Here is a 72,089-nt window from a genome sequence, read left to right as displayed (position 1 = left end):
GAGTTAGGAAGGAGTTTCTCCTTTTAATTTGATTGGAATCATTTTAGAAGAAATGGTTCCAGCTCCTCTTTGTACCTCTGGTAGAATTCAGGTGTAAATCCGTCTGGTCCTGGGCTCCTTTTGGTTGGTATGTTGTTTATTACTGCTCCCTCTTCAGAACTTGTTATTGTTCTATTCTGGGATTCAACTTCTTCCTGGTTCAGTCTTGGGAGGATGTATGTGTCCAGGAATTTATCTATTTCTTCTAGATTTTACTTTATTTGCATAGAGACATTTATAATATTCTCTGATGGTTGTTTGTGTTTCTGTGGAGTCAGTGGTGATATCCCCTTTATCAATTTTATTGTGTCTATTTGATTCTTCTCTCTTTTCTTCTTTATTAATATAGCTAGTGGTCTATTTGTTTTATTATTTTTTTTAAAAAAAAAAACTACTCCTGGGTTTGTTGATTTTTTGAAGAGGTTTTCCTGTCTGTATCTCCTTAAGTTCAGCTGTGATCTTGGTTATTTCTTGTCTTCTGCTAACTTTGGGGTTTGTTTCCTCTTGCTTCTCTAGCTCTTTTAATTGTGTTGTTAGAGTGTTGATTTGAGACCTTTCTATCTTTTCCATGTGGGCATTTAGTGGTGTAAACGTGTCTCTTAACACTGCTTTAGCTGCATCCCAGAGATTCTGGCATGTATGTTGTCTTTTTGTTCTCGTTAGTTTCAAAGATAGTTTTGATTTCTGCTTTAATTTCATTATTTACCCAGGAGTCATTCAGGGTCAGGTTGTTCAATTTCCATATAGCTGTATGGTTTTGAGTGACTTTCTAAATCTTGAGTTTGAATTTGATTGTGCTGTGGTCTGAGAGACTGTTATTATTTCAGTTCTTTTGCATTTGCTGAGGGATATTTTACTTCCAATTATGTGATCAATTTTAGATTAAGTACCATGTGGTGCTGAGAAGAATATATACTATGTTCTCTGTGGGTGAAGAGTTCTGTAGATTTCTATGAGGTCTGCTTGATCCAAAGTTGTGTTCAAATCCTGAATATCTTCGTTAATTTTCTGTTTCAATGATCTGTCTAATATTGAGAGTGGACTGTTAAAGTCTCCAGCTATTATTCTGTAGAAGTCTAAGTCTTTTTATAGGTCTCTAAGAACTTGTTTTATGAATCTGGGTGCTCCTGTATTGGGTGAATATAAATTTAAGATAGTTAGCTCTTCTTATTGAATTGAACCTTTTACCATTATGTAGTACCCTTCTTTGTCTTTTTTGATTTTGTTGGTTTAAAGTCTGCTTCATTCGAAACTAGAATTGCAACCCCTGCTTTTTTCTGATTTCCATTTGCTTGGTAAATTTTTCTCCATCCTTTTATTTTGAGCTTATGTGTGTCTTTGCATGTGAAATGGCTCTCTTGAAAACAGCACACTGAAGAGTCTTGACTCTATCCAGATTGCCATTCTGTCTTTTAATTGTGGCATTTAGCCCATTTACTTTTAAGGTTAATAATGTTATATGTGAATTTGATCCTGTCATGATGCTAGCTGGTTATTTTGCAGACAAGTTGATGTAGTTCCTTCAGTGTCGTTGGTCAGTGTTGTACTTCAGTGTGTTTTGTAATGGCTGGTAATGGCTTTTTCTTTCCATATTTAGTGCTTCCTGCAGGAGCTCTTGCAAGGCAGGCCTGGTGGTGACAAATTCCCTCAGCATTTGCTTGTCTAAAAATGATTTTATTTCTCCTTTGTTTAGGAAGCTTAGTTTGGTCGGATATTAAATTCTGGGTTGGAAATTCTTTGGATTTTGTGGGGGCATTTTTGTTATGCTGCTGTTGTTGTTGTTTTCTGTTTGTTTACTTTTCTTTTAATAGGCACCTCTTCTGTAGGGTTTGCTGGGGTTCCACTCCAGAACCTATTCACCTGGGTCCCTCCCGCACCTGGAGGTATCACCAGTGTGGGCTGCAGAACAGCAAAGACGGCTGCCTACTCCTTCTTCTGAGAGCTTTGTCACAGAGGGGCACTGACCTGATGCCACTGGGAAAGCTCCTGTGCAAGGTGTCTTTCCCAGTCAAGACACCTTGACTGGGAAACCCCTGTTGGGGGTTTCACCCAGTCAAGAGTCACAGGATAAGGGATCAGCTTAATGAAGCACTCTGGCTGCTGCTTGGCAGAGGGGGTGACACACTGGGAGAAATCCCTCTAGTCCAGACTGCCCAGATTCCTCAGAGCCAGCAGGATGAAAGACTAAGTCCACTAATTCATGGAGACTGTGGCTGCCCCTCCCAACAGGGGCTCCATCCCAGGGAGATCAGAGTTCTGTTCACAAACCTCTAGCTGGAATTGCTGAAATTCTGACAGGGAGGCCCCACCTGGTGTGGAGGGATGGGTCAGGATCCAGACCAAAGAGGCAGTCTGGCCACAATCTGTGAGAGCTGCTGTGCTGTCCTGTGGGGAATTCCCCCTGGATCCAAGCCACCCAGTCTCCCTTTCACCAGCAGGTCAAAACACCAGACTAGAGCTGCAGTGATGGCTGCCATTCCTCCTGCTGGGAGCTCAGTTGCCTTAGGCAGCCGACATCATAATGATGACAGCTACCCCTTCCCCCAAGAACTCAGTGGCCTTTAGTAGTCTCCAGCCGAGTGGCCACTGAGAATCTGCACATCTCTGTGCTTCGGACCCAAGGCCTTGGTGGCATTGACTCACCAGGGGAACTTCTGATCTGTGGGTTGCACAGATCCATGGAAAAAGCATGGTTTCCCAGGCAGGGTAGCACAATCAATCACCACTTCCCATAGCTGGGAGTGAGGGCTCCCCTTGCTCCATGTAGCTCCCAGATGAACTGTCACTCCACCCTGCTTTTCCTCACTCTCTCTGGGTTGCACCGACTGCCTAGTCAGTCTCAATGAGAGAACCTGGATATCTTGGTTGCCGGTACAGGATTCACTCACTGTTTTAATTCTTACTGGGAGCCTCCAACTGCAGCTGTTTCTAGTTGATCATCTTGTCCCCTCCCTTATTATTTGAATTTCTTACATGGTTTCTCACATTTTTATCTTTCTCTATTGTAATTATATTCTGAGTATGTTCTTCACAATTGTGTTTCAATTAGTGGATTGTCTCTTACTAGTTTTGAGATTACATCACATTAAATGTTTTAATTTGGGTACAATAATGTTCTTTTAAATACATTTCATGTGATTTTTCCATATTTTTTGTATTTGTCATTGTCTTAATTTTATTTCTAGTTTAAAAATTTTTGTTAACTATTTTGTTGCCACTTTAATAGATTTTCTTCCGTTTTCTTTTTAATTTGTTCTTGTTTGTATAAAGGAATGCTGAAAAAATATTGAATATTACAGTTATTTTCAAGTTGTTGAATTATTTTATTGTTTTAAAAACTGAAATCAATTTAGCCATCATATTCCCATTTTAACCTACATTATAATTTTTATAATGATTATAGCTTTTTCTTGGTTAATTCCATTAAGTAGTATATTCACAATATCATTAAAGGATTTTTTTTTAATTCCCAGACTTAATTGGAATATTGTTAAATATCATGCTGTTTGATATATTTTAAAAACAGAATAATATATATTTTTTATTTCCATTATATTCCCATATATAATTTTTTAAACAAAACTGAGATATGACTCATCACCTATCTTTTTAGCTTCTATAGAAAAAAATTTTATTAACAACATGAAATAATTTACATAATTTATAATATTGAATCATCTGTGTATTCCTGGAACAATTTTATTTGGTCATGATATATCTTTCTATAATTCAGTTAGTTCATCTTGCTGTTTTATTAGAACTTACACAATCATGTACTTACTTAGATTGACCTGTAGTATTGTTTTCTGTGTTAAATATATCTTGAGTTTATGACCAATGTTATGTTTGTTTCATAAAAATAACTTTCAAGTTTTGCAGTTGTTGATAAGCTATGATACATTTATTAGCTTTTTCATAACTAGTTTTATGAATATTTGGAAAACCTTTTCTGAAAAATTTTCTGGGCATGAACTTTTCTTGGGAGATGTACATTAAAGTTTTGTATTCTACAGAGTTTTTTCACTTCATTTGCATCACTTTATATTTTACCATAACATTATCATTTGATCTCTCTCTGTATATATACATATATATGTATATATATACACATACATATATATGTGTATATATATATACATATATACGTGTATATATATATGTATATACGTGTATATATATATACGTATATACGTATATATATATACATATATATATATATGTATATACGTATATATATGTATATATATATACGTATATATATATATATTTGAGACAGTGTCTTGCTCTGTTGCCCCAGACTGGAGTGCATCGGCACAGTCTCCGCTCACTGCAACCTCTGCCTCCCAGGCTCAAGCAATCCTTCTGCCTCTGCCTCCCAAGTAGCTGGGACTACAGGCATGCAACACCACACCTGCTAATTTTTTTTTCTATTTTTAGTAAAGATGGGGTTTCACCATGTTGGCCAGGCTGATCTTGAACTCCCGATCTTAGGTAATCCACCTGCCTTGACCTCCCAAAGTTCTGGGATTACAGGCATGAATCATCACTCCCGGCCTCAATCTATATTTTTAAATGAATTTTTATATATCTAAGAAATAAATTTTTAATATTTTCATTAATTTATACTCAAACTCTTTTTTTCTTTTTGAACTATTTCTTATTCCGCATTAATATCTGAAATTAATCATTTTACTTTCATTTTTATCAATGTATAAAACAATACATTTTCCTCTGAGGAGAATTTTAACTGCTTTCCATTGAATCTATGTGGATGGTTTATTATTGTTGACATCATCTTTATTATTAAAGTTTTCTATATATCACATCATTTTGTTTTTATTTCTCCTTTAATGCTACTTAAATTTAAGAAAGGTTTAACTTTCTATGCACTAGAGATATTTTTGTTTCTAGTTTTGTCATTAGCATTTAGTTAAATTTATTGTAAAAACAGGATATTTCCTGAAGCATTTTCATTTCCTGCAAAATATTACATTATCCTCAATGTCAGCTTCTGTGACTGTTTCATGGTGTTATCTAGGATTTCATAATACCGAGTTTGCACATGTGTTCCTGTGTATGTAATAATACCAAGGTCTAATTAATTAATATTTGTTTTCTCCTTATCAATAAATAGCTAAAATAATAATCTGTTATCAAGTAGAGTGGAAGAGATGAGTAACATTTTTATACTATCAAAATGATGTTCCAATGCTTCTTTAAGTTATCTTTAGTTTTGCAAATCAATATGTACTTACAGAATTTATTTGTTACTATCAAATTGTTTTTGTATCATTACAAGTTGCTCTCTTTTATGCCATTTCTAATGTTTCTTGATTTGAGTCTGAAAAGTAACTTTTGTTTTAGATTCCCCATTTAATGCTTGAGGTTAATATTTTTACTTGTATTGATATAACAGCCATGCTTTATTTAATTCCTTTATCATATGTTATGCCATAATTTGTTTTTATTGCTATATTTTTTAAAAATTTACTATAAAGCCTTTTTCAGTATTCATGAAGGTATATGAACTTATGCACAGCTGTGTTTTTTTTAATTCTTTTAGTCTGATAATTGGAAGGCTTTTTCAAACAAAGCTAATGTAAAAATGTTCAAATGCTTTAAATCATGAAATAATGTAATATCTTCCTATTGTAAATTGCAGTCATTTCATGATTTTAGGAAAATCAAGTTTAATTCTTTTTCTCAGTGCTTGGCTTTAATCGTCAACTATCTACACAGAGCCTAAATGTATTAGAAATATACTTGAGGCTGGGTGCGGTGGCTTATGCCTGTGATCCCAGCACTTTGGGGGGCCAAGGCAGATGGATCATGAGGTCAGGAGTTCAAGACCACCGTGGCCAAGATGGTGAAACCCCATCTCTACTAAAAATACAAAAATTAGCTGGGCATGGTGATGGGCACCTGTAATCCCAGCTACTTGGGAGGCTTAGGCAGATAATTGCTTGACTCTGGGAAGTGGAGGTTGCAGTGAGCCAAGATCATGCCACTGCAGTTCAGCCTGGGCAACAGAGCGAGACTCCATCTAAAAAAAAATGTATATATATACACACATATATATGTATGTGTATATATACACATATTATATACATATATGTGTGTATATATACACATATTATATACATATATATGTATGTGTATATATACACATTATATACATATATATGTATATACATATACTTGAAAAAGGGAATGATATTTTTGTATAGAATATTATGTAGTATATGTTTAAAGCTTGGAGAATAAGATAAAAATCAAAAGTGATCTTGACATGATATTTTGTGAATGATTGGCATACTTTAAAATTACTAAACTTTGTAACTTAATCATTGTACACTGCTAGATCCTTTTCTAAATGGTAGCATGACTACTTTCTGACAGACCTAATTTAATTTGAGCAGCCAACAAAAATAACAAAAACTCAGATAAAAAATATATTTTAAAATCATGCAGAAATGAGCTCATATGCCTACCTCTCAAGAAATGTAAAAAGGAAAACATTTTAAAGAGCAATTTTAAATTTCTCTATGTACTTGAAAGATTTTTAACATATACCAATAGCAATTATATTGGAATCATTGGGCAATATAATATTATATCATAGAGGGAGGGAGCCAAAATAAAAAGTAAATAACTCAATATAGTAGAATTCCTGTATTAGTTTTATGTTTCTGTGTATCAAACTACCACACAATTGGCAGTTTCATATTCACAGTGGATCCCTGAACAATGCAGACAATCTGGGCAACAATGCCCAAGTGGTTGAAAATCCCAGCATAACTTTTGGCTTCCCAAAAACATAGCTACTAATGGCCAACTGTTGACTGGAAGCCTTATTAATAACATGAACTGCCTAGGCTGGGTGTGGTGGCTCACACCTGTAATCTCAGCACTTTGGGACGCTGAGGTGGGTGGATCACAAGGTCGGGTGTTCAAGACCAGCCTGGCCAACATGGTGAAACCCCATCTCTACTAAAAATACGAAAATTAACCAGGCATGGTGGCAGGTGCCTGTAATCCCAGCTACGTGGGAGGCTGAGGCAGAGAATTGCTTGAAACTGGGAGGCAGAGGTTGCAGTGAGCAGAGAGTGTGCCGTGCCACTGCACGCCAGCCTGGGCGACAGAGTGACTCTGTCTCAAAACAAACAAACAAACAAACAAACAAAAAACAAACAAGCAAAAAAAGCAAAACAAAGAAAAAGGGAACTGCCTATTCTTCCATTAAGATAGGTCTGAGAAAAGGAAATGTTATTCAGGAAATCATAAGAAAGAGAAAATATATTTAATAATCATTTAGTGGAAGTGGGTCATCATAGAGGTCTTCATCCTCGTGGTCATCATGTTGAGTAGGCTGAAGAGGAGGAGGGAGAGGGGGAGCTGATCCCACTATCCTGGAGAGGAAGTGGAAGAAGAGGTGGCAGATGTGGAAGGGGAAGCAGGAGAGGCAGGAACACTCCATGTAACGATGTGAAGGTTATGGGCGCCAACCCTCTGTGCAGATGAAAATCCAAGTATAACTTTTGACTCTCCAAAACCATGCAGATATATTGTAATTTTTGTGTGACTTTTTTTGCTTTTTTGTTTCTCTAAAAAATGTTTCCATATTTTTCTTCTTCCACAAATTCTTCTTCTACCATTTGCTTTAGTGTCAGGGCTCAGTTATCATAAAAGGATACATGTTGTAAAGAAGTCAAAAGCAAGCACTCTTGGATAATGACAACCCTTCTGCCACATTGTCTACTGTCAATTTGTTTTCTGGCACTACTTATTCTATGTTCTCCTCATTATCTGGCACTGGTTTGAATGCACTCATCTCCATCAAGTCATCTTCTGTTAAGCCCTCTGGTGTGGCGTCTATTAGTTCCTGATTTTTCCAAGATTTGTAACTTGAAACCATTTACACCACCCCCACTCCCATATTTTTTTCCATATGTACATTCTCTTTCATGATTTCCTTGATTTGGCTCTGTCTTTAATCCTGCAGAGTCATGTATAACATCTAAACATAGTTTTCTCCAATAGAAATTTATTGCTTCTGGCTTGATGGATTTGACACCTTTTTCTGTAACAACAATGGCATCTTCAATAGTGTAATCCTTCCAGACTTTTCTGTAACAACAATGGCATCTTCAATGGTGTAATCCTTCCAGACTTCTATGATGTTCTATCAAGATGCTCTTCTATAGCCTTGACCATCCTCTCCATAGAGGGTTGACAATCCTCCTCTTACTGTGCATAAGAACCCAACTTATGACTTCCTGTTATAAAGGCTGAATTAGAGATGTTGTGTTTGGGAGCAAGTAGACCACTTTGACACCTCTGGTGTTGAAGTAATGAGTTTCTTGGAGAACAGCGGCATTGTCCCATATTAAAATAATTTTAAAGGCAGTCCCTTACTGGCAAGGCACTTCCTGATTTCAGAGACAAATCACTGATGGAGCCAATATAGAAAAGGGGTTCTCATTGTCCAGGGCTTCTTGTTGTACAAACAAAAAGCTGGCAGCTGGTGTTTATCTTTTCCGTTGAAGGCTCTGGGGTTAGCAGCTTTATAGATAAGAGCAATCCTGATCATAAATTGGACTGCCATTTGCACAAAACAGAAGAGTTAGCCTATCTCTTCATGCCTTAAATCATGATGCTCGTTACTCTTTCTTGCTAATCAATGTCTTTTGTGGCTTTTTTTTTTTCCAAGAATGGAGCACTTTTGTCTGCATTAAAAACCTGTTCAGGCAGATATTCTTCCTCCTTAATGATTTTCTTAATGGCATCTGGGAACTTTTCTGCTGCCTCTTGGTTGGCAGAAGCTGCTTCTCCAGTTACCTTGACATTTTTTTAAGCCAACACTTTTGCTAAAATTATCAAACCATTTTTACACTGGTATTAAATTCTTCAGCTTTAGATTCTTCTCTTTCCTTTTGCTTTAAGTTGTCATATAATGACTTTACTTTTTCTCAAATCATATGAGTCTATAGTTATGCCTTTTATATAGCCAGGCTGCACCCACATAAAAGCTGCATCTTCAATATGAGATAAAAAAGTATTTCCCAAAAAGTGTAAGATTTTCATGACTGCTGGAAGAGGTGCAGCTATGGCTTCATGAATTTTCTTTTCTTTTGCACAATGATATTTATGCTGAATTCATATATCTTAAAATGGTGGGCAATTGCAGCTGCAGACCTCTGTCTCTGGTACATCCTAAGCAATTCAACTTTTTCTCGTAATGCCATGACTTTTCTCTCCTTCTTGTGAAAACTTCCAGCTTAACTAGTGGTACTTTGTATAGGTTATTCAAGATTTACCATGTTGCATGGAACACAATGAAAAAATATGCAAGAGCCATGAGAGATTGCTTTTTATTGGGATAAGCAATTTACTGAAGAGATGAGAGGCTAACATGGAGATGATTATCTTCACAGGGCATTTTAAGTGGATCCTAGCAACGCTTGAGTTCCCCTCAATAGCAACAGGGGAGGATCTGAAATTAGTACAGTAGTACAGCATCACTACAGTTAATTTTATGCAGCTATTATTTAATATTCCATCTTCATGTTTGTTTACATTTCTCTGGACTGAATGGTACCATGTATGTTTTGTGTTTGTGTGTGTAATTTTGATAAATTTTAATTTTTATAACAGATTTGTGTGCATTTTATGGTAGTGATAATGAAATAGACTAGTAGCTACAAATATTTTCTGTCTTTATGACATATCTAATTTTTTCTTAAATTTTTATTATATTTCTAAGTTATGCTATTTGCAAGTTTTTTTTCAAATGGTCACAAATTCCCTAAAAAAGTATTTTAATATATTTGTTGGAAATAAATTTGTGTGTATGTGATCCCATGCAGTTTAAACTGGTGGTGTTCAAGGGTCCACTGTATATGGTGGTCAGAATTCCTCCTCAGGTTGATTGGATTTTCTGTTCAGAGTTTCACTGGGCTAAAATAAAGGTATCCACTGGGGCTGCAGTTCCTACTGGAGGTTCAAGGTCCTTTTACCAGTCTTGAATTTTTTTTTTTTTTTTTTTTTGGCAGAATTCATTCCATGGGGATTCAGGGCTAGGTACACTGTGTTTCTGCTATTGGCTGAGAAAACTCTCAGCACTTCGAGGCCACCACAGTTTCTTACCATTTGACTCTCTTAAGTAATGAACAACATGACGTTTGTCATTTTCCAGGCTAATCAAAGAATTTCTTATAACCAGCTGGAAAAAAAGTAGTGCCTTTAAAGTGCACACTTGATTAGCACATGCCGAGGATAACCTCCCCGATTGCCATAGTACATAATACAATTAAGGGAGTGATAGGTCATCTTAGCCGTGGGTTTCATCCACACTGAAGGGGAAGGAGGCTGTAGAAGAAAGAGGGCTGTCTAAAATCCATGGAATTTTAATTTACAGAGGTGACAGGTCAATGCCATTGAAAGAATATTACTGAAAGTTTCCAAGAGAAGGGAGCCAGGCTGCATCATGCAAGGGCATCTGGGGAAGCACCATGATCAGCCAGGAGGCAGAAGGTGCAAGAGAAAGCCTGCTCCAGAGCCTGTATTGTGTTTTCTATGGGAAAGAAGGGAAGATGGGATCATTGGAATAATTTTGATGGGCTCTGGAACATAAGGGTAGTCTCTAGTTTGCTCCTGGCCCTGGGGTGATTTAGGGTAGGGAAAGAATTGGCATTGTGTGTGAGAGTTAGATAATGAAGGTGATTTGAGGCATAGGCTGTACTATTTGATTTCTATATGAAAAGTATGTTCAAAGGCAAGTTGTGTTTTATCTCTAAAAACTCCTAGGAGTTAGCTTGAATTACAATGGAAGGGGCAATCTCTCTATAGCAGGAAGATTCTCAAGATGTCAAACCATCATAAAATACAGGGAAAAAAGAACATGATTAATACAAGGTCGTGTGAATCATCTTAGAATTCTACCTACCATAAATTGAAATCAAATTCATAAGAGTTTGTTATGATAACTGAAGAGACCCAACATTGTTTAATGAAAAGATTATAAACAAAGAATAAAAAATTTAGCAGTGTATGATCTTCAGCAAGCATCTTTATTATTCTGAAGTTTAGTTTCTCTAACTGTAAAGTAAGTGTAACAGTATACACGCTAAAAATATGTAGGGTGAAGGGAGAAAGTATATTTTAAGAGCTTACCATAGTATGGGCACAGAGTTGGGCTCCAAAATGACAAATATCATTATTATTATTATGTTATTATATAAATTTGATTATTCTTAGATTCTTTTAGCCTGCCTGCCTGCCTTCCTCCCTTCCTTCCTTCCTCCCTCCCTCCCTCCCTCCCTTCCTTCCTTCCTTCCTTTTTCATCATTTAATTCCAAACTATGGAAACTCCTGGTTTTCTCATAACAGTGTCTGGACTTGTACCCTTTCTTATTTCTGAGATCCATATTGTGGTTTCCAGAATGTCCCACTGATCATATTATTTACAAAAACACCTAAAATATGTAATACCACCTATTTTGTAGGACAGCAGGCACCAGAAAACAGATAGACCAGTTTGAATCAATGGAGACTCATGATATACTGGGAAAACTTTTGGATTCTTATTTGACAAGATTATAAATAAACATATGTACATAGGACAGAATTGACTGAGGTCACAAAGTATGAATGAAAGGGAGTTGAGTTTGGAATGCGTGGCGCTACAGGGTTTAAAAGCCTACTTTTGGAAGTCTCCATTGAATTGAGAGGGACAAGGTGGGTTGAGGGTTAGTAAAAGAGAGAGAAACAGACAAACAAACACACCATGGTAAGGAAATAAAGGAATAAGCCAAGCATGGTGGCTCACACCTGCTATCCCAGCACTCTGGGAGATTGAGGCAGGCCGATTACTGGAGCCTAGGAGTTGGAGACCAGCCTGGGCAACATGGTGAAACCCTTTCTCTACAAAAGTACAAAAAAAGTTAGCCAAGGTGTGGTGGTGCACACCTTGTAGTCCCAGCTACTCGAGAAGCTGGGGTGGGAGGATCGCTTAAGCCCAATAAGTGGAGGTTAGAGTAAGCCACGATTGTGCTACTGCACTCCAGCCTGAGCAACAGAGCAAGACCATGTGTCAAAAAACAAAACAAAAACAAAGAAATAAAATCAGGAACTGTAATTATGTCTTGATATAATTTTGGTTGTTTTAATCAACATAGATATCTGACTATAATTAAATATGGCAAAGTTTTAGACTAAAAATTCTTTGCTTGTTCAAGTTTTAAAACAGCTTTATAGCTTTTTATCTAGAAACTCCAACAAGAGAACAGCTGAGAAAGCTTTAGAGTTCTGCAGAAAGTGTGCATATCAATGACCCCTTCAGAAGAAGCTAGGGTGTAGTGGTCATTCTCAAGTTCCCAAAGGAGCTATAACAGGTGGAATCAGGGACCAATGAAAGATATTTTTATAGTCTCTAGAATATAGGTTTTCACTATATTCTAAGCATTAGCATTTGTGAGACCCCTAGATGGCTGTCTAGTGAGCAAGATGTAAATGTTTATTTTATGAAACTATTGTGTTTTGGGTATTGTTACAGCAATGAACTGTATGTAATTCAATAGTTTAAAAAAAACAAAAAGTCACTTTTTAATAGGTAATGAGTAATTATGATGTCATGAAGGCAAATGACAAAGTGCTGTGTAACACTCTTGAGGATTTATGGATATAGACGTTCTTTGGGCTTCCAATGGTGGATGTAGGTGTGGGTTAAAGAAGCTGTAAGTTGGAAAAGACCCTGAACCTGCCAGCAGAATAGATTAGATTCTCTTCCTTATATTGCATACTACGTATTACATTTCAGATGTATTTAAAGAAATGGTATACTCACAAAAAGATGGAGGAATGGAGCAGTATTATGACTGTAGTTATGGAAATCTGTATCAAAGACGCAAGGAAAACATTCTAAATTAGGAAATTAGAGGAAACGGTGTGTTCAATCATTGCTATCTATAGAGTTGTAAATCCCTGCAAATGATGAGATTGATTTATACAATATAAAGACCACACAAAACATAACAAACAAACAAAACACAACATAGTTTTGATTTCATAGCAATCTTGTTGGAAATAAGTAAATTCAGTGACAGCAGAAACTCTGATTTGGCAGAGACCACAGCAGTGTCAGCTCTAGTCGCAGAAATCTTGGGAAGGTGATGGACTTCAGACAAAAGACAGGCAGAAAGTCTAGAACCAATTTTGTTTCATTGCAAAAGTCAGGAGGATATAAATGGATTTATGAATTATATTTAGTAGGAAATATGAATTTTAGAAGGCTTATTGCAAAATCAAATTTTGTGATTTTTAAACTATACTTCAGTGCTTCCCAGATATATTAAAAAATCATAATCCTGGGCTTTCCAGAAAATTTCTTTATAGTATTTTCTTCACATTTACCCATCATTTCCAAGATGTCTCATAAATTTTAATATTTTGTGACAATACTCCATCCTTTATCAACCCAGAAAAGAAAAGAGTATTGCTTTTGAGACATTTCAAACCAATGATTTTTTTTTTTTTTTAATTCAGAAATTTTGGTCATTGATGCTAAAAGACGCCCAGGCTGTTGGGAAATCTAACCCAAATGGTTGAAGAAAGATTTTTAAATTAGTTAAACATAATCTGTCTACATACATTAAGATAATCAAAACGCTCCCATTTTTGTCAACCAGCGTGTGCTGTAATCACAGTTGAAATCTGCAAGGCAGGCCGGCGCGGTGGTTCGTGCCTGTAATCCCAGCACTTTGGGAGGCGGAGGCAGGCGGATCACTTGAGGTCAGGAGTTCGAGACCAGCCTGGCCAACATGGCGAAACCCTGTCTCTACCAAAAAAAGCAAAAATTAGCCGGGTGTGGTGGCACAGGCCGATAATCCCAGCTACTCGGGAGGCTGAGACAGGAGAGTCGCTTGAACCAGGGAGACGGAGATTGCAGTGAGCCGAAATCGCACCACTGCACCCCAGCCTGGACGACAGAGTGAGACTCAATAAAAAATAAATATTCACGCAGACAAATACTATCTGTGATGGCTAATCCTAGGGGTCAGCGTGGCTGGAGGAAGGTGCCTAGATGGCTGGGCAAAGTTCTTTCTCAAGAGACTCTGAGGGCGTTGCCAGAGGAGATTGACAGCTGAGTGGGTGACTGGGAGAAGAAGACCTGCCCTCAGTGTGGGGGACCAGCCAATCCGGTGCCAGTGCGGCTGGAACCAGGCCGACAGAAGATGGGGGATGAGCAGCATGCACGGTCTTCTCCCTATGGCTCACTCTCTCTTACTGTGCTGGGCGCTTGCTTCCTCTCCTGCTGTCCTTGGGAGTCAGACTCCAGGTTCTTCAGCCCCAGCCTGCCCCTGGGGCTCTCGGGCCTTGGAGGACTGACTAGGAGCACACTGCGGGCCTCTCTGGTTTGGGGGCCTGGGACGTGGCGAAGCCCTGCGGCTTCTGTGCGGCCTGTTCTGGGCGTTGCGGTGAAACGCCAGCCAGTTCCCCAAGCAAGCTCCCTGCACACAGGCCTGATAGCCTGTTGGTTCCATCCTTCTGCGGGATTTTCACTACCACTCTCTAACTCACACACAGCTGAGAGAGTATACGGGAGAGATGAAGCAGTCCACTCCAAGAACATTGTCATCCTACCGATTACGAGGATTGCCTGAAATCGTTTGTACATGTGCATAAATGTGATTTTATGTCCAGCATCTTTAAGCATGTGGTACTGAGGGAAGGTGGGCAGCCCAGAATTCGTACCTCGGTTTTCAAATTTGGGCTTCAATTATACTTCTGACACCAGTTTCATGATTTTTAAAACTCATCACCCATTTGGGGAACTTTGTTTTCCCATCTATGAAATATGGATAATTGTGCCACATAATATTTATTTGAAGAGTGACAGGATATCTGAAGGTCATGAATAGTCAAACATCATTTAAACAAAATTTATAATGTTTTTTACAAAATTGAATCAAAATTTGATAAGTACTTATAAAGAGTAAGTCAAGTTTTTACCAAGACTTCATACCTGATATCTGTTTTATTAAAATGATAGGCATTTTTGAAGATTAAAAAAAAGGCAACTAGACAAACTGTCAGAGATATAATAATGTTTTCCAAGCTACTAATGATTTAACCCAAATACAGAGTTTACCATTTTCTAAGCAATTAAGAAAATGAGATCTCTTGCTAATTAAGAATTAGTAAAAATACTATCTATAATATATAATCTCTTATATATTATATATAATCTGTTATATATAATATACATAATCTCATATATTTTATATAGTCTCATATATTTTATATAATCTCATATATAATATATAATCTCATATATAATATATATAATCTCACATATATATATAAAATGAGAGATAAAATATATATGGTTCTGTCTCTCTGGAACCCTAACACAGGTGTTAAACATATTCATAATTTATTCTTTTAATAAAAATTATTGAAAACAAAGTATCTGTCAAACATTGTACCAAGTAGTTGAGATTTAATGGTGAAAAATCACAGTTTGTGCTATCAATTTAGAAGGAAAGACATTTGAGCAAGCAATCATTTTGAAACCTATGATAAGTGAATAATTTCAGGACATTATGCTATGTGCTAGATTTATACAACCAAAAAGAGTGGAATAACAGGGAAAAAAGTCTTTATTTAAATAGGAACCACAGGGATTGGGCGCAGTGGCTCATTCCTGTAATCCCAGCACTTTGGGAGGCTGAGGCAGGCGGATTACCTGAGGTCAGGAGTTCGAGACCAGCCTGGCCAACATGGTGAAACCCCGTCTCTACTAAAGAAAATGCAAAAACATTAGCCTGGTGAGGCGATGGGCGCCTGTAATCTCAGCTACTCAGGAGGCCGAGACAGGAGAATCGCTTGAACTGGGGAGGTGGAAGTTGCAGTGAGCCAATGTTGCGCGGCTGCACTCCAGCCTGGGTGACAAAGGAGACTCCACCTCAAAAAATAAATAAATAAAATAAATAAATAAATAGGAACCACTGTAATAGGAGTGAGTTTATAGGTCCATTGTTTAATATTCCCAACATTTTTATTTATTAATCAATTTAAAAATTTTAATTATTATGTATATTTAAAAGTTGTATATATTTCCGGGGCACATGTGAAATTTTGATACAAGCATACAATGTGAAATGATCAAGTCAGGCTAATTAGGGTTCCATTACTTCAAGCACTTATTATTTCTTTGCTTTGGAAACATTCCAATTTCGTTCTTTTAGTTATTTGGAAATATTGGCAATAATTGCAAATTTCCAGCACAAATTTCCTTTAGTCTTATTTACAAAACTATGGTAAGGAAGTTTAAATTAAATTCAAAGTACGCCACGTTACAGGTAAAATTGTTCCATAATAAAGCACACTGAAAAATTGTTGTATTTATTAGTTGAGGAGACTGTCACAGCATCTGTCCCAATACGTAGAAAACATATCTCTCTAACGTGTGTATACAGACACACACACACACACACACACACGTATTTATAGTGCCAAGCTAGGCAGCTAATAAATGTGTTCAGCAGCAATATATAAATCAATAAAATAATAAAGGGATAGATTGAATTAATTTTGTTAGAAGATACAAAAGTTGAACATTTATAAATTTTAGGTGGCTTAAACTTGACCTTTTCATTTCACACTTTCAAAAAATAAAAGGTGAATTTTGTTTTGCTTTCACCCAGCAGAATTATAGTAAATGCATAATTCAAAAAATATAAAAATAAAAACAAACCTAATTAGTACAGTGCATCATATAATATGTTCACTTTCTTTAAATTTTGTAAACTCCATACCACTTTATTACTGCAAATCTGATTACAATGAAGTTACGTTTTACTGACTACTTTATATTTGTTAAGTTCTAGAGACTTATTGTTCAGGATAATAAGTACACAACAGCAAAAATATGTATTGTATATGAGATGAAAGTGTCTAGAGGATACTAATTTTTTGGTGTATGGATGTAAATTATTTTTTTCTTTGTATTTGTATGAATTACACATTGTAAGAAAGCAGTGCAGTTTTAGAGAATTATTCTTAGATTTCTGATGATAATTCATGATTTTATTAAACATTAAAAAGGAAAAAGTAGTAGCTGTAACATTAATATAACATGAAGTAGGACTCTGCTGAGATTTTTTTTTGTTAACAATATATTTAGCATTTATTTCAATAAACACTCAGGTCTTTTTTTGTTTTAATTTTTGTAAAGCCAAAGGTAAAAATACCATAATTTATAATATTTCCCTGGGTGAAATATTTAGATTTAAATGTATATTTTCTCAAATATTAATATGACTGCATAAAATTTGTGGTTATTAAAACAAAGCCAGCTCTGATTTAAGTAAATGATGTTTTCTTCTGAAAACTAATGAAAAAAATAGATCCTAAATCCTCCAGAGCAAAATAATCTTTAAAATTGGGACATAAAAATCATCTCATTTGGGGGTCTGCTCAAATAAGAATCTAAGAGACTTATTCGTTTTCTTACGTGTCTTCTGTATTATGCCAAATTTAATATGGTGACTGAAATAGATCATATAATTCTATGCTTCTATTCATCTCATTAAGTAGATCTCATTACTATATATACTTATATATTTTTCTTTCCTTTTATTCTATTCATATACCTTGGAGTGTCATTTCCACTTGACTTTACGTTTGCACTTTTGCAATTTTTCTCTTTAAAACTTTATGGTAATATAATGAATATATCATACAATTTAGCCGCTTAGTGTACAATTCACTGCGTCTTAGTATATAAACAATGTTGCACAATCAATTTTAGAGCATTTTAACAGCAGTCCCTGTAAAAGAAACTCCATCCCCGATTAGCAGTCACTCTACTTTTTAAATTTTTTCTTTTCTTTCCTTTTCTTTTTTTTTGAGACAGTGTCTCACTCTGTCGCCCAGTCTGGAGTGCAGTAGCGTGATCTCAGCTCACTGCAACCTCTGCCTCCCAGGTTCAGATGATTTTCCTGCCTCAGCCTCCCAAGTAGCTGGGACTACAGGTGTCCGCCACCACACCCAGTTAATTTTTGTATTTTTAATGGAGATGGGGTTTCACCATATTGGCCAGGCTGGTGTCAAATTCCTGACCTTGTGATCTGTCTGCCTCGGCCTCCCAAAGTGCTGAGATTATGGGCATGAGCCACTGTGCCTGGCCACAGTCACTCTACTTTTACAGCCACCCCCACCCTCAACTCTAGACAACCACTGATAAAAATTCTGCCTCTATAGATTTGCTTGTTCTGGACACTTAATATAATTGATATAAATGAGGTGTGAATTTTGTCAAATGATTTTTTCTGTGTCTTTTGAGATAGTGTGTGTTAAATCAATTAACTTTAAGATGTTATGGCACTCTTGCATCCTTGGAAGAAATTGCACTTGATCTTTGTGTATGATCTTTTTATGTTTCTGGATTCAATTGTTAGTATTTTCCTGACAGTTTTTACATATATTTTTGTAAGAGATATTGGCCTCTAGTTTTATTTTTCTCTATTGTTTTCTGGTTTTGATACAGCATAATACTTGCCTCATCGAATTACTTGGAAAGTGCTCTCTCCTCTTCTAATATTTTTTTTAAAAGTTAGTGAAGAATTTATATTTATTATTTCAAGGTTTTGTAGAAATCATCAAGCAATTTGGAACCAGTTTTTTTGTGTGTGTGTGAAATGGAGTCTCTCTCTGTTGCTCAGGCTGGAATGTAATGGTGCAGTCTCGGCTCACTGCAACTTCTGCCTCCCGGATTCAAGCGATTATCCTGCCTCAGCCTCCTGAGTAGCTGGGACTACAGGTGCACACCACCATGCCTGGCTAATTTTTGTATTTTTAGTAGAGATGAGATTTTACCATGTTGGCCAGGATGATCTCCATCTCTTGACCTCATGATCGCCCTCCTCGGCCTCCCGAAGTGCTGGGATTACAGGCATAAGTAACCTTCCCTGGCTAGGACTGAGGTTTTTTTTATTAGAAATGTTTAAATTTTTAATTCAGTTTCTTGTTATAGATCTATTCTCATTTGCTATAATTTTGTGAGTTTTGGTACTTTCTCAGAATTTGTTCACTTTGTCCAAGTGACCAAATTTTTGGTATATGTTGTTTATAGTGTTTTTCTTATAAGCCTCTTTATTATTCTACAACATTGGTAGCCATATCTCCTCTTCTTCCACTCTTGACATTAAGTTGCATCTTGTCTCCGTTTTTTTTTTCTTTACTAATATAACTAGTGGTTTGTCAATATTTTGGTCTATTCCAAGAACCAAATCTTGGTATCATTAATTCTCTCATTTTCCCAGTCTTTATTTTATTACTTTCTGCTCTAATATTTATTAGCCTTTAATACTTGCTGTGTGTATGTGTGTTTTTACTTTTCTCAGTGTTTTAAGAAGGTGGTTCTGGTTATTCATATGAGTTCTTTTTTTTTTTATATAAGCTTTTCAACTTTGAAGTTCCCATTGTATAATTTAAAAATTGTCTGGCCTTTCTTTCACTTTCTTACCACTAAAATTCTAAAAACCCTTATAACTTTCCAATGATGGAAGTGTCTTGGTTATTCAATGCCCCCTTGAAATACACTTGAAATTGTACTAATGAAGTGACTTACGGTAAGACCTTAAATAGCTTTTAAGATTGGGGCTGCTAATGCCAGAAAGGCCACTCATATGATTAGAGGCTTGCAGTTTTGTGCCAACAATATCAGCCTTACCCTTAACCTCTGTGGAAGGGAGGGAGGTTGTACATTGAGTTCAATTATGTGGCCAGTGGATTACATTGACCATGCCTATGTAATTAAATTTCAGCAAAAATTTTGGACACTAATGCTCAGTGGAGTTTCCTGATTGGTGAATACACTGACATGGAAAGAGAATGATGCAACCTAAAGAGGCATGTAAATTCTGTATTCCAGACCCCTGGGAACCTCACCCTGTGTATCTCTTTGTTTTGCTATTTCTGAGTGGAGTCCTTTATAATAAAATTGTAATGCTAAGTATAGTGTTTTCCTCAGTCTTATGAGTAGTTCTAGTGAAATTATAAGACCTGAGGAGGGTGGTGGAAATATTCTCGATTTGTAGCCAGTTGATCTGAACTGAAGACAATCTTGTTGTGGACTGTGCCCTTTAACTTCTTGAGTCTGTGCTAACTTTGGGTGGTTCATGCCAGAATTGAATTGTACTACCTCAGTTAGGGTGGGTGTCAGAATAGTTGGTGTCAGATGTGGGAGTCACTAGCATGACCGTGGCTCATTGAAATCTGTGCTTTGAGAAGAGAAGTAATGAAAGGGAAGGAGATAGGGAAGCTTGATTTACAAGTGGCCATGAGGTTACCCATAGTATGAAATAGCAGATATGCTGTAGTCAGTTACTGAAAGTAAAGGTTACCAATGAAATTCAGGTATGATTGATTCTTCTCCCAGAGAGGTGCATTACTGGGTGTATAAGAAAATATAAAATAGAAAAAAAATAAGTTTAGAGAAAAACTGGTGTTTGAATGTGTAAACTAGTTTTATTTAATTTATCTAAATGTATTATGGAGATACTAGTGTGTCTGACTAGGGGACATTTCCTCTATGTAGTGTTATAAAACAGAAACATAGAAATCTGCCTTTAAAGCTATATTAATTGGACCTGCTAAATAGGAGTTAATAAGATTGTGTGAGCCCAAGCAAGAAAGAAAAGAAGCAAGAGTGCTAGTATAGAAAAGTTATCTGTGCAATCACCTTGTGTGGAGCACAGGCTGGGGCTTATAATGAAAGCCTGTAAGTGTCTTCTAGTGAAGTATATTTCAACCACAGTGTGAAACATCTAATGTTTGTCCTCAGATGGGTCAGCCTTTGGCATGTGGGCTTTCACTATGAAAGAGGGGACTCAAAAAGTTGCTTTCCTTGATATCTTGGTTATGCTGCCTGAATCTGCTGATACCACAACGAGAAGTTAGGCTCCACTAATTGCCAGCTGATCCTATTGCTTTTAACAATGCCTGGGTGGGATATAAATTGTTCCACTTCTGATATAATTGATGTTGGGTCCTTTTATAGACTTTAAGATTGGTCTTTGAGGCTTTCGCTGACATACTAGGTGGACTCTTTTCATCTTTCTCCTTCCTGATTTTCTCTGATAAATTTCTAGCTAGTCCAATCTTTAGCTTGTTGCTAATAAGGAGCAACCAGCCTCTTCTTTACTGTTTACTACCAAGTCTCCATTGTTTTTGAAAGCACCTTTAGGGTTAAACTTCTTCACAATCTGTTCCAAACAGAGGCAATGATGCTCATGGAGCTGTCTGCTCTTGTGTTTTTACTCTCCTTCTGAGAAGCAACTCTGAACCCTACTCCAAAACATGGGTAGGGACGAGATGCTTCTCTTATTTGAGTTACTCCCTTGCTTTATGAATAGGGCACTGAAAAGTGCTGATCACTTCTAGTCTTCTTGGGCTGCCTGACCAGCATGGAACAGGCAACTTACAAGTGATCTGGGGTGAGGCTGATAAGGGTTCAGTGTTCTTGGCCTGCTGTTCCTTTGTTAGGCCTTCCCCTCTCTAAATGAGGACTGCATGGAAGAAGAAAGTCCTGTGCTTCTTAGCCAGTCTTGTCTGGAATAGAGCTTATGCAAAACAAAGCAGGGGTGGAGGATGAGAAATGATGGTATTATGCACTTCCTGGAGAGATGCCATAATTTTAGAATAAAAGGTAGAGGGAAAGGGAGTCCTGTGTTCTTGGCTATAGCCACTGGGATTTGAGCTTCCATCATTCTGAGCCATAAGGCAGGGAGACAGAGCAAGCTATGGTTCACATGCCACTAACTTTCACTGTTCATACTAAGATTTGGTAGATTTCTTAAGTTTTCTTGTCCTCCTCCATTCCTACTTACCCATAAGACAGTTTCTAGAGACTTTAGATAGTTCTTTTTTTTAAAAAAAATAATTTTTATCAGCTATGATCATTCGGCTGGGAAAAAGGTTCTGTAGAGTTTCTCATGCCATCATTCCAAAATCTTTTTGTACTATCTGCTTTCAATCTGTGGTAACACATAAACTGAAGCATCAACAAAAACTTCAAGTCTAAATATAGTAATTACAGATGAGTACTTCACTACAATTCAAACCCTTATATTAATTTTCAGAACTCAGCTTCAGGGAAAGGAGTTAGAGAAAATGGAATAGCAGGCAGATGACCTATCCACTGATACAAGATAAAAGAAGGCTAGAAGAAGTCTTTTTATATTTTTTACAAATAGATTTACACGCATTTATTCATGCATTCTTAAGATGATCACTACTGAATATACAAAGCCTATCAACACTGCTTTTTATTTGTTATTCATGTAAAATAACCACAGGTTCCTTGGTATTTAATTTTTTTAAATGTGGTCCAGGAAAACAACACCTACCTTCTTTCTATTCTTTCAACTCTCTGGAGTTGAAAACAAAGGGAAAAAGGAGTAGAAGAAATGTGATAGATAATTTTTTAGTTCTTTTACATTCATTCTGGTAGATAATTTTTTAATTCTTTTACATTCATTCTGGTGTAATGAACATTATTTTTGGTTTTTCTACCACATAAAGAATACTGCACTAGAAATGATAATTTAAGCCTAATGCTTCTCTAGTTGGAGAAAAGAAGATAATATTAAGTGATGAAGAGTTTTAACATACCAGATAAGCTTTTTTTAAATGCCATAAAATATCTTTCATTTATGATTATTGATTTGTAATTTATAATTGGGGGAAATTCAGTATGCTATAATAGGTTTGTTTATTTTTTGTTATTTTAACTCTATTATTCAAACTGGTATACATTTATTTTAAATCTGTAGGTAAAATACAGATATGATGGCAGGGTATGATGATTAGCTGTGGTTTTTGACTGGCTTGGCAGTTTGGGGATATTGCATTTAACCAAAATATGTTTGTTTTATAAACTCTTGAATTGCTACAAGAATCACTATTCCATGGCTAAACAAACTAACAAGAGATGTTAATTTCTGATTAAGTGATCTGAAACATTGAGTCGACCGGGCGCAGTGGCTCAGGCCTGTAATCCCAGCACTTTGGGAGGCCAAGGAGGGCAGATGATGAGGTCAGGAGTTCGAGACAGCCTGACCAATATGGTGAAACCCCTTCTCTACTAAAAATACAAAAATTAGCTGGGCATGGTAGCAGACACCCATAATCCCAGCTACTCAGGAGGCTGAGGCAGGAGAATTGCTTGAACCTGGGAGGCGAAGGTTGCAGTGAGCCGAGATTGTGCCACTGCACTCCAGCCTGGGTGACAGAGCAAGACTCCATCTCAAAGAAAAAAAAAAGAGAAAGGAAACATTGAGTCAATGGGAATCTGATGAAAATATTTTCATATTTTGAATTAAAAAATTCAATTATGGGACAAAAATAAGCTATAAGCTAACGATGACAGGTTATTGTAATTGATGTAATAAGTGTAGAAAATATCATGGTCAGAAATAAAAGGGAAGGAACAACGATGATGAAAAAGAAATGGAACTGTTCAGAAAGAAGATTAGGGCTATATAGTAGCTAATGCACTGCAAGACTGATTGCCTACAGCTATAGAGCCAAAGTCAATGAAAGACATGTGATATTAGATACTTAGATTTTAAAAACTTTGTTAAATAAATAGAATATATATGAATATGTTTAGGAGCTATATCTGCCTACAATGTTTATACTGGCAAACAATAGGATATTGTTGGCAAATAAAAGCCCTATAGAGTTATTTCATACTAGAAATATTAAAATAAGAATAGTTACACACTTTAAACAAATTTAATGAGGCCCCAGAAAAATATTTTAAGATTGAAGTTGAGAAATTAAGGAATATAAAGTCAACTTTAAAGAACATCCTCTTTCAAGCTTGTCAAAAGCATTGTAGTATGGGTTGGGAATGTAGAATCAAAGGCGAAATACAACTTATGTCAGAATCACCTTCAGTGCCAATTAACAATGTAAATTCCTTTGATGAGATTTGCTGGGATAAGCAATTTTGAGGACAAGGGTTGGAAATCAACAGTTTATAAGATATCCGGTGATTCTCATATATACTAAAATTTAAGAATCACTGCCCCAGTCTATTGCATTACTAGACAATTTGCAATATGGAATCTATTCAATAAAATATATATGGTGATTTCAGAAACTGAGGAATGAAAATGCATTTTTCCCTTTATTCACTTAAAGAGCAAGGGGCCGGGGGAAGGACTGTGGCCTTCGGGATGCAGGAGATGCCCTTAATGCACTCGACGCAGTCTTTATTTATTTATTTATTTATTTATTAATATTATACTTTAGGTTTTAGGGTACATGTGCGCAACATGCAGGTTTGTTACATATGTATACATGTGCCATGCTGGTGCGCTGCACCCACTAACTCGTCATCTAGCATTAGGTATATCTCCCAATGCTATCCCTCCCCCCTCCCCCCACCCCACAACAGTCCCCAGAGTGTGATGTTCCCCTTCCTGTGTCCATGTGTTCTCATTGTTCAATTCCCACCTATGAGTGAGAATATGCGGTGTTTGGTTTTTTGTTCTTGCTATAGTTTACTGAGAATGATGATTTCCAATTTCATCCATGTCCCTACAAAGGACATGAACTCATCATTTTTTATGGCTGCATAGTATTCCATGGTGTATATGTGACACATTTGCTTAATCCAGTCTATCATTGTTGGACATTTGGGTTGGTTCCAAGTCTTTGCTATTGTGAATAGTGCCACAATAAACATACATGTGCATGTGTCTTTATAGCAGCATGATTTATAATCCTTTGGGTATATACCCAGTAATGGGATGGCTGGGTCAAATGGTATTTCTAGTTCTAGATCCCTGAGGAATCGCCACACTGACTTCCACAATGGTTGAACTAGTTTACAGTCCCACCAACAGTGTAAAAGTGTTCCTATTTCTCCACATCCTCTCCAGCACCTGTTGTTTCCTGACTTTTTAATGATTGCCATTCTAACTGGTGTGAGATGGTATCTCATTGTGGTTTTGATTTGCATTTCTCTGATGGCCAGTGATGATGAGCATTTTATCATGTGTCTTTTGGCTGCATAAATGTCTTCTTTTGAGAAGTGTCTGTTCATATCCTTCGCCCACTTTTTGATGGGGTTGTTTGTTTTTTTCTTGTAAATTTGTTTGAGTTCATTGTAGATTCTGGATATTAGCCCTTTGTCAGATGAGTAGGTTGTGAAAATTTTCTCCCACTTTGTAGGTTGCCTGTTCACTCTGATGGTAGTTTCTTTTGCTGTGCAGAAGCTCTTGAGTTTAATTAGATCCCATTTGTCAATTTTGGCTTTTGTTGCCATTGCTTTTGGTGTTTTAGACATGAAGTCTTTGCCCTTGCCTATGTCCTGAATGGTAATGCCTAGGTTTTCTTCTAGGGTTTTTATGGTTTTAGGTCTAACGTTTAAGTCTTTAATCCATCTTGAATTGATTTTTGTATAAGGTGTAAGGAAGGGATCCAGTTTCAGCTTTCTACATATGGCTAGCCAGTTTTCCCAGCACCATTTATTAAATAGGGAATCCTTTCCCCATTTCTTGTTTTTCTCAGGTTTGTCAAAGATCAGATAGTTGTAGATATGCAGCGTTATTTCTGAGGGCTCTGTTCTGTTCCATTGATCTGTATCTCTGTTTTGGTATCAGTACCATGCTGTTTTGGTTACTGTAGCCTTGTAGTATAGTTTGAAGTCAGGTAGTGTGATGCCTCCAGCTTTGTTGTTTCAGCTTAGGATTGACTTGGCAATGCGGGCTCTTTTTTGGTTCCATATGAACTTTAAAGTAGTTTTTTCCAATTCTGTGAAGAACGTCATTGGTAGCTTGATGGGGATGACATTGAATCTGTAAATTACCTTGGGCAGTATGGCTTTTCATGATATTGATTCTTCCTATCCATGAGCATGGAATGTTCTTCCATTTGTTTGTATGCTCTTTTATTTCCTTGAGCAGTGGTTTGTAGTTCTCCTTGAAGAGGTCCTTCGTGTCCCTTTTAAGTTGGATTCCTAGGTATTTTATTCTCTTTGAAGCAATTGTGAATGGGAGTTCACTCATGATTTGCCTCTCTGTTTGTCTGTTGTTGGGGTATAAGAATGCCTGTGATTTTTGTACATTGATTTTGTATCCTGAGACTTTGCTGAAGTTGCTTATCAGCTTAAGGAGATTTTGGGCTGAGACGATGGGGTTTTCTAGATATACAATCATGTCATCTGCAAACAGGGACAATTTGACTTCCTCTTTTCCTAACTGAATACCCATTATTTCCTTCTCCTGTCTAATTGCCCTGGCCAGAACTTCCAACACTATGTTGAATAGAAGTGGTGAGAGAGGGCATCCCTGTCTTGTGCCAGATTTCAAAGGGAATGCTTCCAGTTTTTGCCCATTCAGTATGATATTGGCTGTGGGTTTGTCATAGATAGCTCTTATTATTTTGAGATAGGTCCCATCAATACCTAATTTATTGAGAGTTTTTAGCATGAAGGGTTGTTGAATTTTGTCAAAGGCCTTTTCTGCATCTATTGAGATAATCATGTGGTTTTTGTCTTTGGTTCTGTTTATATGCTGGATTACATTTATTGATTTGCATATATTGAACCAGCTTTGCATCCCAGGGATGAAGCCCACTTGATCATGGTGGATAAACTTTTTGATGTGCTGCTGGATTCGGTTTGCCAGTATTTTATTGAGGATTTTTGCATCAATGTTCATCAAGGATATTGGTCCAAAATTCTCTTTTTTGGTTGTGTCTCTGCCCGGCTTTGGTATCAGGAGGATGCTGGCCTCATAAAATGAGTTAGGGAGGATTCCCTCTTTTTCTGTTGATTGGAATAGTTTCAGAAGGAATGGTACCAGTTCCTCCTTGTACCTCTGGTGGAATTCGGCTATGAATCCATCTGGTCCTGGACTCTTTTTGGTTGGTAAGCTATTGATTATTGCCACAATTTCAGCTCCTGTTATTGGTCTATTCAGAGATTCAACTTATTCCTGGTTTAGTCTTGGGAGAGTGTATGTGTCGAGGAATTTATCCATTTCTTCCAGATTTTCTAGTTTATTTGTGTAGAGGTGTTTGTAGTATTCTCTGATGGTAGTTTGTATTTCTGTGGGATCGGTGCTGATATCCCCTTTATCATTTTTTATTGCATCTATTTGATTCTTCTCTCTTTTTTTCTTTATTAGTCTTGCTAGCGGTCTATCAATTTTGTTGATCCTTTCAAAAAACCAGCTCCTGGATTCATTAATTTTTTGAAGGGTTTTTTTGTGTCTCTATTTCCTTCAGTTCTGCTCTGATTTTATTTATTTCTTGCCTTCTGCTAGCTTTTGAATGTGTTTGCTCTTGCTTTTCTAGTTCTTTTAATTGTGATGTTAGGGTGTCAATTTTGGATCTTTCCTGCTGTCTCTTGTGGGCATTTAGTGCTATAAATTTCCCTCTACACACTGCTTTGAATGCATCCCAGAGATTCTGGTATGTTGTGTCTTGGTTCTCATTGGTTTCAAAGAACATCTTTATTTCTGCCTTCATTTTGTTATGTACCCAGTAGTCATTCAGGAGCAGGTTGTTCAGTTTCCATGTAGTTGAGTGATTTTGAGTGAGATTCTTAATCCTGAGTTCTAGCTTGATTGCACTGTGATCTGAGAGATAGTTTGTTATAATTTCTGTTCTTTTACATTTGCTGAGGAGAGCTTTACTTCCAAGTATGTGGTCAATTTTGGAATAGGTGTGGTGTGGTGCTGAAAAAAATGTATATTCTGTTGATTTGGGGTGGAGAGTTCTGTATATGTCTATTAGGTCCGCTTGGTGCAGAGCTGAGTTCAATTCCTGGGTATCGTTGTTGACTTTCTGTCTCATTGATCTGTCTAATGTTGACAGTGGGGTGTTAAAGTCTCCCATTATTAATGTGTGGGAGTCTAAGTCTCTTTGTAGGTCACTCAGGACTTGCTTTATGAATCTGGGTGCTCCTGTATTGGGTGCATATATATTTAGGATAGTTAGCTCTTCTTGTTGAATTGATCCCTTTACCATTATGTAATGGCCTTCTTTGTCTCTTTTGATCTTTGTTGGTTTAAAGTCTATTTTATCAGAGACTAGGATTGCAACCCCTTCCTTTTTTTGCTTTCCATTTGCTTGGTAGATCTTCCTCCATCCTTTTATTTTGAGCCTATGTGTGTCTGTGCATGTGAGATGGGTTTCCTGAATACAGCACACTGATGGGTCTTGACTCTTTATCCAATTTCCCAGTCTGTGTCTTTTAATTGGAGCATTTATTCCATTTACATTTAAAGTTAATATTGTTATGTGTGAATTTGGTCCTGTCATTATGATGTTAGCTGGTTATTTTGCTCATTAGTTGATGCAGTCTCTTCCTAGACTTGATGGTCTTTACATTTTGGCATGATTTTGCAGCGGCTCGTACCGGTTGTTCCTTTCCATGTTTAGTGCTTCTTTCAGGAGCTCTTTTAGGGCAGGCCTGGTGGTGACAAAATCTCTCAGCATTTGCTTGTCTGTAAAGTATTTTATTTCTCCTTCACTTATGAAGCTTAGTTTGGCTGGATGTGAAATTATGGGTTGAAAATTCTTTTCTTCAAGAATGTTGAATATTGGCCCCTACTCTCTTCTGGCTTGTCGAGTTTCTGCCGAGAGATCTGCTGTTAGTCTGATGGGCTTCTCTTTGAGGGTAACCCAACCTTTCTCTCTGGCTGCCCTTAACATTTTTTCCTTCATTTCAACTTTGGTGAATCTGACAACTATGTGTCTTAGAGTTGCTCTTCTCGAGGTGTATCTTTGTGGTGTTCTCTGTACTTCCTGAATCTGAATGTTGGCCTGCCTTGCTAGATTGGGGAAGTTCTCCTGGATAATATCCTGCAGAGTGTTTTCCAACTTGGTTCCATTCTCCCCGTCACTTTTAGGTGCACCAATTAGACGTAGATTTGGTCTTTTCACATAGTCCCATATTTCTTGGAGGCTTTGTTCGTTTCTTTTTATTCTTTTTTCTCTAAACTTCCCTTCTCGCTTCATTTCATTCATTTCACCTTCCATCGCTGATGCCCTTTCTTCCAGTTGATTGCATCGGCTCCTGAGGCTTCTGCATTCTTCACCTAGTTCTTGAGCCTTGGTTTTCAGCTCCATCAGCTCCTTTAAGCACTTCTCCGTATTGGTTATTCTAGTTATACATTCTTCTAAATTTTGTTCAAAGTTTTCAATTTCTTTGCCTTTGGTTTGAATATCCTCCCATAGCTCGGAGTAATTTGATCATCTGTAGCCTTCTTCTCTCAGCTCGTCAAAGTCATTCTCCGTCCAGCTTTGTTCCGTTGCTGGTGAGGAACTGCGTTCCTTTGGAGGAGGAGAGGTACTCTGCTTTTTAGAGTTTCCAGTTTTGCTGCTCTGTTTTTTCCCCATCTTTGTGGTTTTGTCTACTTTTGGTCTTTGATGATGCTGATGTACAGATGGGTTTTTGGTGTGGATGTCCTTTCTGTTTGTTAGTTTTACTTCTAACAGACAGGACCCTCAGCTGCAGGTCTGTTGGAGTACCCGGCCATGTGAGGTGTCAGTCTGCCCCTGCTGGGGGATGCCTCCCAGTTAGGCTGCTCGGGGGTCGGGGTCAGGGACCCACTTGAGGAGGCAGTCTGCCCGTTCTCAGATCTCAAGCTGCGTGCTGGGAGAACCACTGCTCTCTTCAAAGCTGTCAGACAGGGACATTTAAGTCTGCAGAGGTTACTGTTGTCTTTTTGTTTGTCTGTGCCCTGCCCCCAGAGGTGGAGCCTACAGAGGCAGGCAGGCCTCCTTGAGCTGTGGTGGGCTCCACCCAGTTCGAGCTTCCTGGCTGCTTTGTTTACCTAAGCAAGCCTGGGCAATGGCGGGTGCCCCTTCCCCAGCCTTGCTGCCGCCTTGCAGTTTGATCTCAGACTGCTGTGCTAGCAATCAGCGAGACTCCGTGGGTGTAGGACCCTCTGAGCCAGGTGCGGGATATAACCTCCTGGTGCGCCATTTTTTAAGCCCGTCAGAAAAGCGCAGTATTCGGGTGGGAGTGACCCGATTTTCCAGGTGCTGTCTGTCACCCCTTTCTTTGACTAGGAAAGGGAACTCCCTGACCCCTTGCGATTCCCGAGTGAGGCAATGCCTCGTCCTTGTTTGGCTTGCACATGGTGCGCGCACCCACTGACCTGCGCCCACTGTCTGGCACTCCCTAGTGAGATGAACCCGGTACCTCAGATGGAAATGCAGAAATCACCCATCTTCTGCGTCGCTCAAGCTGGGAGCTGTAGACCGGAGCTGTTCCTATTCAGCCATCTTGGCTCCTCCCAGGAGTCAGTATCGATGCATTCTTAAATAAGAAAATATGAAAGGTATTTTTTATTTAATGATGGTTTTCTTTAAAGGACTGTATCATACCACTGATGGTTAATTCATTATGAGTTATTATAAAAGGTTGAAATATACATGCTTCAGATAATCTGGTTTGATCCATAGCTAAAATTAGTAACAATTAGACATACCATCTAAACTTTAGTAGCTTTTCTTTTCTTTTTTTTTCTTTTTTTTTTTCAAATGGAGTCTCCCTGTTGTCATCCTGGGGTTGGAGTGCAATGGCACGATCTCGGCTCACTGCAACCTCCGCCTCCCAGGTTCCAGTAATTTTCCTGCCTCAGCCTCCTGAGTAGCTGAAATTACAGGCACCCGCTACCATGCCTGGCTAATTTTTGTATTTTTGGTAGGGATGGGGTTTCACCATGTTGGCCAGGCTGGTCTAGAACTCCTGACCCCAGGTGATCCACACACCTCAGCCTCCCAAAGTGCTGGGATTACAGGCATGAGCCACCATGCCCAGCCAGTAGTATTTTTATAACAAAACATTTGATATTTTTTATACTTATTAGGGTTTAGGTCAGATCTACATACTCTGAAAGTCGGTCAAAGGAAGTTCATTCACATGTGAAAATAAAATGCACAGGTCTGTCCCAATCTGGTCATGCTGCTATAACAAAATACCATAGACTGGGTGACTTAGAAACAACAGGAATTTGTTTCTCACAGTTTGGGAGGTTGGGAAATCCAAGATTAAGTCATCAGCAAATTTGGTGTCTTGTGAGGCCGTGTTCTTGGTTCCCAGACAATTCCTTTTAGCTGTATCCCCACAAGCTAGAAGCAGGGAAGGAGCTCTCTGGGATTTTTTCATGCAGATACTAATCCCGTTCACGTGGGCTCCATCCCCAGGAATGAATCACCTCCCACAAGTCCCACCTCCCAATACCATCACCCTGGGGGTTAGGATTTCAGCACATAAACTGTGTGATGTGATGACATAAAAGTTCAGTCCTGTGGGGAGCTCACTAAAATTATACCTATACATTGTGGAAGAATTCAGGAGAATAAGGAGAAATGGATGTGTTTATCTTGTACATTTCATTTGCACCAAATTTATTTCTGAGTTTTCACTAACATTTGTTAAAATAGGGAGTGTCCAAGCTTCCAAATTCTAGCCAATTGAAGCATTCTATGTGGGCATTTAATTTTCAAGTTATCAAGGAAAAGCAGTTGTTAGGGATGAAAAATCATCCCTAATACAAAGCTCTTCATTTTTAGCCCAATTTAATAACTTTTTTGTGGGAAGAAGTTCTCACAGAAAAGTCCAATGAATATTTTATATTTCTTTAGCCTCATTGCTCAGAAAGAGGACATTTTAAAGAAACATATTGAAAGAATGTAAAAACCACATTCTAAAAGTTTTACACTCATTTGCTACAATTTCAAACCATTTAATTTTGTCTTCAGTCATTACTTTGATTTAATTGCTGTTATTTAGAACCTTTACAAACATTCAATCAGCGTTTTCTGTTTTAAAGCCACTAATTTATTAATGATTTATGTCACTTCACCTCTCGAATTCTTCTTTGTTTTTTCTAATTCTAGTGTAAGCTTGGGGAAATCAGATCTTTCTGTACCTCATGTGTGTGAACAAGCCTAAGGTTTATATTTTATTTATCTATGTACTTGGAACATAAAAAGGAGTGTCCTGTCCACAGACTAAAACCCAAAGTACCCAGAGGAAGGGCCTAACGTCAAAAAGACCGTTTGACAATGAAGATTCTACTCTACATTGTGGCTGCACATACCCATTGCTGCAAATTTCTGAGACATACAACTATTTTGATGAAGTTGTAGATACATTTCAATGAACTCACTAAGCTAGCTGACCCTGAGATACCAGATGCCATTCAGGAGTTAGCACTTTGAAATAAACTCAGCAGATACCTTTCATGCCAGTATTAAGCATATGGTTTAGTATAATGTAACTCTGTAAAATGTTTGTTAGACAGTCACTCAGTCAACCAGTCAAGAGATACTTATTGAAAAATCTACTATTTGCCAGGTATATCATTCAACTGGAGACTAACAGGGACCAAGATATGAGCATTGTCCTCCAGGAACTTCCAGCCCACTCAGAGATACAAATGAGCGCGTAGGAAAGTAAACACTGTGTAATGTAGAGAACATAGAAGATTAACATAAAGAGGCAGCTAATATCTTTTGAAAGTCAAATAAGGCTTTCCATCATGGGATGAAATAACCTAAAACGAGATGGATGAACAGGTTTTAGCATATTAGTGGTGGCGGTGGAGTGCTGTGCAGTGTTCTAGGCATAAAAGCATGGCAGGTGCTGACTTCCAGAGTTTGGAGAGTATGAAGTGGATTGATTGAGCTTCATTTTATATCAGTATTGCAATGGTATTACTGATACTGAGTGCATTGCCTTAGAAGTGTTTTCCTTACTTTCAATTTTGGTTTATTTTTATGCTAAGCAAGTAAAGGTTCATGTTCAAATATATAACTGTCATTATGGAGTGCCCTTAGCTGAGATGAGGCCTTAGGGGCATGAAGTAATGGCACTTCGGGTGGAATCCGGAGTTAAATGCACTTCAAAATTCGCTCCTGTGTTTCTCAATGCTTGGTCTAGGAGCTAAGAATAAGTGTATGTATCCTAGGACTACATAAAAATCTCATTATCTGTCCCCAGAGTCAGATTCTACCACTGAATGCCTAAAACTTGTCCCTAGGGCAAAACCTTAACATTCAAGTCTGGTGCTTACCTTTTTCTTCTGAATTGTTTCTGTTTTATCAAATCTTTGTTTATTCCTCTGAATAAACCACAGCCTCTCGAATTTCCTTAGAGATATGGAGGAATCTTCTGCACAGACCAACTGACTCACTAGATGTCTGGGTTTCTGTGAGATATTTGAATGGTCGTTAGAAATTCTACATCATGAAACATCTCCTTGGCAAGTACTGGGCCATATGGGAGAGATGAAATTGATTGGATGGCTCCTGATCAGCCAGATGGAAATCAGGATGCATGGAAGCTGAAGTTCCATGCTATGCCCAGGCCTTTACTCCCCATAGTCTCTCCACTGACTTGGAGATACACAGATGCCAAGGGGAAGACCTTCAAAATGATGCTTGCAGTGACACTGTTTAATGTTCCCTGTTTTGTGGGATGCAGGGGTCTTTACATTTGATGAGGCTTAACAAAATTCATTAACTCATCTGTAGCATATGTTGAGAACTGCGTTTTTCACAGTCATCCCGAAAGTTCCCATCAGTCACATCCCCACCTAATACTGGATGTTTTGCCCATAGGAAGAAAGAGGGGCTTATAAGCTATAAAAATATTTTGCTATGATAATTTTAGATTTATTCCAAAGCCTAGGCACACCTACCACAGACATTAACATATTCTGAATTCATTAAGACTGTCTCACCTTCTGACAATAAATTTTGCTACTTTAAACTTCTAACCTAATCCTTGATCAGAGTATGAAGGAAACTTTGTATCTCAGAAGAGGCTTACAAAGTAATTTACAGGTCACAAAAAATAAACAAAATAATAAAATAACACTTGCTAATATTTAAAGTTTGGTTAGATTCTATTCCCAGGGATTTATGTGTTTTACCTCCCCTCACATATACTATTTCTAGGAGGGAAGCACTAGTATGACCTTAACTTTATATTTGAGGACACTGAGATTGAAAGAGTTTATGCAACTTTTCTAAGTTCTCACTTAGACTAATCTAAAGCTCAGGATTATAATCATGATCCCATCGTGATTCCCTTAGCTTAAATTTTAAATTTAAACAATAACACTTCCATCATCCTGGTTTACTCACTAATTTCTTCTTGTGTTCAAGCTTTTACTTGTTCACTCACTAAGTTTAGCATGATAAGTTATTGGGGCACCTCTGCTCTTCACCCAGCATCCATTCTTGCAGGTTTTCAGCCGTATCCACTGCTCACAAGCAATCTACCAGGAATAATTGTCACGTGGAGAGCCAGAGGGGCACAAATATGAAGAAACACGGATTCTGCCCTTTGTTTCTCAGAGGGAGACACACGCAAAACTCATAACGTGGCTGACATGGCCAGAGTCACGGGGAGGGGGAGGCTGAGGTGTAGTGCAGCATGAGAGGATTGGACCCCCAGCAAGACGGGCAGGGGAATCTGGGCTTGCAGCTGCTTGCTGTGTAATCAATATGCTTTTCAAAGATTTGAGGGTTGGAACTGGGAAGAAGCCTGTGTAAAGAGAGAATTCATTCTCTGACCAGAAAAAAAAAAAAAAATTCCTCAAATACAGCTGGGTAGACAAATACACTTTGTGAATGGTCATTTTGATTACCAAGAACTAAAGGAAAAAAAAATCGACTATTTGTTTATAAATGGGAAGCATATGGATTTCTCAGCCTGGGCTCTGTTGCTAACTTGGCTTCATTATCATTATTGTAATTATTATTTTATCCAGCTGTCATGCTTCTTTAGAACATCAGCCATCGTATATCCAATATTCATTATCACCTGGTGAAGCTCCTACAGTGGTGGTGTATAAGTCAGGGTTCTCCAAAGAAGCAGAACTTATAGGATATGCATATATCCTGTAAGTGCATGTGTGTTTATATGTATATAGGATGTGTGTTTATATACATATATGTAGAAAGAGAGAGAGATCAAAGGAATTGGCTCGCAGGATTACGGAGCATGGCAAGTCCGAGATCTGCAGGCTGGCTTGGCAAGCTGGAGACCCAGGAGAGCTGACAGTGTGTGGAGGCTAAAGTAACGCTATCCCGGATGCTCATCCAACATGTTGACTTCTGACTAACTCTGGTTTGGGGAATGCCTTTAAGATTACTGTGCTATCCATTGTTCCTTGTGTAAACATGTACTTAACATAAATCTTGCCCTTAAGCAATTGTCCCACACATCCCTGCTGAAGCATGGACGTTCTGTCCTCATGGTGCATAAGCCCTAGGTCTTGGGGGTAACTCCATGGAATCCACCATCCCATCTTGTGGCCGTCCAGGGCATGGTTCTGTTTGTAAGTCCCCGTTTAGTGTTTCTGAGAAACTGGATATCTCAGACTCTGTCTCTGGCCTCTCAGCTTCCTCGGCCTTTGGGAGTAGGTTTACATAGACATGCCCACTGTGGAACATGGTATGAGTTTCATTCCAAGGAAAAGCTGATGTTTCAATTCTAGTGTGAGGGCAGGAAGAAGCTGATATCCCAGCTTCAAGGTACTCAGACACGAGGAATTTTCCCTTACGTAGGTGGAGTTGAACTTTTTGTTCTACTCGGTGCCTTTACCTGACTGGATTAGGCCTTCTTACATCAAGGAAGGCAATCTGCTTTATTCAGTCTTCTTATCCAAAGACATCCCCAGAGAAACATCCATATTAGTGTTTGACAAAATATTTGGGCACCCCATGGCTCACTCAAGTTGACATATGAAATCAGCTATCACAGGTGGTTCTCACAATGTGGTCCTGGGATTGACAGATAAACACTATCTGGGAATTGTTAGACATCCACATTTTGAAGTGCTAACCTAGATCTGCTGCCTCAGAAACTCTGGGGATGGGGCACAGCGACTGTGTTTTCAGGAGCATTGCAGGCAATTCTGATGCAAGCTAATGATTGAGACCCAGTGGCAACAGGATTGCTCCTGCTTCTCTCAGATGTTACTCACTCACATTGAAACTTATCTGTTTGGAGAAAAGAGTTATTATTTCAGGGTGCTTCCTGCAGTTCACATCTGCACTGGGTGAACTCCATGGCCTATTAGACCAAGGAGTGGAAACATCTATTACTTGTTAAGGATAATTTTCAGAGTCCAGAGTGCTAACCATTACGTCATGGGGCCAGATATGGTAAGGATAGTTTTCGAGGTGTACATTTAATATGCTACTAACAGGAAGTTGTGAGGACTGTCATTAAGCTATAGTATTAGTACTCTTCATGGTGCAACACACCAATTCTGGACTACGAATCAAAACACCAGTGGTTTTGCACCAAGGCCAGCACATACCCAGGTGTGCTGCCTTGTGGCATGACTTAAATACCTCCAGCCTTGAAGTCTTTAGCTGTTACTTGCACAAATAATGCCAGGCCTGTCTACTTCAGATGTTTATTTGAGTATAAAATGAGAGAAAAAATGAACTAAAGCTTTTGATGCTTGTGAAACACTGATCAAACACACAGGGAGAGAAAGGCTAAGTTCGATGTATTTTAAAAAGCAGCGTCAAAAATATCAGTGGGAGAGAAAGTGTCTGTCTTACAGAAAGCTGTAGAAGAGGAACGATGTGTCCTCTTGCTAATATTTCCTTCATCTGGAAACACCCATCACTGGGAAATTGAGGTAGCAAAGGAACAAATAGCTAGGCCTCTCTGTGGTCTTAGTCCTAGTAGTTCACACATGAAATCGACAAGAAGCAAATAGATTAGATGTTGGCAAATTCTTATGAAAATCAATCAGGGGATTAAAAAAATAAGACTTGCCTTCAATGATTATTCAAATTTAAAGAAATCTGATTGTTAATGTAGCCACGCACACAGAACTTGGTGTGGAAACTGAACAGCTCATACAGGGTATTTTGCCCTAGAGCTCAATGAAGGTGTAGTTATGGTTGATAGTGGATAATGGAGCTCCTCTCAGAGCACAGAGTCTGAGTCTCCCAGAATAGATACTGATGGCCTCAGCAGCCCATCTGGAGCAGCCACAGTGGGGATGCCAGGTGCAGCAGCGGAGGTGTGGCTGGGACTGTGCACTCCGTGGAGCAGGCAGGGGCCAGGGACAGGAGGGAGCCCTGCCATCTCTGAGTTGGCAGGTCAGAAGCTCTGCACTCCCAGGTGCAGCTGCCTCCACCCAGCCATGGTTCTGCACCCAGGCATCCCTGCATTCTTGGGAGCCCAGGAATCCCCCTGCCCAGGCAGGCTCAGAAATGTCTGCTCCCACTCCTCCTCACTCTTAGCACCTGCTATGGAGCAAAGTTAAGGCCAAACTTGGGTGCTGTCACTACCCAGCTGGTTGTGCACATGCTTGGGGTGGCACTGACATGCCAGCTGCCTGCTGCCTCAGCCTTCTCCAGACTTTGGGTGCCAACAAGCACAGGAGGGAGGCTGAGTGGGGGTGAGAGCAGTTCGGTTCGGGCCTGCAGGCACTCCTTGGCATGAAGAGCCTGGGCACCATAGATGGCATGTTGATGGTGGCAGGAGGTAGACAGACTCCTGGGTGGAAAGGGACAGGTCCCTGGTAAAACCCCACCTTCAAGTCAGGGACAGCCTGAAGACTGGGGGCCAGGCTGCCAGTTATGAGTACAATCTGCAGTCCAGAGTGAGAACTTGTGGTGCTTTCTCTGGGCCTGCCCATGGCATATACTTTCCTCCTTCTGAGCCCATAAAAACCCCGGACTCAGCCAGACTCAGATGTCAGGACTACCAACTGTGGAAAGGAGCTACCCACTTCAGGTCTCCTTGACTCTGTGAGATGACCTGCCTGCAGATAGGAGCTACTCACTCCAGTTCTCCTCTCTGCTGAGAGCTGGACCATCATCAGGACCACCTGCCTGTGGAAAGGAGCTACCCACTTCAGGTCTCCTGAGAGCTGTTCTGTTGCTCAATGAAGCTCCTCTCCACCTTGCTCACCCTCCAGTTGTCCACATATCTCATTCTTTCTGGATGTGGGACAAGAACTTAGGAACCTCCAAATGACAGGACTGTAAAAGCTGTAACACAAACAGGGCTGAAACATGCCCCCACCACTTGCCATATTGCAGGCGATGAGAATCCCAGACCTAGGGGTTCCCTTCAGAGATCCCAGACCTAGGGGTTCCCTGAGCTAGGGCTATGTCACCCTCTTTGGGGCTCTGTGGCTCCTGGCATCTCCAGGCTTCTGGGTACCATTGCATCCCCTCATCCAGAGGCAGATGCCTGCAGTGGAAGCCATGCACAGTACATCTGGTCCAGCTGCAGCCTCACATAGAGCTGCCACCTGTGCTGGCACCTGCAGCTGCCTGCCCCACCACAGCAAAAGCGTACCTGGCTGTCTGCAGTGGACAGACCCCATGCTCACTCACCCACACGCCTCTTCCTGCTCTACACCTCGCTTGCCCTTGGCAGGTGTGGGATACAGGATAGTAGTGTGAGCTGGACACAGCTACCAGTCTAAGTGGGTGGAACGAGCCCAGAAACTAATGCTCAGGCAGAAAGTGCCTCCAGCCACAGAGATTTCTGGCTGGTGAAGTGACTCCCTAAGGATCCCATGATAATAACAAAGCACTGGATCTCCTGTTAGGGGTTAGAGTTTTTCTTTTCCTGACCAGCAGGATTATCATGTGCCACGGATGCCTGTTTTCCATTTTTTATTCTTAATGGGAATTTTGTTGTAACTCTTCTATGTGTGCTCCAACACTGCAGAGACAGATAGGTTATCATTGAGCTTGAGACTGGCTCAAATCACAGATAATAGATTACAAACTGATGGTAATCTAGGTGACTTTTGATGTTACTTCTTCCTTAAAGATGTGAATATGTTCCATGTGGAGGGACTGAGATTGTTCATGGGCAACTTTTAACCTGTTTTCTGGACTATGACAGACAAATTGAAATGCAACTCCCATCACAATCCACTTTTCCCAAGTTTTTCTTGCAAATAAAAGTAACTATGTCATATACATCTATCAAGGGAGTTTTTGTGGGTGAGGTATGTATATATCTCTTTAAGAACAAAAAGCAAAACCCTACTAATAGTAATTTTTTTTTGGTCATTTTCCCAATCTCCTTCACCCAGCTTGGAGTTTTTTGTGATACTTGGAGAAGCCACAGGTATCTGCTAGCCATGCAGATGAAACATGGAACCAGTCAACCCTGGAATTCTGACCTCTGAATTTTTGACATAATGAACAAATAAACCCCTCTGTGTTTAGGTCATTTTGGACCAGTTTTCCTGTTATTTGAAAATGAGTACATTACTACATCATAAATGAGAAGTAGAAAAAATAAATCCACCCACTGGCAAAAGGAGATCATGCAGAGTCTTTTCTATCTCAGTTTGGATTTGGCAAGAAAAATATTCTTCAGTAAAAGTCCTTAAATGATGCTCTTTCTAAGAAATTTGATGTTCACGCTTTTAATACCTGCACAGCCCAGTCACTTTCAAGCAGATATTAGGGTAAAATGCAGTTGGAGGCTGGTTTTGCCACTGGAATACCTGAAAGAAATGTCCAATGCCAAACATAGGATTCTTCACGATAAGATCTTTTTCAAAGATGTGCTCATAATACAAAATTAGAAATTAAAATACAAGGACACATGCATTACAATGATGAAAATTAAATGGACCAAACAATAACAAATGGTGGTGAGAACCATGAGCAACTGATACTCTTGCACATTGTCTGTGAAATAGAAAATAGTACAGCTACTTGGGAAAACCATTTGGCAGTCTCTTATAACATTTAAAAAGGCCTGCACAAACATCCAGTAATTCAGTTGATAGGTGTTTACAAAAAATGAATTAAAGCAAATGTCCTTACAGAATTATATTAGAATGATCACAGTTTATTCACTTTAGCCAAATCTGGGTGTTATGAATAAGCATATTGAAGTGTACTCATACAATTGAATTAATACGTAGAAATTAAGGTAAAGAAAATATGGACACATGCAGCAACATGAATGAAGCTAAAAATTATGTTAAACAGAAACAAAGCAAAGACAAAAGAGTACGTGCTTAAGATGTATATTTATGTAAATCTCAAATACAGGCAAAACTAATGTATGGTAAAAGAAACCAAAACAGTACTTACCTCTGGGTAGCGGTTAATTGGGGCTGTTTGTAAAGAAAATTTCTTAAATAATGAAGGTTGCAGTTTTGCTGATTTATTTAAACTCAGAAAACTCTGTAAGTTCTATTCCTTTTACTGTGTGCAAATTATACATCCATTAAAAATGATCAAATGCACAAGCCCACAGCACATGGGTCTAGTGCCAGCATGTCATGGGTAAACAGTGAGCAGGCAAAGTAACAACAGATTAGAATTTGGATAATTTAAGATAGTCAAACTGTAGATGAAAATTACAAAAACATCTGAAATGATTAAAGGCATTACAAAAGGAAATAATAAAAAGACATGAACAGTGAATAAGAAGCAGGCATATTTGAAAAAGAACCAAACAGAAGCCAAATGTCTGTCAAAACCAATAGCCTAAAAGTTTAGATCATGTACAACTTGAAGATGAGTTATTAAATTATAAGATAGAGATGCAGAAACTATCTAGAATGCACCACAGAAATATAAGATAGAAAATATGTAAAAGGATATAAACAGACACTTCTCAAAAGAAGACATTTATGCGGGTAACAGACGTATGAAAAAATGCTCATCATCACTGGCCATCAGAGAAATGCAAATCAAAACCACAATGAGATACCATCTCATGCCAGTTAGAAAGGTAATCATTAAAAAGTCAGGAAACAATAGATGTTGGAGAAGATGTGGAGAAATAGGAACACTTTTACACTGTTGATGGGAATGTAAATTAGTTCAATCATTGTGGAAGACAGTGTGGCGATTCCTCAAGGATCTAGAACTAGAAATACCATTTGACCCAGCAATCCCATTACTGGATGTATACCCAAAGGATTATAAATCATTCTATGATAAAGACACATGCACACGTATGTTTATTGTGGCACTATTCACAATAGCAAAGACTTGGAACCAATCCAAATGTCCATCAATGATAGACTGGATTAACAAAATGTGGCACATAATATGCCATGGAATACTATGCAGCCATAAAAAAGGATGAGTTCATGTCCTTTTTAGGGACATGAATGAAGCTAGAAACCATCATTCTCAGCAAACTGTTACAAAGGCAGAAAACCAAACACCACATGTTCTCACTCATAAGTGGGAGTTGAACAATGAGAACACATGCACACAGGGTGGGGAACATCACACACTGGGGCCAGTTGGCAGGTTGGGGACTGGGGGAGGGATAGCATTAGGAGAAATACCTAATGTAAATGATGAGTTGATGGGTGCAGCAAACCAACATGGCACATGTATACCTATGTAACAAACCTGTTGTGTACATGTACCCTAGAACTTAAAGTATAATAATAAAAAAAAGATAATATGTAAAAGAAGGGAGAAGATACATGTTTGACAGGTTGAGACAGTAAAACGTATTCCTAATTTGAGAAAGATAAAGTAGAGTGACTGGAAGACAAGCAATATTTGAAGAGAGTGGCTGAGAATTCTTTTAATAGTTGAAGGATATGAATATTGATATTCAGGAAGCATTAAATTACCAAAACCATACGTATGAAGTAATCAAACAATAGGATGCTGAGTCATAGGATATGTTGTCAGCCTAATTGTTATTTTTGTACAGGCAATTTATAGTTTTTGGTGGTATTAAGATTGCCTTTTTTTTGAGATATGGAGGTGTCAAGTTGTGGATTTATTTTTTTAAATTCTGCTTGGACTCAATATGCCCCTTTTATATGAAGACTTACCTGCTTATATATATATCAGCACTCAACAAAGTGATAATATACATTTTTAAAGCACCTATTTAGAAAAAATGAGCCTGTGTAGGTCTCAATGCATGTCAACAAATGTCTAAGAATATACAAAGAACGTATTTTCTAACCATAATTAATCATATTTAAAATAAAAAACTAAGTAGTAGTAAAGTAAATAAACAAGCAAAACTGGAAATTAAAAAAAATCTAAATAACTAATGGGTTTAAGAGAACATAATAATGAATATTACAAATTTTTAAAATTAACCAAAAAATAAAATATACCAAAAGCAAACTTATGGAGTTTATTTAACATGGTACTTGGAGGGGAAATATATTTACCTTAGGGTGTTCACCTAGAAACAAAGAAGAAATATATAATTTTGTTAAGTGTTCAATACAGGAATTCAGAAAAAGTAAGAAAAACTTTTTTTAATTGAAGGAAAAAATTAATTTAAATGTTGGAAAATAATGAAAAAACTGGCAAAATCAAACCTTAAGTTTCTGGAAAGAAACAAACATACAAAAAAAATACATGAACCATGAAGAAAAAATACATACATATAAAAATGTATTAATCATAGTAGAAAATGTAAAAACATAACAACATTGCTCAAATTTGAAACCTCAGCATAATAGATAATTTTTTAGAAGACATACATATTATTAAAAATATTATTAGATATACAGGACCTGAATATTATGGCAAGTATACTACTGCTTGTGTTTTCAGAGCACGTGCAATGTGCATCTGCATATCTTTCTTTTTTCGACTTGCTCTCTTCTCTTTGCTGAATTCTGTAATCTCCACAATATATCTTCCAATTCAGTAATCATTCATTTCAATTCTTTCAAATCAATTCTTTCTTCACCACTATCTATTGTTTAATCTACGCATTGAGCTTTTTTAATGACTACATTTTACATATTTAATGTTTCTCGTTAGCTGTATTTTAAACCTGACATTCTTTCTTTCTTTGTGATTATGTTGTCTAGCAGTTGATACAAAAGAGAAAGTGCAAGGTCTTCAACATGTTACTTCAGTACATGCATAACATAAATGGCACTGAGACAACCCTTAGTGCTTCTCAGCAAACACTGCCCTTGCCTCCTGTCCTCTTGGGTGCATTCATCTTTGCTTTGCTTTTCAAAAAATATAATGTTACCATACCAATGTTCATGTTATTTCAAAAGTTTTTCTTATACTATTTATGTTAAAAAAAGCATATATGTGTGTATATATATATATATCTTAAAATATTTTTTCAATATTATGCTTCTACCATACATCCATATTGTTTCACCTACACTATGAGTATTTCATATATACTACATGCCCATTCTATATTCCTAATCTAACTGATGAGCATTTGGGATATTTCCAAGTTTTGCTGTCAAAATAGTGTTGCTATAAGCATTCATGTGCCCATTCCTTGACAGTTATATGTAATGATTTGTATAGAAACTATATCTAGAGAAGTCAAATTGCTGCAGGATTCTAAGGAACACGCATGTTTATTTGCAAAATAAACTCTAATTTTTTTCCAAAGATATCAGCAAGTGCAACAGCAAGTGACTGCTCATCTCTTCAAATTTTTGCCAAAACATGCTATGACAAACCCTTAACTTTGCAAATCCAGTGTAATCATATTCTAGAGATTTAGAATGAATATTTTTTATTAAGTTAAGGAAGATATCCGTCTGTCTATCTATCTACATCATCATCATCTATCTATCACCTATCATGTCTCTATCTCCCTATCAATCATCCATGTATCTTTTTTAATAGTATAAATGGATATAGTACTATGTTAAATAACCTTCTGCATCTAGTAACATGAGGTCAAAAGTCTTCCAATTTGTCTGTCTCTCTCTGTCTCTCTCACTGTCTCTCTCAACTGCCCTCACTCTCTTCCTCCTTGTCTGTCTTTCTCTATTGGAAAAAATGCCTAGCTTTATATAATGCCATAGAAAAAAGGCCTAAATTTTTTTCTATAAATATTTTGGATTATCCTGGTTAAATTTGTTCCTAGGCATCATGTAACTTATGGCTACTATGATTGTTATTTTAAAAAGTTTAATTATCTAACTCCTGGTTGTACATAAAAGTGCAGTTCATTCTTATATATTAATCCTCTATCTACACCTTTATATATTGCTATGTCTGCATCTTTTAATGAAATATAATACATTTTCTATAGATGCTCTTGAATTTTCATTGTAGAGAATTATATAATCAGCTATTTTCATTATGTTTATTTCTTTTAAAGCTCACCTCGTTATTTAAGACAAATTTACTGCATTGGCTAGGAAATTCTATAACATGTTTCAAGAAGCTGTGATAGTTGGCATCCTTGTCTTTTCCTTGATTTGTTAAATAATTATTTTTACAGGTAACCTATGAGAAAGATATGTTCTATAGGGTTGGATAGATTTTCAAATATATAGAACATGTTTTCAAGTTCAGGAAGTTCTCTTCTAGTCACTTAATTATTTTTAAATTTTACAATGAATGAGTGTTAATTTTCATCTTATAGTTACTCTACATATTATTAAAATAATCATATTAATTCATAAGTTGTGAATTACATCAATTTAATTAATGCTTATTCTGTTTTTCATCCACACATTTTTTAACAGCAGAAAATTAGCTATGTACATGATGATTTGTTTTATATGTTAATGTACTTGGTTTAATCATAAAATGTTTAGGATTTCTACATTTACGTTAATGAGTAAAATTGAATTGTATATTCCTTTCTTTTTTTTTTAAAGAGAAGATAATTTTAATCACCCCATTTTCAGTGTGGTGAGTGAAGCACAGTAAAAATCAAGCAATTTATGGTAACCCTTATCACATTACTGATAATAATTCAGAAGTATTGCTTCCTAATTCTAGAGTCTCCTCTTTCTTATTGTGGTGATGTTTCCAGCTAACACAGGAGAGTCACATAAAATCCTGGCCGGGCGCAGTGGCTCACGCCTGTAATCCCAGCTCTTAGGGAGGCCGAGGCGGGCGGATCACGAGGTCAGGAGATTGAGACTAACCTGGCTAATACAGTGAAACCCCGTTGCTACTAAAAATACAAATAAATTAGCCGGGCCAAGTGGCGGGCACCTGTAGTCCCAGCTACTTGGGAGGCTGAGGCAGGAGAATGGTGTAAACCTGGGAGACGGAGCTTGCAGTGAGCCAAGACTGCGCCACTGCACTCCAGCCTGGGCGACAGAGTGAGACTCCGTCTCGAAAAAAAGAAAAAAAAATCCTTAAGTACAACTTCTGATCTGGCACTTACATCCCATATTTAAAAAATTTCTAGTGTTAATTTTTTTTTCTTTTTATTTATTTATTTATTTATTTAATTATTATACTTTAAGTTCTAGGGTACATGTGCACAACGTGCAGGTTTGTTACATATGTATACATGTGCCATGTTCGTGTGCTGCACCCATTAACTCATCATTTACATTAGGTATATCTCCTAATGCTATCCCTCCGCCCTCCCCCCAACCCACAACAGGCCCCGGTGTGTGATGTTCCCCTTCCTGTGTCCATGTGTTCTCATTGTTCAATTCCCACCTATGAGTGAGAATATGCGGTGTTTGGTTTTTTGTCCTTGCGATAGTTTGCTGAGAATGATGGTTTCCAGCTTCATTCATGTCCCTAAAAAGGACATGAACTCATCCTTTTTTATGGCTGCATAATATTCCATGGTGTATATGTGCCACATTTTGTTAATCCAGTCTATCATTGTTGGACATTTGAGTTGGTTCCAAGTCTTTGCTATTGTGAATAGTGCCACAATAAACATACGTGTGCATGTGTCTTTATAGCAGCATGATTTATAATCCTTTGGGTATATACTCAGTAATGGGATTGCTGGGTCAAATGGTATTTCTAGTTCTAGATCCTTGAGGAATCACCACACTGACTTCCACAATGGTTGAACTAGTTTACAGTCCCACCAACAGTGTAAAAGTGTTCCTATTTCTCCACATCCTCTCCAGCACCTGTTTTTTCCTGACTTTTTAATGATTGCCATTCTAACTGGTGTGAGATGGTATCTCATTGTGGTTTTGATTTGCATTTCCCTGATGACCAGTGATGATGAGCCTTTCTTCATGTGTCTTTTGGCTGCATAAATGTCTTCTTTTGAGAAGTGTCTGTTCATATCCTTCGCCCACTTTTTGATGGCGTTTGTTTTTTTTCTTGTAAATTTGTTTGAGTTCTTTACAGATTCTGGATATTAGCCTTTTGTCAGATGAGTGGATTGCAAAAATTTTCTCCCATTCTGTAGGTTGCCTGTTTGCTCTGATGGTAGTTTCTTTTGCTGTGCTGAAGCTCTTTAGTTTACTTAGATCCCATTTATCAATTTTGGCTTTCGTTGCCATTGCTTTTGGTGTTTTACACATGAAGTCCTTGCCCATGCCTGTGTCCTGAATGGTATTGCCTAGGTTTTCTTCTAGGGTTTTTATGGTTTTAGGTATAACATTTAAGTCTTTAATCCATCTTGAATTAATTTTTGTATAAGGTATAAGGAAGGGATCCAGTTTCAGCTTTCTACATATGGCTAGCCAGTTTTCCCAGCACCATTTATTAAATAGGGAATCGTTTCCCCATTTCTTGTTTTTGTCAGGTTTGTCAAAGATCAGATGGTTGTAGATGTGTGGTATTATTTCTGAGGGTGTGTATTCCTTTCTTACATGAGTCATATCTCTTTTATATGTTTAGGTTACATTAGCTTCATAGGAAGAGTTGGAATGTAAATTATCTTTTTTTAGTCTGGTATTATAAGATATTTAAATTACTGGTTGAAGTTTTAAAATATAGGATTCTTCAGATATTTATGAATCATTCATGAGAAGTTACATGGTTAATTTTATATAGATGGTTTATTATATATAAATTTTCAAGTTTATAAATTAATTTTGTAATTGGAATTTTCTAATTAACTTTATAATCTGCTTTATCCTTAACTGTATTCCTATTTTAATTTTTATTTGTGCCTTCTTCCCTTTTAATTTATCTCTGATTAAATTTGCCAGTGTTATTTTATTTCTTTATACTTTTCATTCATTCATTTAAAAGTATTTATATGCATTTTGAATTAGAGTTATCAAATAATAAACTTCTGACTTTCCATGCTTTCTATTGTAGGTTTATAGTCTATTTCTGCAAATATTTTATTTATTTTCTTGCTCCTATATTCTCCATTCCATTTCTTTGTGCTTGAGTAGGTTTCTGGGCTCGTTTATTTTCAGATTTTATTGTTTTCTGATAAAAAAATATTTACAGAATATACTTTACTCTTTCAATAGTAGTTTCATTGCTACCAGAATTGCTAGAATTCTACTAGAATTGATATGTAGTGTTTTGTTTATTACTCATTTCTGAGAAATATTTAGTTTTCCAATATGCCATCTTCTTTTTTTCATAAATTATTTACAGCATGTTTTTAAATCTTCATTTTTAAAATCTTTAGTATACATGTGTGGATATAAACATTTAAGTATTACATTAAATCTCAACTGTACATATAAAGGTTATATGTAAAAAAGCACATTTTTAAAAGGCTCACTAGAAATTATTTTTAATCTTCAACTTATTGTCTTTTACTATATGTTATTTTCTAATAGATGATATAATCTTCCTTATTTAAGGAAGACTCATCTGAATTTTTCTCATTTTATTTTTTATTATGTAAATTCGTTTAAGTGGACTAATACCTCTTAAGTCCTTAATATTTTCTCTTTTATACTGAATTTTGGGTAGATTACAGCTATTAAAATGAGTCCAATAATTCTAGAATTTACTTTACATTATGTGGTAAACAGTAAAACCCCTAGAAAGCCATCACCACTAAATTTATTACAAATGATTTACCATGCCTCACTCTGGAACAAAGTTGGCAATAGACTTAATATAGTGATTTTTTACCTCTTATCGATCAATCAATACCACTCAAAAGCCTATGTTAGTATGAACAGAAATATCATCTTTTTTTTTTTTTAACTAAACAATCAGTTATGTTCATACCCCAACAGGTAGTATACTTTTAATTCCACAGAATCTATACCTTGACATCATAGATGGTTTGGTCTTGGATTATTTTTATTAGTGCTATTCGTTTATCTTCTATACCAGGAGAAATATCTCATTTTAATTTGCACTGCTTTAGGGGTCCACCAAGATACTTTATCAATGAAACATGATTCCAAATAAGACATTGAACTAACCTACAGGATGGAGCTTTTTAGTGTTGATGTAGGATATATTCTTCAATTTTCTAGTAATTTTGACTTTGGTGTTGTAAAATCTACTTTTCCTTCTAATGACGATGAAATGACAGGTGCAGATGCTTCTTCAATTTTCAATTCATTATATTAAAATAAGTTATCCACTTTGAAAACTATTTCTCGTTGACATGAAAGAAGACATCCGTCTGTTTAACATTATTGTGGAAGGCATGGAGCCTTGCTCATTGAAGTCCAAGACAATTTCATTTTATTTTCATTATTTATGATACATTTTTTGAATATTTAAGACAGGCTCTTGATCTTGGAGTTTTGCTAAAATTTAAAATGCAGAGGGAAATGTGCGTTGCTCTCTATGGAACAAAACCATAATGCATGTTCTTACTTCATTCTCAGATAAAATCTGAAGGTGAGAAAAGAGCAACTAGCACTGTGATCCCACCTTTCCTTCAGGTGCACCATCAACTTTATTGTACTTAATCCTTATTATAGCCATTTTAGAGTGGTACATTAGTATCTTCAAGATTAGAAAAATATTGAGAAAAGTTAACCGTCCTATCCAATTCACAAGACTAATAAGTGGTGGAACTGTTATTTGAAGCAATACTTTCCGTGTTTCAAGTCTGTATCCTTCTTTAAAAATTCTGCCTTCAAGCCAGGTGTGGTGACTCATGCCTGTAATCCCAACACTTTGGGTGGCCGAGGTAGGTGGATCGCTTAAGGTCAGGAGTTCGAGACCAGCCTGGTCAACATGGTGAAACCCTGTCTCTACTAAAAACACAAAAAATTAGTTGGGCGTGGTGGCACACACCTGTAGTCGCAGCTACTCAGGAGGCTGAAGCAGGAGAATCACTTGAACCCAGGGGGTGGAGGTTGCAGTGAGCCAAGATTGTGCCACTGCACTCCAGCCTGGGTGACACAGCAAGACTCAGTCAAAAAAAAAAAAAAAAAGCCTTTCTTTCACTCAGAGTCTAAGAATGTATATTTTTGTTGCTCTTCGTGTGCATTAAAATTAATTCTAAAACTGCCATGAGATTCCTGCCTTTCTCAGAAAAATCTAATGGGGAAGTTTAGAACAGCTTCCCGCCTATGAGAAATAATGGATTCACCTTCCTTGTGTAAGATTTGTTGCTGACTCCTCTCTTTAAGCATTTCAGTGGCTTCTTAGAAGCCACAAAATTATAGCTTTTAAATTGCCAATGCCACATTAAAAGAATCAGTAGTTCTGGAAATGGCATGCCAACGTTTTCCCAATAATTATTGATAATTATTTTATTATTGAAATTGTTTTCTTTGGAAAGATATGAGCCTGTGATTCAATTTAATTATTAGGAAGAGTTTTTTTCAAGTGTATGCACACACACATGGAAACATATACACATGAATAATATTTACATATACTATGTCTCTCATTTTACTATGTAGTGATTATTTGATAAAATAATATTCTACCTGGTGCAGATTTTATTGAGATTGCTTCACTTACTCCCACATCAGAAATTTTCTCTTGAAGTACTCAAAGTATTGAAAATTTCTTTAGACGTTGCCCCAAAATTACTCAAGCTAACTAATCTGTAGATTTGTAGCAAGCACATTTCCTTTTTTTAAAAAATCACCATTTTCATTTTCTAGTATTCTAATACGTTACAAATTCTCTTTAATTCCTTAAAATCCATCAGTCTCACAATCTCACTTGAGTTTATCTGAAAGGGCCCTTCTTATTATTGAAAAGTGATGTATCCTGATCCAAAGGCATTGACTGATTTAACATAGAACAATCCTCTTGAGTTTTCTTAGAATCAGAGTCACTCAAGTTGTGAAGCCACTTCCAATGTCAGCTGCTATCTACAAAGTTTGAAGTCCTTCCACCAGGAAAATAGGGGCTCTTAGGTTATGGACAACACACTGCTTCAATTCATGGGCTCAAATTAATAAAAGAACTTTCCTTATGTGGAACAGAAATCTATCTGCAGGAGCACTCAACATGCTATTACTCTTATCCTTTATAAAATAAAGCTATCCCTATGTCTTCACGAATGCCTTTTCATTTTTGAAGCCAAAATTTGTTTCCTAAATAAGAAAACTCAAGTGCTATTTTTGTATCCTTAAAAATAAAATAATTCTTTTTCAATCTTATTCCTGAAAACATGACTTTATTTCTGCAATTCTCTTCTTCCCTCCTTCTCAATAGGGATTCCCTTATACCTATATGCTATTTCTGGAGTTCTCAGGTTTTGGCATTTTCGAATGAGTGTAATATTTTCTATATAATAATATTTAGCACTAATACATGGTATCATTTGAGATATTTTTTTCTAAACTTTATGCTTTGTTGTATACATAATATCTATTTTAACTTTTGCAGCATTCCTCTGAGTAACCTTTATTACCACTACATCTAACTAAAAAGGAGAAATTAGAACATGGAGCAGAATGATGTGTAATGTATGACAAATGTATCTTCATAATAGCCTAAGGGTTAGGCTACAATTTACATTTTTGGACTCCCTGTACTGTGGCAGCCAGGACACCAAATCTTTCTACCGCCAGCTCTATCCAACTCTGTAATTTAGGACTCAGCAGTACAGGCACTCCAGCTCTGTCCACACCTATGCCAACAGCTCCCTTGATCTATGGATCTGTAAGTGGTACTGCGGTCCAACCTAGGTTAAATGGATCTGGAAGAAGTTTCATATCAGCTCTGGAATGAGCTTGGAGTCTTTTAGTTATGACATTTTGGGGACATGTTTAGACAAGAGAATGTACTTTGTATAGGTCTGAAAATTACTTAGAAAATTTCCTAGATTCAGAAGATATGTCATTTTAAAGACAAAGGTCTTTTAAATAGCTTAGTGCTTAGTGCCCACATCACAATAATGTAAGCAAATTTGGAAGATATTTGGCCAACAATCTGCTTAAGAGTAGTTTCTTTTGAAAAGGCTTTATGAAGGTTGCCATTTTAGGACTAAATTTTAATGGAATATGAAAGTATGAACTCTTCCCTTTTATCAGAATAATCTTAAAATTACTAGGAGGTTAAAAATAATTCAGTGAAAAAAAAACAGTCTGTAACAAAGCTTGTCAGGGCATAGAATCTAGCATCTCTAACAAAGGCTAAACTGATTTGGTGGATAGGATTCAGGACTCTGGCATACTCGACAGCAAGCATTGCTTCTTCTCCTTCACAGGGATGGACATAGAACTACTCTAGGAACTTCCTCAAACACTGCTGAGGATTTCATGGCTGAAAGCCAAATATTCAGTTATTTAATAACACTGATTTCTTAGCTAGGGTTAAATCCTGTGGGTAGATGATTGGAGTCAGCATTTTCTCTTTTGGTTTCTAAATTGTGATTTTGTTATTTCTCTCTCTGAATTTAGTCCCCCTGGGATTACAAGAGTGTTGAAGAAATATTGTGACACATCAGAACACCGCGAAATACATAGACACTTTCAAATCATGGAAGACTCTCAAGGTAAGACACCTACTTGGTAGGATAGTCTTCTTGTCCACCTTGCATCCCACAAGCTAATTTTCACTGGACCATCTACTATAACTTTGGAGGAATAGTTGTCAAAGATGGCAGGGCTATGTTTTCCAGGAGCTACATCAGTTGTTGCTGATCATCAACAGAATGTTACCACTAAGATCACACACTTCGTTGTCTCCATCATCAGGTGTAGATTGCTGGGGCCACTGGTCATACCATTTGGCCCTGACTTGACCAGAAGCAAAAGCCATGAAGCAGCCAATACAGAATTCTGGAGAAAAAATGGAGAAAATAAAGAAAATAGCTGTGAATATTAGAACATTGAAAAGCATGCCTAGAAAACAAATAATGAGAAACTTATTGAAATCATAAAATGATAGTAATAATTGCACGGTAACCTTGATATCTCAAGCATGCAAAACATAAATAAAAAGAGAGTTGGGAATCTCAAACTTTAATTTTCAGGTCCAGGTCTCTTGTAGCAACATGGATTGTTGAGATCTACCAAAAGAAATGTTGACTCAGTAGGTCTTGCATGGATGCAGGAATGGGGTTTCCAAGCATCCTGAGTCACCCTGACACAAGTGGTCCCGATCATACTCTGACAAACAATGAAGATGTGATTGGAGTTTGGTGGTGAAACATAAGACCAGCAGATATATGGAGGGCATATCAGTCACTTCACTCACCCTATTTCAAGTGACTGTCTCTTCTCATAAATGACCTTCTCCTCTTTTTGTGCCAGGGAAACTGCTCTGTGGAAATGGGGGACAGTGGGCATCCTATTTGTGTGGACTTCTCCTTGCACAGTTCTTGAGCTCCGTGGGCAGGGGCTGCTCCGGTCTGCTCTCTGGGCCTCAGTCAAGTGTGACCAGTGCAGCCTTACATCCCGAGCCAAGCAGCTCTCTTGGGGATGCTGCTGGTTCAATACATGTTGGCCTCAACTTTGCAAGACCTGGCTATATATCCTGGGAATAGTAAAGCATCTTCTGTTGAAGAAGTCCTCTGAACCAGGTGGAACTTACATACTATAAAACCTGATATGCACTATTTTCTTCCTAATTATTTTCCAGATATGCTGCATTTGGGGTATTGATTTTGTTTTTCAAAGCGACAAAAAAATTAAGATGACAGTGATTTGCCAAGCACTTTAATTTTGTTGTTGTTGTTTGTTTGTTGTTGTTGTTTTTGTTTTGTTTTGTTTTGAGACAGACTCTCGCTCTGTCACCCAGGCTGGAGTGCAATGATGTGATCTGGGCTCACTACAACCTCTGCCTCCCGGGTTCAAGTGATTCTCCCTCCTCTACCTCCCAAGTAGCTGGGATTACAGGCGCATATCACCATGCCTGGCTAATTTTTGTATTTTTAGTAGAGACAAGATTTCACCATGTTGGCCAGCTGCTCTTGAACTCCAGACCTCAAGAGATCCACCCACCTCAGCCTCCCGAAGTGCTGGGATTATAGGTATGAGCCACCATGCCCAGACTAAATTTTTGTTTTCATTTTTATAGTTATAAAAAATATTACTACGCTGTTGTAGAACAAGTGTCACTTGCATCATACTTTATGGAATGTATTGTGGTGTTCCTAGTGACCTAACATAGTCTTTGCAAAAAGAAAAAAGAAACAATGTAAGTAATTTTGAATAAAACATACTCTTGCCATCAAATTAATACCATTTGTAACAGGAGGGCCTCATAGAACATCTCCCAAGCTATTGGTTTTCTCAGAATGCCTCCTGAACTCTTATTTCAAACATGATAGAATGTTAGAAAGTGTTGGTGGGTGCAGCACACCAGCATGGCACATGTATACATATGTAACTTACCTGCACATTGCGCACATGTACCATAAAACCTAAAGTATAATAATAATAATAATAATAGTAATAATAATAAAGGAAAAAAAAAAAAAGAATGTTAGAAAGTCTGAATATGCTTTTCAACCAGTGTTGATATAGGGAGACTTATAGGCAATACACACTTTTCAAGGCATTTTAAACAAAAATCACGTAGTCATACGAAAGAGTAAACCTGGACGCCAAACCTTTACAACCATATACAAGATTTAACCCAAAATGCATCAAACACCTAAGTTTAAGATCTAAAATGATAAAACTCTTAGAAAACAATATGGGAAGTAATCTTCAGAACATTTGATTCAGAGTCTTTTTTTTTATTAGATATGACACTTAAAACACTGAAACAAAAAATTAATTAAATTGGACTTTCTAATTTTTTTTTAAAAAAAACCCTTCTGCTTATCATGGGATGCTATCAAAAGAGTGAAGAGACATTCCGCAAATAGGAGAAAGTATTTGCAAACCATATACAAATGACATGGAATTAATATCCAGAATATAGATGGAACTCCTACAACTCAAGAATAACAACAAAAAAAAAGTCTTAAAAATGAGCGAGAGACTGAATAGACATGACAATAAATACATAAAAATATGTTCAACATCACTAGTTATTAGAAAATTAGAGATCAAAACCATAATAAAAGACTACTTCACATCTATTAGAATGACTATTACTTAAAAAATATAGAAAATCAGTGTTGGTGGGGATGTGGAGAAATTGGAATCCTGCTGTGTTGGCTGGTAGCAATGTCAAATGGGGCAGCTGCTGCAATTTGGTGTTTTCTCAAAAACTTAAACACAGAATTGCTATGAAATCCAGTGGTTTCACTTCTAGGTGTACAGTGGAAAGAATTGAAAACAAGCATTCACACAAACATGTGTACACTCGTGTTCATAGCAGCATTGTTCACAGTAGCCAAAGAGTGGAGGCAGCCCAGGTTTCCTTCAGCAGACAGTTAGATGGATAGATGCAGTGTGGTATATGCATGCAATGAATACTTTTTCCTTTTAAAAGTAGTGATGTTCTGATACATGCTACAATATCGATGAATTTTGAGAACATTGTGCTGGGTAAAATAAGTTATGCACAAAAGCGTCTGTTTTGTATGGTTTGACTTCTTTCAGCGCCTGGATTGGGTGAATTCCTGGAGACAGAAGCGGAATGGAGGTTGCAGGGACCAAGGGAAAGGGGAAAGGGGAGTTATCATTCCTTGGTGGGGGCTTTTGTTTGGGATGTGAAAGTGTTCTGGAGATGGATGGTGGTGGTGATTGTGCAACATTGTGGGTGTGTTTGGTGTCACTGAATTGTACACTTGAAAATGGTTAGGATTCTAAATTTTACGTTGTTTTACCAAACTAAAAGCAAAAATGTCAGAAAACTTACATTGATATTCTGAATATGATTCATGGAACATCACAATCTCACCTAGATACTGAAAAAAAAAATGTGTGCACCAAGTGCAGGCAAATAGAAAATGTTTGTGGACAGTGACTTTCACTAGGAGAGGCTTTGCTGTGCCCACTTATTAAGAGCCATTCTCTACTGTTTACTGCACTAGTCCTAAAGCTGCTTCCTCTATGATTTTCTGACAGAGCCCTTGTTTTTGCCCAGTATTATAAACTGAGTTACATAAAGGCAGAGCAAATGCTAAAGGAAACTGTCCAGAAGGAAGGACAGTAGTAAGTGGAGAGATGTTATTGCAAACAAGCACCTGGTAACAGCTGTGTTAATTGGTAAGTGAAAAGGAGCTCATAGGCAAAGCCTGTTACACCCCAGCATGGCAGCTTGCTGCTTAGATGTGGGCTTTTTCTGTTTTTGTTGTGCCACTTACTGTTAACTGGTTGTGTGTTTCTAACATTTCTCATTTCAATTTATGGAAAATTGTTACCCAATTGCCAGTTTTATGCAGAACATCTGATTAGCAGGATCAAATGGTCAACATTAAGCATGTGTGTATTATTTTCAACCATCTCCCTGCTCCAAAAATCCACTTAATATATTGTCCTGGGATAGAGGATGTACCAGCTATTAAACTGATAAAAACAGATTCTACACTTGATCTTAGCCAAAAGACCTAGAAGGGATTCTCTCCTTTAATCTCTTGCACCTCAGATCCTTTAATCTCTTGCTCCTCAGATCCTTTAATCTCTTGCTCCTCAGATCCTTTAATCTCTTGCTCCTCAGACTTGGTAGGAGAAATTTTGTCTTAACGTTCCTTAGCTTTGCTGAAGCAAGTCTTACACATGCATTCTTCATTAGCCTTATATTCATTATATTCTGATCCTGTTTTTTATGCGTAAAAAAGAGAGGTAGGTTCTAAATAGTTTGTTTTCAACTCATTTTTCTAATAATCAATTCTATCAATTCAATTCTCTCCAAAATCATTTGGTAAGAATTTGAGGCAATGAACTGGAACAAAAATGAACTTCAGTATTTCAAAAGAAATTTAATATGAATTTGCTCTAATCTATGCCCATTTTTGGACTTACTCCCCTTTGCTTTTTGGAAATTCTCTATGTTAGCACACAGCACATTTTGCTCCAAAGGTTTGCATACCTAAAATTCAACCTGGAATGCCAGTTATTTCTTTTCGGAAAAGGCTTATTTGTGTTTATTTAACTGACTCTGGTCAGTGATAGCCTAATTAACTCTAAATTTTGTTCTCTCCTTCTTCTTTTTTTACCTTCAGGATGATTCTGTGGGAAACAAAACAACAATATCTAAGTTTCAGGGGGAAAAATGTAGGGTGTGTCAATAGCTGAATGTGTATCTGTCATTGTCCAAGTCTCTGATATTCTGTAGTGCACATCTAGATCTATGCTGACATGCTTAAATTCTTTTGTTTCCCTTTTATTCATAAATGACATTCTGATTTGGCTCATTCATATCATATAACTAAGTTTGGAAGAGATATTCACATTGTTAGATATTAAGGGAGATCTATGATGACTCCTAACATCCTCCCTTATTTTAGGCCAAAGTTTACACTATCAAGTACGTTATTTACAATGTGCCTTTTTGGCTGTTTCCTTATTTAATTGAAGATACATATTTTAGTATCTTAGTTGTTTCGTGCCGCTCTAACAAAATTCCTTATATTGGATAAATTATAAGTAATAGAAATCTATTGCTTATAATTCTGGAGGCTGAGAAGTTCAAGATCAAGGTGCCAGCGGATCTGGTGTCCAATGAGAGCTCCCTGCTTCACAGATGGTGCCTTGTTCCTGCATCCTCACATGGCAGAAAGAGTGAATGTTGTGTCCTCACATGGCTGGAGTGCAAAAAGTACCAAACTTGCTCCATTGCACCCTTTTATGGGAGCACTACTCTCATCCCGAGTGCAGAGCATTTATGGGCTAATCACCTTCTAAAGGCCTCACTTTTAATACCATTGCATTGAGGATTAAGTTGCAACATGAATTTTGAAAAGGACACAAATATTCACAGTGATGTATTTTTGTTTTGGTGATTTTTAAGAGAAGGAGGTTATAGGTAAAAACGGTTTGATTTGTTCAACCTTCCTTGAAAGTATTGAATTTTTTAATGAAGTGTTTGCAAAGAGTAGCACATGAATAGTTATGCAGAAGCAAATTCTTGATGTTTTTTTTCTCTAGAATTCACAAAATTGTGACTAAGGCCTTAACCCCTCCACAGCCTGGTTCATCTTTCAATGTCATTTAAGATGGATTGTATGGAAATATGAATGAGCAATGTCCATGTCACCTTTTAGTTTTACAAAAGTTGGGCAGCTAACCTCACATCTGCTCATTGACTATGTTACTTGTGGAGTTTATCATATCTACATGCAGAGAAAATTTACTACTGCTGACCTGTGTAATCACTAATTCCAACAAAGGGAAGACTGGTCAATGAAGAGGTGAGAAATGCATAGAAAGCTGCCTTCTTTCCTCTGCCTCCAGCAGCCTGTGTAACAGCCAAGTTGTTAATATGAAGGGAAATGGTAAAATCCCTGCAGTCTCTGCATTATGGTGAGAGTGAGCAGAGGGCGATCTTGGAGGCTGGTGTGAAAGGACTTTGTAATAAGTCAATGAGAAGCTTAACTGCATGGGAAAGGCACAGAATAAATTTTTAAATTTGCTTATTTCTTTTTCAAGCTGTTAATTTCATTTTTACCCTTTCTGTGCTTTAAAAAAAAGGGCTGATTACTTACTTTAATCTGTCTTTCCATTTAAATCTCTTTGTATATTCTCTTGAAAATCTTTCTTTTAAAGTGGTGTTCCTCACTCTAACTTCATAGAATGAGAGAAAAGCAAGCAAGAGCTTCACACTACTTGCCTAAAACCCCAAGTAGAAGAAAACAAGACAGATCCACACTAACAGTGTCCATGCCTGTGGAGGAAGGCCTGCCCTTAGAAAGTGTCTTTTTGAAGCATCTTGGTTTTTCCTCTGACGGTACCAGTTTTAAACAGTGAAGCATAGATTTGTAGCTGGAGAGGGACATTCGGGGGAAGAAGATATTCTCCTGTTTCCATAAGGCACTTGGTAGCCTCTTGGAATGGAGAATACTGCCTCATTGTCTGAAATAAGCCATCCACTAACATTCTTTCAACAGTGATGCTCTACTCATTCTTCAAATCTCATTTCCAGGGTTTCAAAGAATCTCTCCAGGACCCTTCAGACCAGGCAAAGGAAGGACTCTTACTCTCCTTCCTGGCAACTTCCGGTGTAGCACTTGCCATGGAGTGTCCCTTAGGAATAAATCTGGACATTTTCACTTCACGTTTGTGGCTCATGCTGGAATATAGTCAGTATGAGAAAGAGATCTATGATCTTTTATTTGCTGTTTTTCTTAAACTTGGTATCTTGAATAATATCTGCTCCAAAATAATCATAACTAATTTACCCCACTGCAGGAATATTTTTAAAGCTGGGAAAGACATTCCTCTCCTGAAGTTTTTGCAAGTGTACTATGGCCTCCACCTACTTTCTCCTGAAGATCCTGCTTCCAGGGATGGGAATCACTCAGATGTTTATAAACAATGGGTGCTTTGCTCTTGGGGGAAAGCAAAAAGATCATTCAGGGTGTGCATAGGATGGGAAATCAGAATATTTTTCTAAGCTTCTATTCACGAGAAGAAATGCGTATCATTAAATTTGGCTTACAATCAAGAAAGCTAGAAAGCAGGAGAGCATTCTCAGATATTTCAAGGAAGGTGGTGTGAAGTGTGAGATCCAGGGTGAAGGATGGCTCTCCTCTGCTTGAAAGGGTCTCAAGGATAGGCTAGGTTTCCTTGCAGTGGCTGGAGGGTCCCAAAAACAAAAGGAAACTGACATTGTTTCCTCAGGAGGGTTACAATCCCAGGAGAACTGGGAGCTTTCTACCATCAGCTGGCTATGCTAAGGGGTGTGGATGCAAAGAGCAGAACTACAAGAAGCAAACAAATATGTTTGTGAGCACATGCCAAAGGTTTATGTAACTCATCGTGAACTAATCATGGGAAAGACAAAGTTCAAAGAAAATTAAAGGAGCGGGGCTGGCAAGGGATGCCGAAATGCCATTACTATCTAAAGTCCAAAACCAGTTCTTGTTCTCCAGGGAACTAAAACCATAGCTATTAAGGTCATTTTCTCTAGTAGACTGTAAAACTAGGATGACATCCATGTTTATATAGATTAACTTCTAACTTGATAGGGTTGTAAAATATCTGAACTCTTGCTGTTGAGAATTGTTAGTTAAAAATACATTCCCTGAGAAAATCATAATGGTCAAGTGAAGTCATGCCAGTTTATCAGAAAAGACTCAAATCAGCTTACAGAAAAAATCTCCATCTCTCCCTCTCTCTCTCTCTCTCTGATACATCTATGATATATAGATATGCTATCTATGTGATATAGATATGATACCTATGATATCCATATGAGAGAGAAAGATATAAATACATACATAGATATAGATAAATAGATATAGACACATATAAATATGCAAGCCATCACTATATTTTCATGTTTGGATAAACATATTCTAACCGAAATTTGAACAAGATATCTTTGAGGCCCTAATTGACTTCAATTTTCCACAAGGCAAAGTTTTTGAAGGTACCTAGTTTTAACTGACAGTATGGTCATCTGATTTCTGGTATTTCTCCTGGAAATGTGGATGCCTCACAGTAAAACTAACAGGAGGAGTTGTCACAACTGTCACTGTGCACCTTGCCCCACACGTCAGTTATACATTTACAAGTAATTCTATTTAAACCCACTATTAAAACAATATGTCAATCAGAAACCTGGTTCAGGCCATTAGCACCTTCATGGGTAAAGCACTTAAAATCAGAAGTGATGACCTAGGGAGAGAGGAGGCCCTGCAACCAGGCTTTTTCCTAACCGCACCTGAGGTTGGGACCTGACCTGGGTCCTGTCACAGGACCTGATGGAATGCAAGCCATCACGTAAAGACCACTGGACTTTTAACACTAAGTGCTTCTAACAAAAAGCATTTGAAAGGCAAACATTTTATTCACATATATTTCCATTATCCCTTCAAGTTTTCTGTGTGATTTAAGATAAAGATAGACATTTTTTTTTTCTGGCTTTGGCTCCGGCCGGTAGCAGTGAATTGCTGCTCAAAATGAACACTATTAGGCTGCTTTCTTTTTCAGCCCACCAGGTATTTTTGAAAAAAGTACTTTGAGAAAAACAGAAACTGCAAGCAAGACAGCTACCAGGATTAGGGATCACGGTGACTTCTACCATTGCTGGATACTCCCAAAAGGGTTCTCGAGAGAGCAGCTGTGTCTGCCCTGCTTTGACGTTCTTTCCCAGGCATGGCGACTGTAAGTCAAAATGTAATCCTTATCTGGTCATACAAGCCCTGTCATTACTCATATATGCGGATGATATTTTAAATTCTTCCAGTTTTTTTTAGGGAGGAGTATTAAAACATGAGTAAAGATTAATTTGTGGGCTCACTGAGAGTGGGGTTTAATTTGCATTTTTATCCTCATTGATTAGCACCAAGCCCAGAAGAACTTGTGTTCACTAAGACCTTGTTGATTGAGCAGCTAGAAAGGGGCTTGTCTTCCATAAGGAGATCTCTGCTCTTGTGGATTTTACTCTCTAGCAGAGGGACATGGGCAACAGACAATAAAATAAATGTTACATGGTGTATTTGAACAATATAAATGCCACGAAGATGAAAAATAAAAGTGCAGAGCAAGGAAGAGAGATGAGAAGGCCAACTGAGATCTTAAATGAAGTGGGGATGGTGGGCCTCACAGAGAGAGGAGATGACACACTTGAAGAAGGTGAAGGGGCAAGCACAGATACTATCTGGGGAATGTGCATTCCTGGCAGTACCATCAGTGCTAAAGCCATAGGTGGAGGTGTGCCTGGCACTTGCCGGGAATAATGAGGAACGGGAGGTGGCGGAGGAGAGCTGAGCTGCCAGGAGAATGGCACAGGACATTGGAGGGCTGATGAGGTCCAGATGACATGTGGCTTCACAAACCATTGCAAGGATATGGCATCTACTCTGAGTCAAATGGAAATTTATTGCAAGTTTTGAAAAAAGAGTGATGGCCGTGTCCAGTGGCTCATGCCTAGAATCCCAGCACTATGGGAAGCCGAGGCAGGCAGATCACTTGAGCCCAGGAGTTTTAGACCAGCCTGTGCAACACGGTGAAACCTCGTTTCTACCAAAAATACAAAAATGAGCCAGGCGTGGTGGCACATGCGAATAGTTCCAGCTAATCAGGATGCTGAGGTGGGAGGGTCATTTGAGCTCTGGAAAGTGGAGGCTGCAGTGAGCTGAGATCACCACCGCACTCCAGTCTGGACAACAGAATGAGACCCTGTCTCAATAAAAAGAAAAAAGCATTGATGTGGTTTGGCTCTGTGTCCCCACCCAAATCTCATCTTGTAGCTCTCATAATTCCCACATGTTGTGAGAGGGACCCAGTGGGAGATGATTGAATTATGGGAGCCAGTCTTTCCCATACCATTGTCATGGTAGTGAATAAGCCTCATGAGATCTGATGGTTTGATAAGGAGAAACTTGTTTCACTTGGCATTCATTCTCTCTTTGCCTGTTGCCATGCATGTAAGATGTGAATTTTGCTCCTCCTTGACTTCTGCCATGATTGTGAGGCTTCCCCAGCCATGTGGAACTGTAATTAAACCTCTTTCTTTTGTAAATTCCCCATTCTGAGGTATGTTTTATCAGCAGCATGAAAACAAACTAATACAAGCATGATATAATGTGGATTTACGTTTGAAAATACTTGAGACTACTCTGTGTGTGGTTGGAGGTAGAGAAGGGGAAGGAAATGGAGATCCCTAGGAGGCTGTCAGTAATACAGGTGAGATATTGATGACTACAACTGTAGTGGCAGCCAGGATCCCAGACCAGGTGGAGCAGGGAAAATAGTCAGACTATGGATATTGTTTTGATGAGAAAAGCAACTGCGTATCTTAAATATGGATTTGGAGAAGAAGAAAAACTGATAAGTCAAGGTTGACGTTGAGGTTGCAGGCATGAACAAGTAAGAATGAAATTTCTATGCCTGAGATCGGGGAAAGCTGCTGCTGGAGCAAGTAAGGGAGTAGAAGAGGGAATGTTGGTGTAAAATCAGGGTTTTTTGTTTGCCCCTGTGAGGTTTGAGGTGTCAAGTAGACATCCCAATGGGAGTTTCAAGCAAGTTAAATATTTGAGGGCAGTACCTCAGGGAGATGTCTGAGATTGAGATATGGATTCTGCTGTCAGTAAGTATTTCTTCAACAGAAGCTTGGTATTAGGGAGAAAAGGAAAAACCTGGATCAGGGAAGCAGGGGGAGAGCCACAGTTCAACTTCATCTCACTGCAAAACAAAAAAGACACAATGGGAGGTGTACATGGGAAGTAAAGTAGATTAAGACATTCTTCTTGATTTCACAGTCCTTTTTTTAAACTACATTTACCTTCAAATAATATTTTAAGTGTTCAATAACCTTGGAATAATTTTTGCTAAATGCAGCGTTTCCAACTGTCATGTTTACCAGTGAATAACCTAAGTATATAAGTGGGACTGAGTTTGAATATTTACTGTCATGCATTACTTCTGTCAACACTAGCCTTCTAGTTCAAACTACATATTTTATCTTCAATTGATTATCTATTACATAATCAGACAATAATAAATACCATGTGATTATTTCTTTGGAAAACTTAATCTAACACAAAGTATATGCTGCTGCCAAATCTGGTGAGAAACAATGCATTTGGTGAGCTTAAAGCAATTGAGAAAAAGTAAGAAAATATGGTAGACACCGTTTTGTGGACTGTGCATTTTTAAATTTGCTACCATATCATTGGATTGCATAAATTGGAGAGCTATAAAACCTAAAAGTGTTTGTTTTTCCTAATAAAGTGCTGCCAGCTCTGTACTGTGATCTGCACACATCAGAGAACGGAGGCTTAAAAAGCAGCTAGAGAATATAGCTCCTCAGAAAACAGAAATTCCTTCTGAAATCATAAAGCTTCATTCCCCCTCAGAGTGGTGAGGGTCTGCCCCTGCCTGTCAAGTAGTTTGCAAGGCAGAGAGGTGTCTTGTGTAGTACAAAGACGTGTTCCTAATTGTGGCACCCACTGTTCCTAGAATATGCCTCAGAGGCCCCAGAGCTGAGTGACGGTAAGTGGCTAGCACTAGGAGTGAGCAAGAGTTGAGCACATACTGTCATGAAGATGAACTTGTCCAAGGAAATACTTGCTGTGGTGACATTTTTTTCTATGCAGAGAGGCATACCTTGTTTCTGAAAAGAGCTGAGTGCTTGAAATTTTCTTTGAGCAGAATGTTTGAAATCATGCAAACTGAAGTGGCAAATAAGGCAAAACCATTCCCCACATGTAGAAAAATCAGCAGAAGCTTTCAAACATATGAGTTATGAAACAGCACAGCTGGGATTCTTTTTAAGCAATGTGTCAAGTTATTACTCAGAGCACTGAAGATGTGTTTTTGCTTCCTGCTACATTTCTCTGAAAAGCAGTTGAAAGGACTGGCTGCCTTCAAAATGTGGACAGAAACATGAAAAGTGGTATATGCTACTCAAGCAGGCATTTCTTTATTTTATTGAAACATTAGCATTTGATATTCATCAAAATTACAATTAAAACACTGCCACTCAGCCAAATTATTGGTTATCTAGGTCCTTCTGTGAAATGCACTGGTAGGGGACATAGTAAAATAGCATGATGGAGAGAATCCTTGATTTCAGGTCAGAAGACTTGGATTGCAGTATTTGTTCCACAAGTTTCTACATAAGAGAAGTGAATTTTCACAATTTTAAAATGGGGATATAAAAACACATACCAAAAGTATAGATGTTTTATGATGAATAAGTAACAAAAGGTTTGTGAAAATTACTTTTTATTTTGCTAATTATTTTAATATTACTTTTCAAAATATAATCTCTCACACCCACTAGGATGACAACAAAACCAAACAGACAAAAGCAGGGAAAAAATTGTTGGCAAGAATGTGGAAAAATTGGAACCCTTGTGCACTGATGGTAGGAATGTAAAATGGTACAGCTACTGTGAAAATAATTTGGCAGTTTCTCAAAACAATTAAAGATAGAATTGCCATATGATCCTGCAATTCCACTTTTGAATATATACCATAAAGGACTGAAAGCAGTTTCTCAACAAGATGTTTGTTCACCTATGTTCATAGCAGCTATTCATAATCACTAAAACATGAAAACTACCTGAAGTGTCTGTAGACAGACAAAAGGTTGGATTAAAAAAAATGTGATGCATTTTTAGTTTTTCAGCCTTAAGAAGGAAGGTAATCTTAAAACATGCTACAACAGAAATGAACTTCAATGACATTACACTAAGTGAAACAGCCAGCCAGACACACACACACATACCCTCCCGTACACACACTCACACACACACACACACAAAATATGGTATGTATGTTTTCACTAATACAAAGTACTTATAGTAGCCGCATTCATAGAGACAGAGAATAGAATGGTGGTTACCAGAGGCTGGGGGAGAAGGGAATAGGTAGTCATTGTTTAATGGGTATACAGTTTCAGTTTGGAATGATGAAAGTTCTGGAGATCGATGGCAGTGATGGGTGCAAAACAATACAAGTGTACTTAATACCACTGAATTTTACACATAAAAACTTAAGATAGTATATTTTAAGTTATGTGGATTTTCTTACAATAAAAATTGGATCAAAGAGGAACCAAATAAATGGAGACTTACTCTATGTTTATGAACAGGAAGTTCAATATTGTCAAGATGTTAATTCTCCCCAACATGATCTATAGGTTCAATGCAATCCCAGTCAACATTCCATCAAGTTCATTTGTGAATATTGACAAGCTGATTCTAAAGTTTATTTGGAAAAGCAAAAGACTCAGAATAGCCAACACAATTTTGAATGAGAACAATGAATTTAAAGGACTGACACTATCTGGCTTCAAGACTTACTATAAATCTATAGTAATCAAGACCTTGTGGCATTGGTGAAAGAATAGACAAATAGATCAAAGGAACAAAACAGAAAGTCACATGTCTATATAGTTAACCAATCTTTTACAAAACAGCAAAGACATTCAATTGAGAAAATATAGTCTATTCAACAAATAGTGCTGAAACAGTTGGACATTCACATGCAAAAAAGGAGTCTAGACACAGACCTTACATCTTACATCTTTCACAAAAATTAATTCAAAATAGATCACAGAACTCAATGTAAAATTCAAAACTATAAAACTCCTAGACGATAGCATAGAGTAAACTCTAGATGACTTGAGTTCAATGATGGCTTTTTAGCTATGACACCAATGGCCCAATCTATGAAAGAAGGAAACACAATGGAAGTTTCTCCTCTGTGAAAGATAGTCACTAGAATGAAAAGACTAGACTGGGAAAAAATATTTGCAAAATAGACATATGACAAAAGACTCCTGTCCAAAATATACAAATAACTCCTTTTTTTAACGTAGAAGAAACTTTAGAAGGAAACAGGAATATTCAATGGACTCCCAAGACAAGAACGTAGATGTATATCAGAAGCTGAGCACTGAAGCTGCTACTAGAGTCTCCCCGAGCCCTTATTGGATTCTCACTTCAGGAGCTGCTTTCATTATTTTGCCTCTCAGTTTCAAAATAGACAAAGAACTCAACACTCAACAATAAGAAAATGAACAACCTGGTTGAAAAATGGGCCAAAGACCTTAACAGACACCTCACCAAAGATGATAAACTGGTAGGAAATAAACATATAAAAAGATGCTCCACATCAGATGTCATCAGAAAAGTGCAATTAAAACAACGAGACACCACTATGCATCTCCTAGAATGACCAAAACCCAGAACACTGACACCAAATACTCTTGAGGATGTGGAGCAATTCTCATTGCTGATGGGAATGCAAAATGGTACAGTCTTTTGGAAGACAGCTTGGAGATTTCTTATAAAGCTAAACTTGGATTTACCATACCATCTACCAGTGGTGCTGCTTGGTATTTACCCAGTGGAGCAGAAAATGTACGTCCCCACAGAAAAACAAGCACATGGAGGCTTACAGAAGTTTTACACATAATTTCCAAGACTTGGAAGCAACCAAGATGTCCTTCAGTCAGTGAATGGAAGAATAAACTGTGGAACATCCAGACCATGGAATATTATTCAGTGCTGAAAAGAAATGAGCTAAGAAAGCCATAAAAAGACATGGAGGAAAAGTAAGTGCATATTGTTAAGTGAAAGAGTCCAAAAGGCGACGTGCTCTATGCTCCAACTTTATGACGTTCTGAAATCGGTTAAACTACGGAGAAAGTAAAAATATTATTGATGCCAGGGGTTAAAGGAAGAAAGAAAGGGATAGGCAAGAGAACAGAGGATTTTTAGGGCAGTGCAAATACTCTATATAATACTATAATGGTGGGTTATACCTTTGTCCAAACCCATAGAATGTTCAACACCAAGACTGAACCCTAATGTAACCTGTGGGCTTTGGATGATAATGATGCATGAATGCAAGTCATAAATTTGGAAAAATGTACCTCTCCTGGGAAGGAGTTGATAATGAGTGAGTCTATGCATGTGTAGGGGGAGGAGTTATGTGAGATATTCATGTGCTTTCTGCCCAGTTTTGCTGTGAACCTAAAATTACACTAAAAGTGGGCAAAGGACATGAACAGACAATTCTCTAATGAAGAAATACATGCAGCCAACAAACATAAAATAAAGCCCAATGTCACTGATCATTAGAATATTGCAAATCAAAACCACAATGAGATACTACCAGATGATTATTAAAAAGTCAAAAAACAACAGATACTGGCGAGGCTGTCAAGAAAAAGGAATGCTTTTACACTTTTGGTGGAAGTTCAACCATTGTGGAAGATGGTGTGGTGATTCCTCAAAGACTAGAGGCAGAAATACCATTTGACCCAACAGTCCCATTACTGGGTATATACCCAAATGAGTATAAATTACTCTATTATAAAGACACAGGCACGTGTATGTTCATTGCAGCACTATTCACAATAGCAAAGAAATGGAATCAACCTAAATGCGCCTCAATGATAGACTGGATAAAGAAAATGTGGTACATATATACCATGAAATACTATGCAGCCATAAAAAGAAATGAGAGTATGTCCTTTGCAGTGACATGGATGGAGCTGGAGGCCATTATCCTTAGCAAACTAACGCAGCAACAGAAAAACAAATACTGCATGTTCTTACTTATAAGTGGGAGATGACTGATGAGAACACATGGACATATTGGGGGGAACAACACACACTGGGGCCTGTGGGAGGATGTGGGGGGGGTGGGAGGATGGGGTGTGGGATGCTGAGCCTAATACCTGGGTGATGGGATGATCTGTGCAGCAAACTACCATTGCACACATTTACCTGTGTAACAAACATGCACATCCTACACATATACCCATCAACTTAAAAGCTGGAAATTTTAAAAAATGAGATAAAAATTGTGCTACAAAATGAAGTCTTTAAACAATGGGGAAATTGTAATCTCTTACTGATATCACAGTTATTATGCATCATTTCTCAGAACCTAATGAAGATTATTGCTGAAAATAGGAACCAACACATTGTTTTTGTTATTGATCAGAAAGAATTAAGAAAGCTTAGGCCGGGCACAGTGGCTCATGCCTGTAATCTCAGCACTTTGGGAGTCCAAGGCAGGTGGATCACCTGAGCTCAGGGGTTCGAGACTAGCATGGACAACATGGCAAAACCCTGTCTCTACTAAATATACAAAAATTAGTTAGGCATAGTGGCAGACTCCTGTAATCCCAACTCCTCAGGAGGCTGAGGCAGAAGAATCACTTGAATTAGGGAGGTAGTGCTCCAGCCTGAGTGATAGAGCAAGACTCCATATCCCCCATGGCCTCTCCCACCCGCCCAGAAAAGAAAGTAAAAAAGAAAGCTCACCATCTTTGTGGCACAAGCCAACAAGGTTGAAAAAGCCGAAGATGCAACATCTACTGTTTTTTGATTTTTTGATTATGGCCATTCTTGCAGGAGTGAGGTGGTATCACATTGTGGTTTTGATTTGCATTTCCCTGATCATTAGTGACGTTGAGCATTTTTTTGTGTTTGTTGGCCCTTTGTATCTCCTCTTTTGAGAATTTACTATTCATGTCCTTAGCCCACTTTTTGATGGAGTTGTTTATTTCTTACTGATTTGTTTGAGTTTGTTGTAGATTCTGGATATTTAGTCCTTCGACAGATGTATAGATTGCAAAGATTTTCTCCCACTCTGTGGGTTGTCTGTTTACTCTGCTGACTGTTCCTTTTGCCGTGCAAAAGTTCTTTAGTTTAATTAGATCCCAGATATTTATCTTAATTTCTATTCCATTTGCGATGAACAAGGAACCCTTCTACAATGCTGGTGGGAATGTAAACTAGTACAGCAACTATGGAAAACAATGTGGAGATTCCTTAAAGATGTAAAAGTAGAACTACCATTTGATCAAGGAATCCCTCTACTGGGTATCTACCCAGAGGAAAAGAAGTCATTATTAGAAAAAGATACTTGCACACACACGTTTACAGCAGCACATTCACAATTGCAAAATCGTGGAAGCAACCCAGATGCCCATCAATCAATGAGTGGATAAAGAAACCATGATATATATACACACAATGGAATACTACACAGCCATAAAAAGGAATGAATTAATAGCATTTGTGGAGACCTGGATGAGATTGGAGACTATTATTCTAAGTGATGTAACTCGGGAATGGAAAACCAAACATCATATATTCTCACTGATACGTGGGAGCTAAGCTATGAGGATGCAAAGGCATAAGAATGATACAATGGACTTTGGGGACTTGCGGGGAAGAGTGGAAGGGAAGTGAGGGATACAAAACTACAAATATGGTGCAGTGTATGCTGCTTGGGTGATGGATGCACCAAAATCTCACAAATCACCACTAAAGAACTTAGTCATGTAACCAAATACCACCTGTACACCAATAACATATGAAAAAATAAAATTAAAAAAAAGCCAAAAACAAGTGAATGAAAGGAATAGTTGATGGCCATGATTTCCAAGTAGATTTGCTGGGTCAAGATCAAGGTCAGGGAAAAATTTACACACTGTGAATATTTTTTTTATCTGCACTGGAGTTGAACAGAAAATTTGAATTCATACTTATGGGGTCACAGTATGTCTAATTTTAAAATATTTGCATATGCTCTATTAAATTCATTTAATTGTCTTTTATTTTATTGTGCACAATAAGCATTACATACACAGGGTAAGGAATTAAGTAGCTATAAAATAAAATAGGATGAAAATTATGCATTCCTCTTCTCCATTTTTTCTAGAAACAATGTTAAACCTAAATGATTTTAAAAATATAGGTACTCATTCTTAAGGTATTTTTTTTTCTATTTTTCAGTAGGCTATTAAAAATATTTGTAAAACAACCCATTAATAAATAACATAATCTATAGGCATAAAAAAGAAACTATGTATGGAAAGCAAAATGCTAACAACAAAAATTTGAACCAAAATACCAAAAATGTCTACTAAGATAATGTAAATAACTAATAATTAGACAGTTTCACATTCTTGAATTGAAAGCTATAATTAAAACTATATGTATGCATATATATATGTGTGTGTGTATACATATATATATATATATATAATCCACCAAATGCTACATCATGTTCATACTTTCTTGTTACTCTTAATTAGAAAAACATGTTGGAAAGCAATTAAACAATAAGTGTCAACACATTTATTAATAACATCAATGCAATATTACTAAACAACCATACTTCTGAGTTTCTATTCTATGAGTAAAACCTATAATCTGTGATATTAATATAATACTATTCATTAGAGAAAATATTAGAAACCAATTAAATGCCCAGCATTCAAACACTGAATATGAAAGTTACCATGTTTCAAAATCTCAGGAAATATATATAGCCTTAAAAAAGTGGTTGTGATGATTTTTTTAAAACCATCATTTATTACTTTTCTATTACTGCATAACAAATGATCACATTTAGTGGCTTAAAACATGCACATTTGTCTTAGTGGTACTGGGTGCGGAGTCTGTCCATGACTGGGTCCTGTGGTCAGGGTCTTGCAAGGCTGAACTCAAGGTAGTTACCGTGTCTGTGTTTCTTTCTGGAACCCAGTCTTGTCTTCCAAATCTATGCCTTTGGTCCTGACTTCTTACTGGTGGGCACCTTCCTCAGTCCCAGAAGCTGTCCACAATTCAGCCAGGGGGCCCCAACTGTAGGCCTTCATTGCTTCTCCAAGGCCAGCAGCAAAGTCTCTCTTTCTACATAAGATAAGATTTATATTTTCTAAAAATGCTACGTTATGTGTGCTATTTTCTCACCTTTACTGTGTTCTATTGGTTAGAATATTCTATTGGTTACTATATTCTATTGGTTAGAAATAAATGGCAGTACTACCATCATTCAATGGAAGGGCATGACACGTGGATCACTGGGAGTCACCTGAGGGTACATCCGCCACAACAGTAAAGGTATGTCTTATGACGGTAAATGAACAAAGTAGAATATGACTTGAATATATAGAATAATGTAAATAATAAACAAATGGTCATGAAAAAGAAAGTATTGGGCTGAAATGAATCAATCATCAACTTTTTGGAAATAATATATTTTTGAATTAAAAATTACTTAAAATAGAAAGGAAAGCATTCAAGAAGTCCTGAAGTGAGTCTTAGCTGAAACAAACAAATCAGTTGCTCTAATTGCTATTAAGCATACCCAGAAAAGTTAATTAGGTTTACATATATATTTCCCTCATATTCTTAGCACAGCCTCCAAATCTCAATTTGGAACTTTATATTATAATCCAATTTGCATGTATCAAATATTAAATGTAGTTTCAGACACACCTTAATATAATATCAGAGTAATTTGCATTATATGTATGTCCAAGATTTTCTGATGACCTGATCCCCCTTTTCAGTTTATCTCTATATCTGAAGAAATAAAAGTCTCAAAGCAAAGATATGGTGGATTCAGAATGGTTGAAAAATTTCCTGACAACCCATCTTGCTTATCACAGTTCTTTTATATTAACCATCATACTAGATATGAATGTAAAATGATTTATCCAGATTTATTAGAAGACCAAAAAGAACATAGGGGTCATGAGACAATCCACTTACTTGGGGTTCATCCAACAGAATTCAGCGGAAGAATACTAATTGGAATACAAATGAATTCAAGGAAAAAAAGGAAAAAGGAAAAAAGCCTATGCAAATTACATCTGTTACAAGAACATTTTGTTTTAGCTGGAATAATTTCAGTGATGTAAAATTAGTCCTTTTCTCTCTTGTTCTCTTTGGGGCTGAGCATTGAAACCTGAACTAGATAAAGTATGCACGTGGCACTGTAAACATAAGAGGAAGAAACATTAAACTATGAAGGCACAGGGGTGTTTCCCTGATTCTTGCCCCCTGTGAATGCAGGTGCCTGGCCTTTAGTTATATCCTTATAAGCATTTATGCGATTATGGGAAGATCAGGAGAGTTACCTGCTGCATTCCCCATCCACTGGCTGTTCATTCATCTGCTGATTCTCAACATTTCACTCTGCAGCTTTCCTTTCACCAAGCAATGGTAAGCCACAAATAGCTTGCTAAGAACCATTATCTCTTCTAAAAGCATCAATGTTCTGATTATGTTGGTGATGAAATGAGGATTTTGATACTGCCTTTCCCCACCAGAAGTTAATAGTGCAAAAGCATAATAATAAGTGTGAAAAGTTAAATATATCTTCTGGGCTAGGGCATTAATAGCAAGGCCAATTCTGTTCATAGTCTCGTTTGGTACTTATGGCATCCCATAAGATAAGCATAATTGCAACCCTAGACAAGAAACCCCGTCTCTACAAAGAAAAAAAAATTAGCTGGACTTGGTGGTGCAAGGCTGTAATCCTAGCTACTTGGGAGGCTGAGGCAGGAGAATCGTTTGAGCCTGGGAGGTGGAGGCTGCAGTGAGCTGAGATCACACCATTGCACTCCAGCCTGGGCAACAAAAACAAAACTCCATCTTAAAAAAAAAA

The 72,089-nt window shown here is 37.5% G+C and overlaps 1 protein-coding gene and 1 non-coding gene across 2 annotated transcripts; one reads left to right on the top strand and one right to left on the bottom strand.

Annotated features, from left to right (window-relative positions):
* The first annotated feature begins 14,270 nt into the window (after positions 1–14,270).
* On the top strand, positions 14,271–52,639 carry LOC112134263 (uncharacterized). The gene is made up of 3 exons (XM_024249449.2): positions 14,271–14,686; positions 51,549–51,646; positions 52,407–52,639. Exons 1-3 carry the CDS (start codon positions 14,271–14,273, stop codon positions 52,637–52,639), a joined length of 747 nt encoding a protein of 248 aa, XP_024105217.2.
* A 2,783-nt stretch (positions 52,640–55,422) lies between these two features.
* LOC112134538 (U2 spliceosomal RNA) lies at positions 55,423–55,611 on the bottom strand. The gene has a single exon (XR_002915944.1). It is a non-coding gene; the product is annotated as a U2 spliceosomal RNA (small nuclear RNA).
* Between the last annotated feature and the right edge of the window lie 16,478 nt (positions 55,612–72,089).

Source organism: Pongo abelii, chromosome 6 (genome assembly GCF_028885655.2).
Source record: "Pongo abelii isolate AG06213 chromosome 6, NHGRI_mPonAbe1-v2.0_pri, whole genome shotgun sequence".
In the NCBI taxonomy this organism is placed as follows: domain Eukaryota; kingdom Metazoa; phylum Chordata; class Mammalia; order Primates; family Hominidae; genus Pongo; species Pongo abelii.
The sequence above is the reverse complement of the archived record's forward strand: the minus strand, read 5'-3'. Positions and strand labels throughout refer to the sequence as shown.

Bases quoted from the DNA above. Each gene is read 5' to 3' on its own strand.
- LOC112134263 (XM_024249449.2), top strand. From the start codon at position 14,271: ATGGGGGATGAGCAGCATGCACGGTCTTCTCCCTATGGCTCACTCTCT. The intron at 14,687-51,548 runs GAGGATTGCCTG...TCTCTCTGAATT, and splicing joins ATTGTCATCCTACCGATTAC to TAGTCCCCCTGGGATTACAA. The intron at 51,647-52,406 runs GTAAGACACCTA...TTTTTGTGCCAG, and splicing joins AATCATGGAAGACTCTCAAG to GGAAACTGCTCTGTGGAAAT.